The sequence below is a fragment of the Choristoneura fumiferana genome, chromosome 17 (genome assembly GCF_025370935.1).
Source record: "Choristoneura fumiferana chromosome 17, NRCan_CFum_1, whole genome shotgun sequence".
Lineage (NCBI taxonomy): Eukaryota > Metazoa > Arthropoda > Insecta > Lepidoptera > Tortricidae > Choristoneura > Choristoneura fumiferana.
Window position 1 is genome coordinate 187,146 of NC_133488.1, and position 72,089 is coordinate 259,234.

General features: G+C 37.4%; 3 protein-coding genes across 6 annotated transcripts in view; all 3 read right to left on the reverse strand.

Moving 5' to 3' along the window:
• The window catches only part of LOC141437263 (putative inorganic phosphate cotransporter), a gene marked incomplete in the record, with an annotated part of 86,677 nt that extends 84,413 nt beyond the window's left edge, over positions 1–2,264 (reverse strand). The window contains 1 exon segment of the mRNA XM_074100524.1: positions 2,081–2,264. Coding sequence (XP_073956625.1) covers positions 2,081–2,114 — 34 coding nt within the window.
• Positions 2,265–8,755: 6,491 nt separating this feature from the next.
• Positions 8,756–27,572, reverse strand: LOC141437262 (putative inorganic phosphate cotransporter). Of its 4 annotated transcripts, XM_074100520.1 has the most exons (12): positions 27,453–27,572; positions 24,694–24,812; positions 20,910–21,089; positions 19,885–20,023; positions 17,991–18,208; positions 17,489–17,638; positions 16,681–16,813; positions 15,977–16,101; positions 13,905–14,024; positions 13,025–13,169; positions 12,576–12,640; positions 8,756–10,199 (listed from the first exon to the last, which is right to left on the reverse strand). In XM_074100520.1, exons 1-11 carry the CDS (start codon positions 27,481–27,483, stop codon positions 12,618–12,620), a joined length of 1,383 nt encoding a protein of 460 aa, XP_073956621.1. In that variant the 5' UTR covers positions 27,484–27,572; the 3' UTR covers positions 8,756–10,199; positions 12,576–12,617. The 4 variants fall into 4 exon arrangements, with proteins under 4 accessions (XP_073956621.1, XP_073956620.1, XP_073956622.1 ...); XM_074100519.1 differs by lacking the exon at positions 12,576–12,640; XM_074100521.1 differs by lacking the exons at positions 12,576–12,640; positions 13,025–13,169.
• A 3,583-nt stretch (positions 27,573–31,155) lies between these two features.
• Positions 31,156–50,871, reverse strand: LOC141436990 (putative inorganic phosphate cotransporter). The gene is made up of 11 exons (XM_074100148.1): positions 50,739–50,871; positions 47,692–47,816; positions 41,915–42,094; positions 40,687–40,825; positions 38,235–38,452; positions 37,426–37,575; positions 35,465–35,597; positions 34,536–34,660; positions 34,162–34,281; positions 32,405–32,549; positions 31,156–31,513 (listed from the first exon to the last, which is right to left on the reverse strand). Exons 1-11 carry the CDS (start codon positions 50,770–50,772, stop codon positions 31,479–31,481), a joined length of 1,404 nt encoding a protein of 467 aa, XP_073956249.1. The 5' UTR covers positions 50,773–50,871; the 3' UTR covers positions 31,156–31,478.
• Between the last annotated feature and the right edge of the window lie 21,218 nt (positions 50,872–72,089).

The window sequence follows — 72,089 nt, forward strand, 5'->3', positions numbered from 1 at the left end:
AAGGTTGGAGCCGTTTCCGAGCCATAAAAATTCAAATTCAAAATTCAAATTCAAATTCAAAATTCAAAATTCAAAATTCAAAATTCAAAATTCAAAATTCAAAATTCAAAATTCAAAATTCAAAATTCAAATGATTTATTCAGTAAATAGGCCGCAATGGGCACTTTTACACGTCATTTTTTTAAACTACCAGCGCTTTCGGAAAGACCATCATTGCCAAGAAGAATGCGCCGCAAGAAACTTGACAGAAAGTCATTTTTTCATAATAATATAATTACAAATAAAAATAAATAAATAAATAGAGCTGGAATCCAAATGAATTACACAGAATGTAAAAAAAAAACTATCTTTTCTCTACGGATAACGATTAATGCTTGACTAACATGTTGACAAGCTAAACAATACAAGAGTCGAATAAAGATGTAAAACTAACATGAAATTTCGTTAATTATTACATATTATTATAATGACAATGTGTTACGGAAAGAGGTGACTGTAAATGAGATATTTTAGAAATAAACATCGCTTGTGTAAAAGGGTACATCAAAATGGTGTTACGGGTCGTGTCTATGGGATAAGACTTTCATAGAAACGTCCTGGGTTTAATCGTATAATAAAGTACAAGCTTATTACAAGCAAATAGATTGCAAGTAATTTTTTTTTTAAATCGCTATATTGCATTTCAATACAAAATCGCTAATACTATTAGCTTGTAATTTGTTATTCAATTAGTACAGTCAAGGGCAAAGATGTCGACAAGGCCAAAGTTACAAAAATATGTATACACGACTTTATGTACTTAACATTAAGGCTGTGTATATGTCGGCGGCCGATCGTAAAATCCGCCAGATCACGAAATTCCTAGGTATGACCAGACTACTACTACTACTACTACTACTACTACTACTACTACTAGGTATGACTAGGTATGGCAGGTGGTAGGACCTTGTGCAAGGTCCGCCCGGATTGCTACCACCATCTTGCTCGCTAATCCTGCCGTGAAGCAGCAGTGCTTGCATTGTGTGTTTCGGCGTGGAGAGTAAGACAGCCGGTGAAATTACTGGCACGTGAGGTATCCCATCTTAGGCCTCTAGGTTGGCAACGCGTCTGCAATACCCCTGGTGTGCAGATGTTTATGGGCGGTGGTGATCTCTTACCATCAGGAGACCCACTTGCTCGTTTGCCATCCAGTCGTATAAAAAAAAAAAAAAAAAGTATATCGTGAAATGCTGCCATTTCATGATATGCCTAAAAGTTGGCCAGGCATATCACGATGTGCCTGAGAAACAATACGGCAGATCAATTTATGCAATGCATTCGTCGATATTCCTGGCTCTATACCGGGCACATCGTGATTTGCCGAAAAAAAGAAAAATGTAGGTACGACGAGCGAAGCGAGGAGTGGTTAGTGTGAACTGTGACCACAACGCACGAGCCGAGCGAGCGAAGCGAGCGTGCCTCTGCAGCCGCCGGCGAAGTGCCAGAACCGATATGGCAGCGTTTCATGACATGCCTAGGAATTTCATGATCTTCCTAAACTGGGTAATTCATGAAATGGCGGCGTTTCATTATATGCCTAGGAATTTCATGATTTGCCTAAACGTCACTAGGCAAATCGTTAAACGGTGAGCTTTGAACGATATGGCGGATGTCCCTTAGCCAATTCATGAAATGGCGCCATTTCACGATATGCATATTTTTGCAACTTTGGCCGTGTCGATATCCTTGCCCTTGACTGTACCTGGTTATTTCTTATTGTTAGTTCAGTTTTAATTATTCAAAAGCTAAAGAATTTGTTTTATTTTTCACAAAAACTATGCAATTTTCCGAGATAAAAAAGTATCCTTGGTACATCCTTTACAGAGTCCCATAATATTTTACCTAAATCGGTTGATTACTTTGAAACAACAAACCCAATATATTTTTTTATTAGGTCGAATTTCCTGTGATTTTTCACAGAAAATTTTACGTAACAAAAATATCATTAGGTCGTTATTACGTCCGATTTCACGTGGATTGAAGGAGTTGTTTAAAAAAAATACAAGCAGCAGAGCAAATGAATAAGAGAAAAAATACTTACTAGGTCTTATATTGTCTTCACTGACGACACCCATTTTGATATAGTTATTTTTGAATTCACACCAATAGCCCAAGTTCAGTTACGTGGATTTGATAGCGCGCATCATAATCCTAAGTAACGCGAGTGTCAGTCACTCGGGCGACACTACTTATGTTATGATCGCGTAGAGATGTATCGGTGCCCCTTGCTCGGAACAAAAGAGCTATGGAGTCGTCTCGGTACCAATGTTTTAAAGAGATCCTAAACAACTCTAATTGATTATTTAATTAGATTATCAGAAAACATCAAACACGCGGGTTTTTTCCGTTTTTAATTAAACAGAAAATGGGGAAGATGTTACTAGTTAAACTTTGGGGTGACGTCACACTATGAGAGACTTTTTAGCGCGGCATAACGTAGTGCCCCTAATTCCACACTTTGACGCCTTTTATTTTAGTATTTCTTTGGGGATCCCTTTGTTTCCCATTCATTTTTTGTTCCGAATACCGATGGTCAGAAATTGATATCCATATAATTTATAAACATAAACATCACTAGTCATAATTTTTGTTCAGTATAATGCTTATTAGCTCTAATACTAATGGCATTTAATGTTAAATTCTATAATCACCAAAGTCATAAATTTTTAACTATAACGTTCAAAGATCTAACGATTATTATTCAGAAATAGTTTAAGCCATATATTTCACCGTACTAATGATTATTACTCATATCGTTTTAATGCCTAAAGTGTCTAGGTCTAAGAAACCAAATCCATAATATTGATAGGCATATAGATAATTACTCAGAAACATTTCCAGGCATACATTTGAAAGTGCTAATTCATTAACTACGACTTTAGACAATAGGTATGACTAATAGAAATTATGTTGAAAACAATTTGATTTGTGCGAGCGAGCGAAGCGAGCGAGCAAGACGGTTCGGAGCAGAAGCGACTCGGATAGGTTAGGTTTAGAAGGCTAAGGCGGGAGCGAAGCGGAGCGTAGCTCCCGCCTTAGCCTTCGATGTTAGGTATTTTTTTTATAGCAGCCTGGATAATATTGCTTCACAAATGATTTTTGATCCTCGATGTTCCTATAAAAATTGTTTGTTATGAACTTTGATTATTATGCATACAACTACAGTTAGGTATACATTTGGTAGTTAAAATATTATGTATTTCATTTTTCTGATAAATAATTGAATTCATTCTTATAATTATTATGAGTGTTTTTATTGAATTTAACATTATGACGATAAATGTTATGACTAACTTATCAGTTGACTATCAATCATTACGACCTGCGAAAAAAGACCTTATAATAATTATTATAAACTAGTTTATTGCCTTTAATATTATGGAATGGCATACTATATGGACATCGAATGTTTTGACCAACCAATTTTATGACTTGCAATAATTATGACCTGCGAAAATCGAAACTTCACGTTATAATGTTTAATGTTATGACTTAAGATAATATGACTTGCAAAAATTATGATGAATAACGTTATGGATTGTTAAAATCGGAGTTTAAATTTTATGGGAAACAATAGAGACCCATTTTTTTGTTTGTTTGACAAAAGAAAATACATCCCATCCCACTAAATATTATGAATGCGAAAGTTAGTAAGGCTGTTTATTTGTTTGTTACTTCATCAGGTCTAAACCGCCGAACCGATTTAGATGAAATTCGGTATACAGATAATTATTTGGATTTTTATTTATTTTATTTGGGATGTTCGTGTTTCCATACAAATTGAGATTTTAACGCGAACGCGATCGAGACGTATTTTTTAACCGAAAACTTACACTAAGGGTACTGCATAGTTTCCGCGGGCGCGTGATAAATTCTGCGCAGACGGAGCCGCGTTCAAAAGCTAGTTTAATAAATAAATATTTTCTTGTATATTTTTCTTTCTAATGTTGTAAAATAATACAAAATTAATGACTTTCTTATATAAATTTAATTAAAATCTTGCAAGTACCTACCTACAACTAATTAATATTTAAAATTTATTTTGTTTTTTAAGAACAATATCTTTGCAAAGTCTAAACCCGTATCCTTTCACTACCTGCTCCGACCTTGGTTTGATAATTGAATCGGGCAAAAAAAAACTTAATTTTTCTGTCGTATGTGACATTTGTATAAGGAAAACGCTATTTCCGAGCCAGCAACACCAAGAAGCAAACAGTTTGTTAGATAAATTCGTTTTTACAATATACGAGCAACACATAATATTTGTCCTAGTTCTTTTCTTTGTGAACTGATGACCCTGAACGCTACTATGATGAATTTCCAGTTATTTCCGTTAATATAAAAACTGACATACATGCAGTTCACCTGATGTTAAGTAGTTATGCCCTCAGATACCTACAGTTCCATTGGAACTCAAGTTTCTCCCAGATCATAGTCACTGATGATGCGGCGCGACCTTCGTCCTTATGTCTTGTAAGAACTGAATTTGAGTCAAAATTATCAAGTGCTTTGCCTACATTTGTCATAAATTTATATAGAACCGTACTGTTTTATGGATTTATGTAAATGTCATCTTACGGAATAAAGTAAATTAGGTTGTCGGCGGCCGATCGTAAAATCCACCAGATCACGAAATTCCTAGGCATATCGTGAAATGGCGCCATTTTCATGAATTGGTTAAGGGACATCCGCCATATCTTTCAAAATTCACCGTTCAACGATTTGGCTAGTGACGTTCAGGCAGATTATGAAATTCCTAGGCATATCATGAAACACCGCCATTTTATGATTTGACCAGTTTAGGCAGATCATGAAATTCCTAGGCATAATCATGAGCATATGCGTTTTGGTTGCTTCGCTCGTCGTACCTAATTTTTGTGGGTCTCCTCATGGTTAGAGATCACCACCGCCTATAAACATCTGCAACACCAGGGGTATTGCAGATGCGTTGCCAAACTAGAGGCCTAAGATGGGATAGGTACTTCAAGTGCTAGTAATTTTCAGCCAGCAAGTGCCAGTGTTTTTCGGCATATAAGGATGTGCCCGGTATAGATCTAGGAATATCGACAAATGTGTTGCTCTAATCGATCTACCGCATTGTTTCTCAGGCACATCGTGATATGCCTGGCCAACTTTTAGGCATATCATGAATTGGTGCCATTTCACGATATGCCTTCTTAAGAAAAGATTCCAAATAAAATATACTGTTGTGGAAATAAATTACTGATATGACAAGAGATAAAACTAATAGAAAACTAAGATGAAATGATATGATTTTATCTCTGATGGTGCAAAAAAAAGGCAGGCAATTGCCAAGTATTTTTTTTTTACCTTCACATTCAAAATTCTATTGCTGGTTGCTTTTTGACACTCATAATATTTTCATTTTATTACCAATTTTATAAGGTAACCAAAGACCTGAAGATTATTATAACAAACAAAGATATTAATAGGTAATTCACTGACATGTTTTTAACAAGTGGCTTAAATGTGATTCATATGAAATATAGTTAAGTATAGTTACGTATAGTTTCTCTCTTTGGATAGCGCAGTTGAAAATAATCTCATTATAATAACATTTTTAATTAATACTTACATGCGAAAGTTAATTATTTTCTTTGTTTTTGTTGCTCGCAACTTTGTCTCCATCATTCCAAACAACTTTTAAAATTCCCGAGGTATAAAGTAACCCTGGTCGACCTGGAAAAATAGCTTTCTAATATAAAAAAATAATTAAATCACAACACAAAAAAAATTACCACTTCACAACGTTACTTGTTTTATTTATTCTTAAAAGTATGACAGCTTATACAGTTTATAGGTACTTGAAAAATTACTTTTTACTTCTCATGCTCGTAAAGTTCGTGTTTATGCTGTATCTAGGCGACATAAAATAACTTTTTATACTCTAGTGCATAAAACAAAATCTTCGTCTAAGACCAACTTAAGACCAAGGTAACCAGGTAATTTTACTAAAAAACAATCAAATCAATCATAAATCAATAAAATTAAAAAAATAGAATTATAATGCATAAAAAATAAAAGGTACATTAGAAAGTGAATTATTGTTTCCATTGTTGCTATTTCGTTTTCTCGCAATCTAAGTGAAAACACAGTCTGAAACTCGAGCATTAAACCCATTTTCCCCTCGACGTGTCTATCCGCCCTCGCCGGTGGCTATATGAACGTCTTGGGTAAAATAGCTCGTTTTATGCTCTGGTTGTACAATTAATATTTTTAACACAACAATATTCAATAGTTTTTACTAACCAGAGATGTCACGGTAGGCTTAGAAAAACGGTAAAAAAACTTAAAAAATGACTTTGACCCATGTTCTATTGACTGCGGTTACAAAAATAACACGATTGTATCATCTTTGGATAAAAACTCTACTTATTAGCAAATATAACTTATATTTACGTTATTAGCGTTATAAATACGATTAATTACTTTTTTCTATTCGATTATTTAATTGTCAACACGTTTTATCGAATGAAGATATCTTCTAAATTACCTTAAATAAATAAAGCGACGGCTCAGTTCATTGATAGAACTCATGCTCATTAACTTTTTGGCCAAATCGAAAAAAAAAACACACCGAAACAATAACGTTTTAAACTTTCGTAATTCTCACTCATAGTCAAAATACCATATACTCGCGCTGCTAGGCAGACTTGACACCCCACACTTCAGGCACTTGTCCCACCGCCGACGATGAGCGAGAACTACGGTAGCAGGCAAGAGACTACTGAGGTTAGAAACCATATAACTAGCGCATATGTTAGCCATATCGCAAGCTAAGCAATCCTATGTCGCTAAACTATAAAATAATTGAACCGACTACAAAAAACCATGAAAATATTTTTCTACCAGTCTGAAGTCGGTGCCTCAGCACGAGCCAGCAGGAGTGGATCTATAATCGTCTACCTCACCTACATACTATAACTATATATTGGGCATAGACGACGGAGTTCTGAGGTAACAAACATAAAAAAAATACAACCTAATTGATAACTTCCTCCTTTTTTTGAAGTCGGTTAAAAAATAACAGAATAATCTATAGTTTTTCTTTTTCCAAACCACATGCACTGATAAATGAATTTATCAATAGGAAAGGTTATCCTCTCAGTGGGGCGACTACTATCTTTACCCTCGAGATATAATATACTATCAAAACAAACAACTTGAAGAATCATAGATGTGTTCCTTATTACGTTAAACACAAGAGTTATTTCCCGGCAAATTGTTTTTACAAATGTCAATGTAAGTTGTCACTGATATTATGTTTTTTTCACAAATTGGTTTTACCTAAAGCTTTACAAGGATGATTATGATTGGTTATTTGGAGTCTTTTTGTATTTTTTATTTCAACTCCAAATTTGTTACTTTAACGGTCATCAAGTAAAACCATATCGAATTACAACCTGAGACATGGATTCACAGAAAAAGAGGCCAGCGCTGGGAATCGAACCCAGGTCCTCATTCCGTGCTGCGTGCCATACCCCTACACTACCACCGGACAGGAGTACAGACACGAATTTAACACAAATGATTATTATGACAAATTAACATTTTCCGTTTAATATTTTTTTATTTGATATTGTTGAACTAAGCCGTGGTCACCTATTGTTTGTTCTAAGGCCTCTCAAGCAGGGTTGTGTTTTTAGAAATTTATGTGCGTACATTTGAAACGTAGCACGAGTAAAGGAGCGGCCACACCGCTGCCTCCCCAAAAAATGGCGACGGAACGGAATCGCAGTGACGCATCGTATGCGCACCGTTTTTATCGCATGCTCTCCACACCGCTGCTCAAAATACGCAGACGGTGCGGAATCGCAGTGACGTGCCGTGACGTCACGACTTTTGTTCGGTAAAGACCTGACGTTTACGGCATGTCACCGATTCCGTATTTTAAGCAGCGTGCAGCGGTGTGGAGAGCATGCGATAAAAACGGTGCGCATACGGTGCGTCACTGCGATTCCGTGCCGTCACCGTTTTTTAAGCAGTATAGTTTGGCCGCATCTTAATAAGCTTTATATGATGTAAGGCTCCAATCTTATAAAGACAACATTGTGAGGGACAATATTTTGGGAAGGAATTGCCAAGTCATACTGGTGTATTTTTAACCCCCGACGCAAAAAGAGGGGTGTTATAAGTTTGTGTCTGTCTGTCTGTGGCACCGTAGCTCTTAAACGGATGGACCGATTTGCCGACCACTCTTTTATATTATAAGCAGGTTTTCTAGCGACGGTTCTTGGATATGTTTCATCAAAATCGGTTTAGCCGTTTTTAAGATATTGTACTTTGAAGTGACAAAGTCGGGGGTTTTCCAATTTTTTGTTGGTTAGGTTATTATTTAGCTGCAGATATATTGTCCGACATAACGTACTGCAATAGAAATAGAACACAACCGTCACCTATAAAAACTGCTGGAAGAGTGGTGGGTGACGTCGCGGTCGCTGACATCGGAAAGCTAGTGGTCGCCCCGCGTCAGGCGACCATGGTCGCGTGGTCGCCAGGTCGCCGTAGCGGGTCGCGGTCGCTAAGAACGGAATGCTACCTTAAGGTGTGCATGCGGTACAATTATAGTTAATTAAAATTTCATGCTTACGGTCTCTCATTTCTTTAATATGAGACCAAAAATTGATAGAAAGAAAGAAATAAAACATTTATTTATTTGGACAAACATAAGAACAATGGATAAAAATAAAATAAAGAAAATTTTTAAATATAGTTATGCATGTCACGAAATGGTCCCAAATCAGCAATCTGCCGGTCTTGCGAACGGCGCTGGTCTTCCTTTGGGACCATCTGGTCATCATACATTAAAAAAATTGCACAATAAAATACAGTGAGACCGATAAAATTTTCAGTAATAAAAATTAAAACAAAAAATTATAATGTTACCTACCAAAAATAAGAGAGGCACAGGCCAGTCTTCGTCACCCATTGACACCTATGTACCTTACGGCATAGTTGTCGATGCCTTTACCCTTCCGGTTCAGAACAAAAAGAAAAAGAATAGACAAAAAAAAAACAACATGCGATTCGCTTTACCTTCAACCAGGCCACGCTTATTCGTTAGTGATAGCATTAGAACTATCCATTTACGCTCAGCTTCACTCACCCTGCTAGTATTTTTACAAACATCGGAGTAAATGAACTAAAATAATTTCCTTGCTCACCCGCGACCTTACGATAGCTAAGCTTATGCAAAATATGCGTGTTCATGCAGTTCCTCCACCTCCACACTGTAAGAACACACACAAATCACACAAACCCATCTATCACCACCACCACACTACACTGACGCGTTTCGAACTCAACCAGAGCTCATCTTCAGAGTGGCACAACCGTACACCATGCTACCAGTTGTTAGAGTTGTTGTGTAGTGTGGTGGTGGTGATAGATGGGTTTGTGTGATTTGTGTGTGTTCTTACAGTGTGGAGGTGGAGGAACTGCATGAACACGCATATTTTGCATAAGCTTAGCTATCGTAAGGTCGCGGGTGAGCAAGGAAATTATTTTAGTTCATTGATATGGACCTCCGCAAAGTAACGCCTGATTCGATAAATTATTTAAACATCGGAGTCGCAAATGAAATGTATAAACTTTTGCAGAAATGCTCAACTAACTTCTCGAATGCGTTTCAGTTGGAGGCACTGCCACATATGCAATGGAGAAGTTTATGAAAACGCTACATACACTTTTTTATGAAACTACCGTGAGAATCACTTATATTAAATGATATTTTAACGGACAACTCACGTCTTAAATCGAGTCGCGCGAGCAGAGCGGTGGCGCGTAGTATAGGTACCTAGTGCAATCCACGAAGATGCGTTATTTTGTCAAAATTAGACATTAATGACATTGTATTAAGAACCACGGCACGAGTCGTGAATGACTCTACCTATAGTCGTGTAGCGGCAGCCGTCGAGTCGCACGCCCGAAACATGTCGAGCTAAACGCGATTTAATACGTGAGTTATCCGTTACAATATCATTTAATACACTTTTTTTTTCTGTTTATCAGTCTCGAACTAAATGCTTCTCTCATCTTAATATTCGTTCTTCTTACATAATACACGTTTTGAATTTTGATTTTTTTAATTAAATTATTTGTTTACGTTGCTTTTTCAGTTTTTTTGTCTGGAGTCCCATCTGAAACAAATAATAAATATTATAAGACAATGATGAGCAAAATCGCTTAGAGCTTAGATTCGAGGCGTGTTAGTATTGTATTTGTGATATGACCCAGATTGTAGTTAATTTGTAGGGTTCCATATGTTTAAAGGAAAATTGGAACCCTGTAGTTTGTTCCCATGTTTGTCCATTTGTTACAGCCAACTTGGTCCGAAACTAACGAACAAATTGAGTTGAAAACTGGTACACGTAAATGAAAACCATTGGGTCAAGAACGTAATTGTTAAATATGAAAATTCAAACATGAAGCTTGTTTTGGTGAATAAATTAGAAAATCAAAAAATATGTATTCACAAAAAAATGAGAAAATCATAATTACATACTTTTTATAATTTTAAGATACCTGGTTTTGAAATTATGAAGATAAGAGTGAATAAAATAGGTGTAAGTTGACCATTCCTCCAAAATTGCGTGTCGCCTAAACGACTGAACCTAAATATATTACAGGAATGCCTTAGATGTCTACAGTATTTAAACTAGCTTACGATTTCCGTAATTTTTTGGAAAGTACGGAACCCGCTCCGTGCCAGTTAAACTCGCACTTCTCAGGTATTTTAAAATTGTCCTTAAAAAGTTGACGTTACAAACCAGAAAATTAATATAATGCAGCTTTTATGCAGCTTTGTTGCAGACGAAGAAAATAAAAGAAAAAAGAGTCAACTTATTTTTGACACAATTAATTTTATTCTAATGAACTAAAAGAATTTCTTTGCTCACACGCGACCTTATGATATAGCTAAGTTTATGCAAGATATGAGTGTTCATGCAGATCCTCCACCATCACACTGTAAGAACACACACAAATCACACAAACCCATCTATCACCACCACTGACGCGTTTTGTACGGTTTCTTTATTTATCATTCTTTAGTTCATTGATATGGACCTCTGTAAAGTAACGCCTGATTCGATAAACAATTAATTAATTTATTGAATCAGGCGTTACCTTGCGGAGGTCAATACCAATGATTTAAAATAATTTCCTTGCTCACCCGCGACAAGTGTGGTGTGGTGGTCATAGATGGGTTTGTGTGATTTGTGTGTGTTCTTACAGTGAGGAGGTGAAGGAGCTGTATGAACACGCATATTTTGCATAAGCTTAACTACCATAAGGTTGCGGGTGAGCAAGTAAATTCTTTTAATTCAAACAATTAAATCTATGAAAGCTACTCGCACCATTCTCATCAGCTATTTATTAAAATACGACACGAAAATCATCACAGAAAATCTTATTATGAATATGGCTGAGAAAAGCGCCTCATTTAGTAAAGGTGCTACATGTAAGAGCGTTTCCGAGTATATTCCATTAGCGTCAAATTGTTATGACGTATTGTATATTCGGCCTTACAGCGGGAGAGGGAGTAGGATGGGCTTACATTGGCAACGATTATTTTAAAGATCCTTACTAATCATTACTAAGAAAGAAACAAAAAAAAAAAAATACTGCCACAAAAAAAAACACCCCTTTATTCTTCCCTTCCTGCTGGCATTGCTATACAATCTAGTTTAGTTTTGCAGGTGGTAGGACCTTGTGCAAGGTCCGCCCGGATTGCTACCACCATCTTGCTCGCTAATCCTGCCGTGAAGCAGCCGTGCTTGCAGTGTTGTGTTTCGGCGTGGAGAGTAAGACAGCCGGTGAAATTACTGGCACGTGAGGTATCCCATCTTAGGCCTCTAGGCTGGCAACGCGTCTGCAATACCCCCAGTGTTGCAGATATTTGTGGGCGGTGGTGATCTTTTACCATCAGGAGACCCACTTGCTCGTTTGCCATCCAGTCGAATAAAAAAAAAGAGAAAGTTTATTAACGAATTAACGACTTATCGACGGAGTTAGTTTGTTATGAGGGGGTCAAAAGTGGCTCCAAATGCTCCGGGTAAAATGACACACGGTGCTGCTCGCCAGTTCTGTTAGATTGAACTTGGCTAGACACGCTACTGTGTGTCTAGATACTAATTAACACACGTACCGAGAAATCAAGTTACTAAAATAATAATATTATTGGCATTTAGCCGATGCTGTCTAATTTTATCACATCGAAATATAGGTCGCATGCCTTATAAATATTATCAGTCGATATGTAATAAGGAAAATTCACTGTACGCATGTTCGACCTTTTGCGGCATATCTACGACGTATGCTGTTGTGACAAGAATAATAAATTCACACAAACAAATTCGGGGAATACCGGCTGGTCAAACCATCGTTTTGCTTGTTGCACGTATGGTTTGACCGTGTCAATTGTCAATGTCAATTCCATGTCAAATATAACGCCCTTGTGTTTTATTTAATACAAGACAACAAAGAAGACAGTTCACCTGATGATAAATGCTTACCATCGCCCATATAGACACACGCAGCAGCATCAGGACTGCAGATTAAAGCAGATGCGTTGCCGGCCCTGCAAGAAATGGTACACTCGCTTTTTGAAGGTAGCCATATCGCAGCAAGTGGCGAGTGGCGAGTGGCGAGTTGTCGTTCATTGTGGCGTTCTAAGGGGGAGGCCTTTGTCCAGCAGTGGACGTCTTCCGGCTGATGATGATGATGATGATATCGCAGTGAGTAGAAAAAACCTCGGCCGCCAAATTGTTCCATAAAAAAAGACGTGAGTTATCCAAGCTTATTCTTTTAGAATTTACTAACCACTCACCAAAAGGTCTGGTTAAAGTCGCGGGTGGATGCAGGCCGCTTCCAACCGAGGCAACTGGAGGTCTATTGGGGAGGCCTATGTCCAACAGTGGACGTCCTATGGCTGATATGATGATGATGATCATAAACCACTCACCAGCACAATTTTCTATAGAATCCGTTCCCATTGGCTCGTTCCACGACTGCTTCACACTCGTCCCGAATATCAAATAGACAGAGTTGCAGAAAATATAAATACACGACGACAGGTAGAAAACCTTGCGCCATTCCCCGGCGTCCGTCTGAAATAATACGAAAATAAAAGGCAATGCAATGTACAATGAACTAAAATAATTTCCTTGCTCACCCGCGACCTTATGATAGCTAAGCTTATGCAAAATATGCGTGTTCATGCAGTTCCACCACCTCCACACTGTAAGAACACACACAAATCACACAAACCCATCCATAACCACCACCACACTGCACTGACGCGTTTCGAACTCAACCTGCTAAAAGCAGCAGGTAAATTTAGTTTCATCTCCTTTGCTACGGCTTGGATCTAATTTCAGCAATGGTAGTTAATAAAACATGCCTTGACAGTAAATAAATAAAAATCAAGGTAGTTTTGAAGGACGGTTTAAAAAAAATATTAATAATTTGTGGGTAGTTTTGTTTTGTTTCATAAACGTATGTGGGTACTTGGGGAGTTACAGTGACAAGTTAAAACGGTGGTTGTGGTTCGTTAGTCTAACAACTGGTAGCATGGTGTACGGTTGTGTCACTCTGAAGATGAGCTCTGGTTGAGTTCGAAACGCGTTAGTGTAGTGTGGTGGTGGTGTTAGTTGGGTTTGTATGATTTGTGTATGTTCTTACAGTGTGGAGGTGGAGGAACTGCATGAACACGCATATTATCAAGCATAAACTTAGCATAAGGTCGCGGGTGAGCAAAAATTCTTTTAGTTCATTCGTTTTTTTATATACATTATTTTTGATACCACAGGCAGCGAGTGATTGACATCAGTGCAGTTCCTTACCTCGTCTTTGATGATAGCGCCTGCTGCTAGAGGAGCGACGATGGACGTGAGATTGCCGATGCAGTTGGTGATTCCCAGCATGGTACCAGCAAAGTTGGGAGACATGTCAAGATGTACCAGCTGCGTGAAATAAAACATTCAATTTACGATGACAGGACACCCGGGCTCGCATCTCTGAGTTTTTCGAAATTTATGTGCGAAGTTATATGCTCAAAATTGACCACAAGCTTTACGGTGACGAAAAATACTGTGCTTGCGTGGTGACTACGGCCCAATCCCTCGCGTTCTTTGAGGAGGATTGTGTTCAGCAGTGGAACGTATATAGGCTGGGATGATGATGATTAATAACTTAAGTTGGCTAACCACAGTGTGCTTACGACGATTCTTAATTGTTTAAATTTACCAAATTATGAGAGTAGTAGTATAAATAAAACTCTTTTCTCAAACATGACATGAAATATTGACGTTGTGTTACAAATAATAGGCCGAGAAGTATGGCGCTGCAGGCGCTGCGGCTCAGCTGCGTGCGCGCGGTCACTCTAGCGGCCTGCAAAGAGATTTCATACAACCTTGCAGGCCGCTAGCCGGCAATGCGACAGTCTTTTGTTTCAACGCACGCCCAGCATCACCGCCCGCAGCCGCCCGCCGCCCGCCGCGCGCCAGCAGACAGCGTGACTCGCGCGCACACAACAGGGCGACCAGATTAGCGTCCCGCCAGCTTAATTTCTTGTTTTTTTTATTTTATTTCATGTAATGTTTGAGAAAAGCACTATACAAGCCTCGGCACAACGCGGGGTTGCCGGCCTCGCATCCCTATCCGGCCTCGCTAGGCTCGCTACTTTCCGGCCTCTACAGTAATGTACTGTTATTATACAATAACCTAACCATGAAATTTTCATATTTCAAGCTTTTTTTGCTGACTATACTTTTTGTTGACTGTACTTGCATTGTCACCTAAACTACATTTGCATAGCAAATTTCTAGTCAATGCTATTAAACGTTGAAGAGTTCCATCCTGCAGACGATCCTGGCCAGACTACCAGGATGTCACTTCTAGAGTATTGTATTTTCACGCAATTTAAATAATTATTTCAAATTTCAAGTCAACCTGACCTGAAGTTGGTGAGCAGTTTAACTTGCAAGATTTGATTACAGACGTAGAGACAGACAGACAACGGACAGGTGAAACTAATAAAAGATTGTAAAAAGGAAACAAAGATTACAATTTGTATTGCAATGTATTTAGACTTTATTTTCCAAGATTTATGTTGTTTGTAGAAACGAACAAAAACGAATCCACGAACTCTGTATCCAGCAAGAAAAAAACCACTTTGTAAACATGATGTCCATTGCAACTTCTAAACTACAGTGTTGATGTGCTCTTTTGTGGTCTCGTGGCCACAATAGCCGATCTTATTAGGAAAGTCGCACACAAACTGCAAGTGAGGACACCTCTTACATAAATAAACCGCAGATAGGTGAACTCTGCGAACGCAAGGTGCAACCAGTGCAAACTTTGTAACTCGCTAGAAAGCGTACAAATAGCTAGGTAAAATAAATAGAAAATAAATATGTGTTTTTATACTCAATTTCTCTTTAAGTGCACTTCCGCTAGTACTGTTGAAAGTGAGATGGGTTACAGCTCTCAATCTCTGACAAATCGCTCGTTTTATTTCAAGCTTTTAATTAATTTGCCATGTGTTGGGTCAAATCTTGTAACTGAATTTTGACCATCATTCAGTGGTCGAATTGACTTGAAATTTGACATACTTATTACATTCCGGTGACAATATATTAAATTTAGTAGTAAAAATCTGACGGTCAGGCCAGGATTGTCTCCGCAACGTTTGACATAACCGTTGGTTGTGGTGTCAACAGCATTGACTTAAAGTTTGATACAGAAATTTAGTTTGAATGACAATGCAAGGACCTACTTTCAACAAAAAGTTCAGCAAAAAAAAACTTGCATTAAAACTGTATTTTTAATAAATAAATATTTTTAACCCGTTTGACTAACTCGTGAATTGTTGGGGAAGGAAGATATTATACATTACTAATTGGATGCAACGTACCATGTAGCCAGTATAGTGCCCTGCGTTGAGGCCAACCACCATAGTCAGAAGGCCAACTGCAAGCGTGATGTTTCCTGCCGGAACGAATGCCAGGCCAATGAGGAATATCGCTGGACCAAAGTGACCTAGAAAAGATGATAACCATGTCAAAATTTTGATTTACAATCAATACGATAAAAATATCCGATGATTGTATAAGTTAAGCATTAATGCAGAATATTTGAGAACGTACCTAGTTGGGTTGAATTGATGTGATCAAGATTGTACTGCGTCAAAAGAGGAATATTTTAAAATAAATTAAAAAAAACCTCCACAGCGGTGTTTTTTCAAGCTAACCCAACCAGCTGTTGAAATATTCCAGATACGTTTAAATACACCTTTTATAGTCTTTCACATCGATTTCTATGACAGCGACCCAATAAATCTAATTAAGGTTTAATAAATAACATTAAGTTTTTTCTGCCGTGAGCCCTTATATTTAGGAAACTATTAAAGTAATAATAAAAAACCCTACTATGCTATCAACTATGTAGGACAGACAATACCATGAGCGTACAATCTCATGGGTAATTTCTGTCGCAAGTGATTTTTTTCCAGCCAGTCATTGTGTAGATAGGTATAAGCTAATCACCGGTTATAATGGCCAAACTTTTTAGAGAAAAAAAAATCATGTAAAATTTTAACGTAACATTCAGTAAACTTACCGATGCTGTTGCTTATTTTTCTAGTAACAGTCGCACTGAGCCACCTCTTTGCGAGAATGTAATCGGACAAAAATCCAAAGGGAAAACTTAACACGTACATGGCGATGTAAGGAAGCGCTGACATCACTCCGTTCTGACAAAAGAAGGTTACAGAGAATGTTAAACATGTTTTAGATATTTTAGATTTCGTTAAAAAAACCTTCTGCTGATGAAACAAATAATACGAGTATATCAAACATTTAGACAAATATGCAAGGATTGGTACAAATATAAGAATAAAATGGAATAAAAATGAACTAAAAGAATTTCCTTGCTCACCCGCGACCTTACGATAGCTAAGCTTATGCAAAATATGCATGTTCAATAAATTATTTATTATTTAAAATGGAATAGGTTTTCAATAATTGGTATTCCAATCCAATTCCATTATCATACATTAAATATTTACTAATTCATGGGTCTAGTTTCAATTGAAATTCTGAAGTTTTACTAAATTATACATATAAAAATCCTTAAAAGTTACAGTATAGTCTCTATTTTATTGTATGACGATAACTAGCTAAACTAACTAAATCTTCATATTTCTGTCCGTGTATGTATATCCCGGGATTGTGAGTTTGATTTTTGCAAAATTACAATTACTAAATACATAAACTTACAAAATAATCGCACTGGGCTAGCACTGGGCCCGCTCAGGAAGTAAGTCCTAACTCCTCTCATTATAAGAGTAGGCCCAGTCCATAAAGGCTGGGATAGTGAGGATAACGTAACGGTTGGTGATAAACGAAATAAATTCAACAATCATTACCGCTTTTATGTCTACTCCCAGTACTTGGCTCATGTAGCTTGGCATCTCAGTCATGAGGGTCCAGAAGCCCCAATGGTGGCCGCAATGCACCACGATCAGACTCAGAAAAGGAATGGAGGTGAACAAAGACTTCCATGGGGTCGCGAATGACTGGAAGATAAAGATAAGTCAAGTAACATTTTGTTTTGTTGGTGTTGGTTGTATACTTCAACTTGTCAACATAAAGAACGCGTCAGATTCTTATATCGAGTTTCATAGTGAATCTAGACTATTTTATCCACGGTTGACCATTAAATCCAATGGACATCTCTGAATACTTTTTTGCTAAATCGTTTAATATGAAAGATGGCGCGGCCCGAAAAATAATCTCCAAAATATTAATTCCTGATTGTTTCAAGTTGGCCTGGCAAGAAATTAATGACATAATTGACTTCAAAATTATTATAAAAATAAACTCTTGCTTTGCTCACTTCAGCAAAATTTAATGCACGTAAAATCTCACCTTATGTCCACCAACATGGCCCAAGGAATTCTGAATGTATAGTCTCTCCTTCTCACTTATCATTCTAGAAGTTTGTGGAGACGCTGCACCAATGAGGAGGTACAGCACCATCCATATGACCCCTAACGTGCCATTGGCGTAGAAAATGGATGGCCATCCCCAATACTCTGCTAGGAATCCTGCTGACATGAGCTCAGCAGCGGTTCCTAATTGAGCTCCTGAAAATAGGTGATTGTGATTGTGATCGATTTAGTAAGACAGCCGCGTAGCTGCTTGTAAAAATATTTGCCAATATTTTTAACTAGGCATCTAATGTTTATTCTACAAATTTACAAATAATTTTACTTCTGAATCGCTACATTCTTGAGAGAAAGATAATGGTGGTAAGTTAGCAAACGTCATGACGAGTTTCTGCCTAACATCCTTCTGAATCAGAAACTGAGTACAGTCAACGTCATAGATAAGTGATCACTTTTTTACCTTGTCACCTTAACGTCATTTTTGAAAAGCCATACGAAATTGTGTAACGACTGAAAGCGACAAGATACAGAAATGATCACTTCTTTATGACGTTGACTGTACCAAATGTAAGCCCATAGTAAGAGTAAATACAAAACTTGAAATATGGGTAGAATTAAAATACATGGTTGGAACATTAATCTTCTCATAGTCAAAATACCACTAACGGGACTTATCACGCTAAAACACACGAGTAATATTTACCTCGACGTTTCAACCACATTACAGTGGCCGTGGTCACGAGTAGACTAAAGTGTAGGGGGACGGGGGAATTATTGAGCCTTATGATTTGTATCTGGACATTTAAATTTTACATTCATTATTTTTACTTATTTTGTTAATTTTAATAAATTGTATTTTACTTGTTGTCCTAGCAACAGAGCATGTGAAACATAATAATATTTAAGACCTGTTTTGTACACCATGTTTTTATGTAAAAATAAAGTATTTGATTGATTGTTTGATTGATTGAGAAACTGGTGAATGTCTACATTTGGAGTATAGCCTCTACGGCTGCGAAACGTGGATCATGACCCAAAGAGACAGAGAGAGATTGGAAGCGTTCGAAATGTAGTGTTGGAGGAGGATAGAAAAGATCAGCTGGACAGAAAAGAAAAGTAATGAGGAAGTTTTAAATATGGTTAACGAAAAAAATATCTTTGTTGAAAATAATTGAGAACAGGAAAGGGAAGATGTAAGGCCATCTCTTATGACACGATAATTACATTAAGACTATAATAGAAGGAAATATAAAAGGGAAAAGGAAAAGAGGAAGACCAAGAAGGACATATATGGAGAAAATAAAAGAAAAAAATAATGTTTCATTATATAAAGAAGTAAAGGAAAGAGCGGAATGTAGAATAAGCTCGAAATTACTCCACCGACAAGAGCCTAGCTCTTAAATAATTATGATGATGATGATTGATTGATTGACGTCGAGGTAAATATTACTATGTGTTTTAGCGGGGTAAGTCCCGTTTGTGATATTTTAACTCATCATCATCATCTCAGCCTATATACGTCCCACTGCTGGGCACAGGCCTCCTCTCAGATCAAGAGGGCTTGGGCCATAGTTCCCACGCGGGCCCAGTGCGGATTGGGAACTTGGCACGCACCATTGAATCGCTTCGCAGGTTTGTGCAGGTTTCCTCACGATGTTTTCCTTCACCGCAAAGCTCGTGGTAAATTTTGAAATGTAATTCCGCACATGAATTTCGAAAAACTCAGAAGTGTGAGCCGGGGTTCGAGCCCACGACCCTCTGCTTGAGAGGCGATAGGTCAAACCACTAGGCCACCACGGCAACTATATTTTAACTATGAGTGAAAATTACGAAAGTTTAAAACAGTATAGTTATCATCTTGCTCTTTAATATACCTGCGTAAATGATGGTACTAAGTCGACTTTTCTCCTCTAAGGGCACCCATTTGCTGATCAGGTTGTGAGTGCACGGATAGAGAAACCCCTGAGTGAGACCTTGCAACGCCCTGCACACACAAACTAATTGCCAGCCACCCTGGAATACAAACAAAAACAATTACGTTATAAATAATCCACATCCATACTAATATTATAAATGTGAAAGTGTGTGCGTTTGTGTATTTGTCCGTCTTTCACGTCGAAATGGAGCAACGGATCGACGTGTTTTTAAAGAAAGAGATAGTTATGGGCCAGAGAGTGACAATAGGCTACTTTTATCTCGGAAAAATGCACAGTTCCCAAAGAAACAGCGCGCGATAACCGAATTCCACGCGAGCGAAGCCGCGGGCAAAAGACAGTAATTAAAAATTAATAAATATCACATTATGACACCAATATTGATCTAGTCCCAAACTAAACAAAGCTTGTACTATGACTAGGCAACGGATAAACATACTTATGTAGATAAATACATAGGTACTTAAATACATACTAAACATCCAAGAGAACAAACATTCGTCGTATTCATACAAATATCTGCTCCAGCTGAGGATCGAACCTGGAACTTTATGCTTCGAAGTCAGGTTCTCTAAACCACTAGGCTATCCGATCGTTGACATACCATCATCATCATCAGCCGGAAGACGTCCAATGCTGGACAAAGGCCTCCCCCTTAGAACGCCACAATGAACGACAACTACATACCTGCCGCATCGTCGACATGCCTGGTTTGAATACTTACTATTCAATAAACCGGGGTAAAAAACCGTGCACTTTACATTACATTACATTACAATACATTAAATTATACGAGCGGACCAATGTAATTCAACTGGCACGATTTTTTTGTAGGTCTAAATTGGGCTTTATAACACTCTAAAGTTAAAATTTCTGAGAAAATAACAATATATCAAGTGAACATTATGTATTTTGTCCATTATGTCTTTCGAACTTTATGTCATTTGATATATATTACAACTTACATAATAAGCGGCTGTCGGCAACAAGAGCGAGATGACAGAGTTGCAACCAATGCTGATAGTGATCAATATGCTCCCGCCGAACCTGTCGGCTAGCAGGCCTCCTGGCACCTGCAGGATCACGTAGCCCCAGAAGAAGGAGGACAGAATCACGCTCTGGATCTTCATGCTCCAGTCGAAGGTCTGGAAAAGAATAGAGTAATTAAAAATGTGACTGCTAATGATAATATTGCTTGTGTTTAGAAAAACAGAAACTAAGAGAGTAAATCTAGTTTAATTTATACTAATACTAGTGTTTACCCGCGCCTTCACACGCATCAACCATAAGAACCAACAATCAAATTAAATCTCCAGGATATTACACATGCACACACACACACACACAAACACGCAAAATAATATAGCATTTAATAATATTATTACGATTGATTTGCGAAAAGAAGAACATTCGATTTAGATTATTTTAGGACTTGCATCGAATTTCGTATATTGTAAGTTTTGATTTTCAGAGTTTTGTCATTAGGAATAACGTAGGTACTCAGGTACAGGAGATGAGGTGGACCGACGACCTGGTCAAAGTGGCGGGAAGGTGCTGGATGAGGAGAGCACTGGACCGAGATGAGTGGCGAAGCATTGGGTGGCTATGGGCTGAAGAAGAGAAGAAGAGAGGTACTCAGGAATTTTGATTTTCCATATTATTATGCCACGAATCCTTTTTAAGTCGTGCAAGTGAAATTAAACTTTCGGGCGGTTTAGTAATTTTTCGGTCAACTAAACATGGTCCATTGTATGCAAGGAATTTAATGTCTACGCTAGCTGGCGCGGGTGCATTTCGCAGGCGCATGCCTGCGGGCGTGGGTGCAGATATAATACGTCGCACGCGACGCGTGCAGTTAGCGCTGGTTGTAGGGCAAACCTTGGTTAAGAGGGTTTATACCTGCTGAAAAACAAAAATGCAACGTTGCCAGCTCAGCAGGTATAAACGCTCTTAAGGTGATTTTCCACCGGTGAGACGAGACGATAATTGAAATTAGTATGGCGGTACCGCGGCGGCCCCCCGGCGGCTCGTTTCGCCTCGCGGTGGAAAATCACCATTAATCGGTGACATAAAGTTATTCGGTGATAGCTTCTTATCGACTAATCATCATTCCCAGCCTATATACGTCCCACTGCTGGGCACAGGCCTCCTCTCAGAACAAGATGGCTTGGGCCATAGTTCCCACGCGGGCCCAGTGCGGATTGGGAACTTCACACACACCATTGAATTGCTTCGCAGGTTTGTGCAGGTTTCCTCACGATGTTTTCCTTCACCGCAAAGCTCGTGGTAAATTTTAAATGCAATTCCGCACATGAATTTCGAAAAACTCACGAGGTGCGAGCCTGGGTTTGAACCCACGACCCTCTGTTTGAGAGGCGATTGGTCAAACCACTAGGCCACCACGGCTTTTTCTTATCGACTAATAGCACGTCTAATAACTCGATACTATTCAAGCTTGTAACGATTGCCAGTCGATGGTGGCACTCCCATTCAACATGATAACGTGTGGCAAGTACCCGGACACATCCGTCAAAATTAAGAAAAAAAGTAATTGTTATATCAATTAGCGTAACTTCTTATGTTTCGCTGCAAGGAGCACGATTTTCAATAATATGTTACTGTGGAAAAACATTTTTTTTTATTCGACTGGATGGCAAACGAGCAAGTGGGTCTCCTGATGGTAAGAGATCACCGCCGCCCATAAACGTCTGCAACACCAGGGGTATTGCAGATGCGTTGCCAACCTAGAGACCTAAGAAGGGATACCTCAAGTGCCAGTAATTTCATCGGCTGTCTTACTCTGCACGTCGAGACACAACAGTGCAAGCACTGCTGCTTCATGGCAGGATTAGCAAGCAAGATGGTGGTAGCAATCCGGGCGGACCTTGCACAAGGTCCTACTACTACAATTGCAAGTATGACGGGAACAAAAGAAAATCCCGTTAATGAAAGAGTTTTTAAAAACACATGTCATAATTTTTAGAAACTAAAGTAACCTAACCATGTTTTTTTTTTAAATCCTTAATATCGGTGGTTGATTTCATATTGTTTTGCGAATTTTTTTATTATTTTTATATCACGACATAACCAAGAGTGGAGTACTAATTCCAATGCAATTAGGTACCTATATGACTTAAACTTTATAATCTGAATGTTTTTAACGTTTTGCTTTTAACCCCCGACACCAAAAGATGGCTGTTACAAGTTTGACGCCAATATCTGTATGTTTGTCTGTCTATCTCTCTGTGGCATCGTAGCTCTCAAACGGATAGACCGATTGCGATACGGTTTTTATAGTGAAATTAAGCCAGTTTCCTTGCCTTTGTTCTTAGCTATGTTTCATTATAATCAGGTCATTCGTTTTTGAGATACACTTTGAAATGACAATGTCGGGGGGTTTTCAACTTAGTTGGTTATAACAGAGCACTTCTCCGAAAAAGCAGAAAAGTACAATTCAACCAGGTGAAGAGCTGCAACATAACAGATAGATTCACCTGACTATATCACAGAATAACCAAGTTCATGTCACATATTAAGCTGAATATCACTGAATTACCTACTTATTCATGTGTTTTGACATGAAACTACCGCGAGACTCACTCATAATTAATAATATTTTAACGGATAACTCACGCGCTCGCGTGCTCCTGAGAAGAAGGGCTACGAAATAGCCCGAAACATGTCGAGCTAAACTCGGTTTAAGACGTGAGTTATCCGTTACAATATCATTAATTGTTCATGTGTCAAAAAAAATGCTTATTAAATTTATTTGGTACATTAAAAATATAACCAGATGGTAAGATATTGTGGACAAATTCATTCATTTTTAATTACTAACATGTAAAAAAATAATATAATCGATAGGTAATATTATGGGGACACCCATATACTCCAAAATATTTTATTCCCAATTTGCTAAAATTCCGATTTTCACAATTATTCCTAAGACATAAAATATAATTCCGATTACTTAAAAACACGAAATTTAATTTCCGAATTTCAAAATATCAATTTATTTATATCCGATTTTTAAAACCCCGAAGAATGAAAAGCACGAAATGTTATTGGCCCGAAGTACAGTATTCCGATTATCAATTTTCCGAAATGACATCGCTAATTCGGAAATATGACATTTGGCAAAATAAACTTTGTGGTCGAGATTCGAAATCAAGATTTATTTATCTTGATTTCGAATCTCGAATTAATATCACACAATTTAGAGAAATTGACCTGCATACTTAGGTTAGATTAGGTTCGAATTGCTACATAGCGTAAATCACAGCTCAATAACCGTAAATACTGTTTTAGGCCAATCTAACCTACATAGCTTAAGTTATATTAATAAGTCGAGATTTATTATCGATCGGAGTAATGATATTCGGAATTATAAAAATCGGTATTTTAATAATCGGAATTCGTATTTTAATATTTCGCATTATTATTGAGCCCGACTTATTATTGTTCGGTTTATTAAAATTCGGAATTTTGAAAATCGTAATTTTAAGCATTAGGTATTTTTAATTTTCGGATTTATAAAAAACGGATTTATGAAGAATCGGAATAGTCATAATTATGAGTTTTAAAACATTCGGAATTATAAAAATCGGTATTTTGAAGTCCGTGATTCCGACTTTCATATTGTCTTTTATATTGTCAACAAACCTAACCATCACCAATTAACAAAGGTTTGCCCTACTATTTTTCAGTAGACGTCCACCCGCTTGGTGTTTGTAGGTCAGTTGAACTTACGTTATCACTGGAGCTGTCCGTCATAGCGACGATGGCCATACTAATATTGACTCGCATGCTGAATCCTAGCAGAAGAGCGAAGAACAGCAGCACGCATTGCACGTGTCTGATGCCTATGCCTGGAGAGATAAAATAAATAAATAAATAAATATCACGGGACAATTCACACCACAGATATAGATTACACTAGATAACGCAAACACCTCAATCTGTATAAAAACCAACCGTGTCACTTTTTTCTATCTACTGTGACGTCTCAAGAGCGAATTAACGATGTGGATTCGGATTCGATTTGTAGCATTCGAAGATGGCGGATGTAGACAATATCTAATTTTGCTATTTCTGTTTCTTTGGCTAGTTGAAGTATAATTTTGATAGTGTTTTATGCGGCGATTAACCTTAACAGTGATCACAAAATTCCATATTGCTCTCGTGTCTAACATTTTATAATGCGCAAGTGGTCTCCACGTGGTTTCTGGAATTTTACTATCAAGTTTCAAAAACTACAATCACCGTACAAAGTCCCTCTCAAAGAGAGTTTACCTTGACACTGGCGAAATTGTCCTATTAATTAGGACAGAAAAGCCATATTTTAAAAGAGAAGAAGAAGAAGAAGATGTGGATTCCCCGATGTCCGCGCAAAATCGATTCAAATGCGCCGCCCGCCCGCGCCGTGGGGCTCGAGTCAGTCACTAGTCATGATTAGTCAGTTAGCGGTCAGTCTTTGTATGGGGCCAACCCCGACGTTTGGTCGGGGTTCGGACACGCAAAGTAGATGCATTTGCGTAATCTAGTGTAATTGTGTAAATTTAATTTTTTAGCTTTTCTTTAGCCGTTTTCCGAATGAAGTTGGCATTCAGTTTGAGAGCATTTATAGGCCAAGAACAACAACTGATAATGCGAATTTCCCACATTTGAGGACATTATAGTATGTACTTGTAACAAAAAAACTGTGACGTAACGCGTTGTTTGAAACACCCCCTCCCGCCCCTGTAACGCATCGTAATGTTTTACACGACCCCCCATGGTGTGTATGGGTGTACATAACACAAGATTTGCTTACTTTGTTACTCAGTCAGTTGGGGTCAAGTGTTCCACGCTACTTTTACTTCTTATTTATTTTGGAGTTCCTTTACAATAATAAATTTCGTAGGATCTCCAATTATGGTTTCATATTGAAAATAGTTTAAGCACCGTGACAAATATAATTTATGCAAGCAGCAGACGGTAGAGCGTAGATAATTTAGCAGTACAATGTTGTGACGAAAACCAGCGTTGCAAAGAATTAAAACAACTTGCGGACTTGGTTTTTACAAAATACTTCTTTTGATATTTTAAACAAGGCAAGTAAAGTATGGGAATAAAACAGATAACACGATAAGTACATTTTTCCTCGTTATATTTGTCATCCGAAGTAGGGTTTATCAGATAAATATTCCAAAAACAATTTTTGTTTCTTACTTCAATTCTTAGATTTCATACTGCAAAATTTTCAAGACCGATAGCAATTATAATTACAATATTAAATAAAAAAATCGAGGTAGATTGTTTTGAATCGACATCATCTATCATCACTGTTCCTTTCCTGTTTAGGTTAGCTTGAAAAGATCCCTTTTAGGGATAAGTTCGCTTTGTACTCTTTTGTTTTGTTGTTTTATTTTTCTTTTTGTATTATTTTTGTGTAATAAAGTATTTACATATATACATACATATCAGCCATAGGACGTCCACTGTTAGACATAGGCCTCCCTCATAGACCTCCAGTTGCCTCGGTTAGAAGCGGCTTGCATCCACCGTGAACCCGCGACTTTAACCAGGTCGTCCGTCCACCTCGTTGGTGGATCCGCGGTCTCCACTCGAGAACCTTTCGGCCCCAGCGACCATCCTGTTCTCCGTGCTATATGGCATGCCCATTGCCTCTTCAACGAGCTAATCACCTCATTTCTGATTCGATCCCGTAGAGAAACCCCAAGCCTAGCTCTCTCCATAGCTCGCTGAGCAATTATGAGCCTATTTAAGTAAGTATAAGACCTAATAGTGATTATTTTGCTTAAGTAGTTTTTGTAGTTTCAAAATGGCAAAAACGGAACCCTTATAGTTTCGCCATGTCAGTCTGCCTGTCCGTTCGCGGCTTCGCTCAGGGACTATTAATGCTAGAAAGCTGTAATTTTGCACGAGTATAATATATAAACTATGCCGACAAAATGGTACATTAATAAATTAAAAAAAAAAATTTTTTTACTGTACCTCCCATAGACGTAAAGTGGGGGTTATTTTTTTTCTCATCCAATCTTGTAGTGTGGGGTATCATTGGGTAGGTTTTTTAGGGTTCCGGAGCCAAAACGGCAAAAACGGAACCCTTATAGTTTCGGCAAGTCCGTCTGTCTGTCCGTCCGTCCGTATGTCACAAGCATTTTATTCGAAAACTACAAGATGTATATCAATGAAATTTGGAGAGTTTTGTAGTTAAATAACAAAAATAAATATTTATAGGGGCGGAACTTGACACACGTAACAGAAATTGAAATTTTAACTTGCGTCAAGACATAAATTTTACCTATGAGGGATTAATTTTAAAACAAACATTATTTTTAAAAACTTCAAAATTCATTTTGCACCAAATCGTAAATTTAGCAAGGTCGAATATTTGTTAAATTTATGTGGTTGTTATATGCGCTATGCCTGGAAAAGGGTTAATTCAGACAATATCTCGCTATTCATTGAACGTTATGAATTATGATAAAAAAATATCTTCTTACCCGGATTGGTAATCAAACTAGAAGTTTTCATATTAACTTTGTATTATTGCAAAACTTATTCTACAAACAAAACTTTGGATAATAAATCAAATTACGGCACGCGAGACTAGATCTCTCGTCCAGCACCGTCATGTAATGGTCATGAACTGGGTAAACATAAGCGCCGCATCATATATAAATGATACCTAAGATAAAACCACAGTGAAGTAATCTTTTAGATGTTTCAGGTCAAGATAGAATCAACCCATCCTATAATATCCCATTACTGGGCACAAGCCTTCTCTCAGATTGAGAGGGCTAGGGCCGTAGTTACAACGCGCGCCCAGTGCTTATCTATACAACATTAGACATTAGCAAAAAACCGGTTAAAAAAATAAGTTTGTTTTATGAGAGCCCCCTTAAAAATTTATTTTATTTAAATTTAATTATTTATTTTCAAGTGATTATACAAAATTAAAGATTCTGTGACTATTTCAAGCGTCTACCTGTTGCCGTTATTAATATCAAGCAAAAAAACGGCAACGTTTGTTGTATGGGAGCCCTCCTTAAATATTTATTTAAATCTGTTTCTAGTATTTGTTGTTATAGCGGCCACAGTAATAAAACATAATCTGTAAAAAAAAACAGTGAATTTATAAATAGAATTCAAAGAACACTTTAAATTTTACACTTGCACACAAAAGTTCATTGTTTGTATTCTTCACATGTTTCCGAATAAGTTAAAAATATTAAGACAATGTCAGCTAAATCGCTTGGAACTAGAACGAACGTTTACCTTAGTTTTTACATTCAGCATATTTATATATCAGTAGAACATCCACTCTTGGACATAGGCCTCCCCCACAGACCTCCAGTTGCTTCGGTTAGAAGCGGCCTGCACAAACTTCATAAAATTCATCGTTATCATCATCATCATCATGTCAGCTGAAAGACGTCCACTGCTGGACATAGGCCTCCCCAAGGCTCTCCACTCAGACCGGTCTTGTGCTTTCCGTATCCAACGCGATCCCGCGATCTTGACCAGGTCGTCGCTCCTTATTGTTGGTCTCATGAGAAGGATGATGGTCTTTCTGAAAGCGCTGGTAGTTTAAAAATGACGTGTAAAAGTGCCCATTGCGGCCTATTTACTATTTATGATTTGAATTTTTTGAAGCTCAAAGTCACTCAGAGGGCTATGGAGAGGTCTATGCTCGGGGTTTCTTATGCTCAGGGTTTTTCTGCGAGATAGAATCAGTAATGATGATATCCGCAGTAGAACTAAGGTTACCGACATAGCCCGAAGAATTGCGAAACTGAAGTGGCAGTGGGCGAGGCTCATTGCTCCTAGGACTGATGGCCGATGGGGTCAGAAGGTTCTCGAATGTCGTTCGCGAGCTGTCGGTAGGCCTCCATCAAGATGGATAAAGTTACCGTTAAGGAATTATCAATTTTTGTCGAATGAATAAATAAGATTTGGTGTGAAGATAGTTTGAGATTGAGACCCTAAAAACAACAAAGAATAGATTTTATTCCGGAAAATTGTACAGCTCCCGTGGGCGAGCGTTAAACGAATTATTCGCAGACGAAGTCAGGACACAGCAGAGCTTACAAAAACCCACTAAACCGCACTGTTAGAAATCGTATCAACTTAAAATTAACTGCATTCTTCATATTTTGGAAGGATTAAATTGAAATGGTATTTTTTTTTAGTTCTTTCTAATTAGAAGTGCGGAATATTTACATTTTTTGAGCAACCTATCTATATGAGGTACAGTCACCAGCATTAATATCTGCCACAGCGGAGCGTCCTTCCGGCCCTAGAAAGAGAGTTGTATCAGATATTTATGCACGCTTGTTGTGTCAGATATTGGTGCTGGTGACTGTACCTACTACAATTAAAAGACAATAACAGTAAGAATCAAAACGATACTGCGGTGAAAATTGTCTTCTCAAAGGGATAAATGACGTAAATTCATACATAGTCCAACCCATCTGCTATAATTATCACTCAGGTTTGTTTCTTCTTGAAGAAGTGCAAAAATAAAACTTCCAAAAATTAACGCGATTTAAAGGTTGTCTTTAAAAAACTGGCCAAGAGCGTGTCGGAAACGCCCGAAAAAGGGTTCCGTAGCCATTACGAAAAAAATAAGTAACTAATTTTTTTCTAAGGATTTCGTATTTTGTTTGGAATATTCCAAATTTAGGTATATTTTATACCTTAGGCTGCTATTTATTCTTAAACTACTAATAATTTTCACTTTTTTTTTTAAACAGATGCTCTGGGGAGGCTATAGACTGGCTAAATAATTTAGATTTAGTTTTATAAGAAACGCAGGACTTGTATCTTTGAAAGGCCGTACGATAATAATAATAATAATAATAATACTAATAATTTTCAAGAAAACTCAACCGTTATAGTTTTCCTTGTAAGTTTGATATACTTTACTACTATCCTAAATTATTTCATTTTTCCATCCACCGGTTTAGATTTTAAAGGGGGGGGGGATGCTCGATTTTAATGAAAATTGAGCACTTTAAAGTTAAACATTTTGCAAACAAAGCAATGAAACGAAAAATCGTTTTAGCAACCCCCTAATGATTTTAAAAGATCTATCCAACGATACCTCATACTACGTTGGATGAGAAAAAAAAATACCCCCACTTTACGTCTATGGGAGGTGCTCTAAAAAAATTGTTTTTGAATTTTTTATTGTACCATTTTGTCGACATAGTTTACTCGTGCAAAATTACAGCTTTCTAACACTGATAGTCCCTAATCAAAGCCACGGACGGACAGACAGACAGACAGACATGTCGAAACTATAAGGGTTCCGTTTTTGCCATTTTGGCTACGGAACCCTAAAAAGGTGTTGCTAAATATAAGGTAAAGGGTTAAATGAAATAAATACTCATAAATTTGTTTTTTTTTTAAACTTAAATTCTTTATTGACTAAAGGATAATAAATTTTTCATAATGGCTAAAGTTAAAAACTATAAAAAGAAGACACCATCTAAGAGGCCCTCCTCCTAAATTTGTTGACAACATTTTGAATACAACAACTTAAGAATAGTTAAGTAGGTAACTTATACGTGGTAGCACTTGTTTACATAATAAGTCTTTTGGATTATTTATTCCTATAATAAATAAAGATAATTCATTAATTGTGCAATGTTGTTATGACAATCATAACAACAACACAGCCGTTTTAATGAATTATACAGGAGCTGCAAGAACCAAATTAAACTCCAATTCAATAGAATCTGACAATCCTGTAGACCCTTCCAGCCTACTAATATAAACACCGGGCTGCCTAAGGCTTTATGATGTGACTATTATTCTGTTTTGATTCCTTTTAGATGATAATTGCAACAACAGGGACATATATTATCAAATTTGCCCACGATAGGGTGTCTTTTAAATATGTAGAAAATTGACAGATTCTATTGAATTGTACTTTAAAATGTACGTTGGTACGTTTGTGCGGATATTAAGGATATATTTCAGAACTATCGTGTAGAATCCTATAAGTTAGGTTAGTTTTACAAAAATCCTGAAGCATATACAGATAAAGCCGTGGTGGCCTAGTGGTTTGACCTATCGCCTCTCAAGCAGAGGGCGTGGGTTCAAACCCCGGCTCGCACCTCTGAGTTTTTCTAAATTCATGTGCGGAATTACATTTGAAATTTACCACGAGCTTTGCGGTGAAGGAAAAACATCGCGAGGAAACCTGCACAACCTGCGAAGCAATTCAATGGTGCGTGTGAAGTTCCCAATCCGCACTGGGCCCGCGTGGGAACTATGGCCCAAGCCCTCTTGTTCTGAGAGGAGGCCTGTGCCCAGCAGTGGGACGTATATAGGCTGGGATGATACAGATTAAAAAAAACGTTTTCTCCATATGAAAAAGTATCATTTGGTAAAACATTTTTGGTGAAAAAATAGAGAACTACGTTGGTGACCGAAGACTAGTTTTTTCATTTCCCTGACTTATCACGCGAGGGAATTAACATAAATCTGTGGTAGTGTAGTCGCAGGAACAGTAAGTTTTCTTATATTGCTTTCTCTGTCTTTTCTGATGTAGACTCTGAAACAATTAAGATAGTTGTTTAACCCTGACATATATTCATATTTATATAATCATCATCATCACTGTTCTCTAATGCTTGCAGTCACGGAGTCATCACCGTTCACCGCGTGTGTCCGTGCGATAAGATGGTAAAGCCGATACTGCCGGACCACGTGCAGCCGTTCTGTCTGCAGTTCAGGGAGGTGCCTTTGAGAACAGGTGCTTCTACTTTTTGCACCGTTTCAAAAAGCACGTTAGTCAATTAGTCATTCCAGCGTCGATGTATTTCGTCAGAATAGGTATACTGCTTAAGTGGCTAAATAAGAAACAAACAAGCTGAGATATGTGGTGCATAGGGGAAATTCGTGTCTGTACCGTTGACCAGCAGTGGTGTAGCGGTATAGCACGCGATACGGAATACCGAGGACCTGGCTTCGATTCCCAGTGCTGGTCTTATTTTTCTGGTTTTTCTGTGCATCTTCAGTTTGTATTTTCAATTTAGGTTTTACGGGATGACCGTAAAAGTAAAAATTTGGAATTGAAATAAAAATAAAAAAAGATTCCAAAAAAACAATCTTAGCATAGGTATAATTAGGTAACAAACAAAACAAGAGATCAAACTAAGATGTGCCAAGTATATAAGATAGAAAATGTTAATTGTTAATTAAAATGATCAAATTAAAAACAGCGTTATAAACGTATTAAATAAAATTTTATTTGCTACACAACTCGGGATATTTGGTATCAGGATTTATTTCTTCATTTATACTATTATTAGTGGCAATCCACATCTCTTTGAGAATTATCAATGATTATATACATCGTCACATTAATTTTTAGGGTTCCGTAGCAAAAATGGTTTGTCAGCCGGTAGCGATTGCGTGTTGAATAGTCAGAAAAGTCTTTTACCTGTCGCATTTTCTATAGATTCCTTCTCTATGCTTTCGTTCCATGACTGTCGTTCGCTCGTGCCAAATATGAGGAACAAGGTGTTGCCCACTATGTAGATGAAAGAAGCGAGGTAGAACACCTTCCGCCATTCGCCTGCGTCAGTCTAAAACAAAAAGTAAATTTAGGGGCTGTTTCACCATTCATTGATTAGTGTTAAGTGACGGTTAAATGTGATGCTGTCTCTATTTGTTTTGTTCGAATAGACAAAGACGGCATCACATTTAACCGTCACTTAACACTAATCAATGGATGGTGAAACAGGCCCTTAGTTTTGTTTGGCAGTAACTAAGGGTTATCATATCACTTGGCGAAAATACAATTTTTACTAAGACTTTTAAATAATAAATAAGTTCTAAAATTGTGTAAATTTGTTGGTCAGTATGAACAAACATACAAGTTTCTTAATTCTCGAGGCTCACCGAAGACGGCTGGCAGTATTAAGAGCGTTTATACCTGCAGAGCTGGCAACGTTGCATATTTGTTAATTTTTCTCGATTATTCTATAAAAAAATAATAAAAATTAAAATTGTGGTCTGATAGAGCTGACCTTAATATATAAGTTAATGTGTCTATTCCAATAATTATTCGTGATAGACTTTTATATTCTTTAAAAAAGAACAAATGTTTATTAATATTTATTGCAGTAGACACATTAACTTATAAGTACTTATACCTAGTGCCATCCAGGAAGACGCGTGATTTTGTCAAAATGACATTGTAATGAACCACGGCACGCGTCATCGTGAATGACTCTACGTAGGTATATATTAAGAACAGTTCTGTCAGACCACATTTTTAATTTTCATTCAATTTTTATGGAACAATCGAGAATAACTAACAAAATTGCAACGTTGCCAGCTCAGCAGATAAATACACAATACGAGTAATATGTTACTTGTATTGTGGTATAAACGCTCTTAAGCCAACGCTAGCTGGCGCGAGTTCACGCCTGCGGGCGCGGGTGCAGGCACCATCAGCCAAATAAGTGGTCTGGTCTATCAATTTTTAAACAAGTTCCTATCAAATGAATATGTCGCTAAAGTCGAACTTTCAAGTTGACAGACACGTCTATTGGCATTATTGTTTTATGACATACAAGCGATTATCAACTTAGGGTGGTAGACCACATATTTGGCTGATGGTACAATCCGTTGCATGTTGCAGTTCCCGCTCCTCATACTATTTACTAATAGGCGTCAAATCGCGTCAGTTAGCGTAGGCCCTAATAGCAATCCTATTACGGTCTTCCTACTTATAGATTTGTACAAAGAAAATGCCTAGTTTACTTATGTGATTATTGCTCAACATATTCTAACAGGAGTCAAGCACATTATTAGTATTTTTAACCCCCGACGCAAAAAGAGGGGTATTATAAGTTTGACCGTTTGATTGTTTTTGTTTGAAAGCAGGTTTTTCTAGCGATGGTTCTTAGATATGTCTCATCAAAATCGGTTCAGCCGTTTTGAGATATTGAACTTTGAAGTGACAGAGTCGGGGGTTTTCAACTTTTTGTTGGTTATTAAAGCATACATATTTTAATAAGAGGAGATGGGGTGAAACTTGCGAGAAAAAAAGCTTTGAGTAATTTCTAGTGCAATGCAAGATTGTCTTTTGTTGCACCTTTGCACTGAAGATGATATTGATAAATGTTGTCTTGGACATAACAAAATAAGTCACCTTAGAAGATTCTTTACACTAATTTTGCAAATACATACCTCGTCTTTGATAATGGCTCCAGCAGCCAAGGGTGCGATAATGGATACGAGGTTGGCCAAGCCGTTGGTGACACCCATCATGGTACCGGCGAAGTTGGGAGACATGTCCAAATGCACCAGCTGGAAAAAAAGTTACCACTGTGAGTACCTCGCTACTTTGTATCATAGAGTACTTCCTCACCGCTAAAATTGACAACTAGTGATTCTATTTTTGAGAGGACGTTCTTTTATATTTGTTTCTTCAAAACTCCCTCATTTATGAACCGATTTAAAATAAAATGGTGTTCTTCATCGTTAAAATGTGAAAATATTTGGTAGCTAAACATTTTCCAGTTGAAAATGGTATAGCTGCGCTCACTGGTAATTTAACTAACCATGAAACCGGTGTAGTGACCAGCGTTGAGACCGACCACGATGGAGAGTAGCGCCACCGCTAAGGTGATGTTACCGGCAGGTACGTATGCGAGTCCAATCAGGGATATAGCTGGTCCGAAATGACCTGAAATTATCAAAAATACAAACTGAGACATGGATGCATAGAAAAACCATAAAAAGAGACCAGCACTGGGAATCGAACCCAGGTCCTCAGCAATCCGTGCTGCGTGCACCACTACACCACTGCTGGACAGGAATCTAGACAAGAATTTTTCCTATGCATACATATCTCAGGTTGCTTATTTCTACTATGCTACTTAAGCAGCAGCACTAACGACATCTATGTTTCGTGGACAGACGTCACACTCAAAAATGCTGGGTACTCATGTACTATGTATTATAATCGGGTTAGTTTTATTGAACAAGACATCGGCCCTTAGACATACAATATGTCAAGCGTTGTGATAAAAAAGAGAACTTTTATTCGTGAAAAATAAAAAAAAACAAGAATTGCTCGTAAAAAATGTCATAACGTGCAAGTTCACTTGGTTGTAATCCCCAAAACAAAAAACACTATGATCTTTTTGCGTATTACCATCGCATCAGATTACTGACTCTGTGTTAATAGGTACGTAAAAAAAGTCACAAGTGTAGTATTACGCCCCAAGGGCATAATGGTTTTATACATTTAATGGTTTTATACTACTTAGGTCTACCAAATTACTTCCTTACGTCGGAAAAGTTTAAAGAAAAAAAAGGTTACGCTGTAAAATTTAGTACCTATTAGACTTAGTAAAAAAGTAATACAAATTTTTTTGGACCAAAAAAAGGAGAAAAAAAAACAAATAATACATACGCTCGCACACACACATCTCACAAACTTAATAATTACCCTGGATACCCTGAATAATTTGAATGTTGTTATTACCAATACTGTTGCTTATCTTTCGAGCAACAGAAGTGCTCATCCAACCCTTAGCAAGGACGAAGTCTGAAATGAAGCCGACTGGGAAGCTCAGGAGATACATTGCGATGTAAGGAAGCGCTGACATAACTCCGTTCTAAAAATAAATAAATAAAATAGCTTAGTTAACGTTTCATATTCATATTCATATTCATTTATTGCGATCATGTTCATTTGTACAATTATTGTAGACCTTAAAGTAAACATGCGAGTAGGTACATGATACCCTGTTAGAGCACTGCAATTTTCTTACATTCTAAATTGTTTATTAAATTTAAATTGTTTGATACATTATTATTATTTGAATTGAGCGAAGGAAAACAATGATTAATGATAATTAGAAAAATATAAATTAAAACTTCATCCGCGTATTTAATTTCCGCGTGCGAACTATGGCCCAAACCCTCTCATTCTGAGGGGAGGCCTGTGCCCTGCAGTGGGACGTATATAGGCTGGGATGATGATGATGAAAATTTCATTGTTAACAAAATGTCAGCGTTTAAAATTGTATAAATTGTCAATAGTACATAGTATAGTTCGCAATATTAAATTTAAAAGCGACATAAAATGAAAAAAATATATTATCAATGTCAACATACAAACAAATCAATTATAACTAAAAATCATTCATTACATATTATGTCAGTTATAAAAAATCGATAAAATCTGCATTACCTACCTACTATAATTTGTCATTTAAATAATCATTTACATATTCGTTTATATTATATCCGTGTAAATTGTATTAATGTTACTATTGTCTTGAATTATTTATAGTATGTAATTAAAGTTTCTTCAACGTCGTAACTTCATTTTGCTGCATTTGGAGTTAAAATTAATAAGTACCTACTTTAAAATTGATTTGTTTATTTTTACTATTAACTCAAACTCAAACTCTTTATTGCATTAAATGTTGTATGAAGGTTCAACTTTTACCCTGTTAGGTTGCAGTAATATACAAATAATATTAACTACATTCTTTAAAATTAAAATTAAGCATTTTCAAAATAAAAATTTATATAACAACAATAATCATATAACCTTACTTCATCATGCCCTCCCACCAATATAAATTAAATTGTATTACATATTACATTACATGGGAACTATGGCCCAAGCCCTCTTGTTCTGAGAGGAGGCCTGTGCCCAGCAGTGGGACGTATATAGGTTGGGATGGATGGATTAGATTATATAAAATTTCTTTAAACTGCATTAAATTAAATTTTATAACATTAGTTAGTTCAAAAGTCGGGCAGGACCCATTTAAATCATGACGCTCAAAAATTCTTACCTAATGGGTCCCGACTGTTGAACTTTAAGTTAGCTACTTAACAAAGTTCTAGCCCACTAGGTTTGTTTTCTTCTTTTTAGTATTTTTTAAGGCAGTCGGGTTTTTTTATTTTTTTTATTTATTGTTTAATTCCACACTTTTTTGTGAAAATGGTATATTAAAACGGTTAAAACCTATATATTTTTAGAATGGGCTAATTATTAGCTTTCATTTGATACCCCACTCGATAGGTTTGAATAAAAAACATTTTTTAAAAACTTACAATTTGGCGCCAAAAATCCGCCATTTTGATTTTTTAACAATTAAATGTACCCAGTGTCACTCGCGTCATTAAGACGAATCTAATGACGTATCATTTATCAAAATCGATTAAGCCGTTGAGTAGTTACGAGAGGACATAGGAATAGACATACTTACATACATACATACGCGTCAAACACATAACCCTCCTTCTTCGCAGTCGGGTAAAAAAGCGTTCTCACGCTGGGCTGACCAGATAAAACTCCTAACAAATACTCCTCTCAACTTACGCCAGAGAAGCGATGGCCGGAAGCAGCTGGCGTAGAATGGTTATACGTGCTACGCGACCACGCTTGCTCGGTCAAGAGTATCCGACGAAGAAGATTATACTAACGGCTTTAATGTCCACTCCAAGAACTTGGCTCATGTAACTCGGTATCTCAGTCATCAGGGTCCAGAAGCCCCAGTTTTGGGCGCAGTGCACCAAGATTAGACTCAGGAAAGGAATGGAGGTGAACAAAGACTTCCATGGGGTTGGATATGTCTGCAACAAGGAAATAAAGACACAATGTAGTTCTGTTCTACGATCGTTGTTGAAGCTTTGCTTGTTGACTTAGAATTGTGTGTATTTAATTTGGACCTGTGATGTTCTGGTAATAAATATAAGAAAAATTTAACCATAATGAAGCAATAAATATACAAAGACATTGTTAGATAAGTTAAGTGCAAATATAATGGGCACAGTCCCAGGTAGATCATAAAATGTAATGGACACAGTCCCAGGTAGATCATAAAATGTAATGGACACAGTCCCAGGTAGATCATAAAATATAATGGACACAGTCCCAGGTAGATCATAAAATATAATGGACACAGTCCCAGGTAGATCATAAAATGAAATGGACACAGTCCCAGGTAGACCATAAAATGTTCTTTGTAGTATAATAGCAGTAATCATAAAGGTTTGAAATGATTCACAGCTAATTTCATTAGACATAGACATTTTCTATTAGATCTCTGCTAGTGGTTGCGTCTATGTGCGCTGCTATGGTCAGTTAGGAATGTCAGTTCATATATGTATTACATTTACAAAAAATTGGTGACAATTTTAAAATATATTCATTAAAATGTAAAATACGCTGTCTTAAAGAAAAGGAAAGTGTATGAATACCCAAAATATCCCAAAAATATAAAATATCTTACTTTATGTCCACCAACATGGCCCAAGGAGTTCTGAATGTACAACCGCTCTTCGTCACTGATCATCTTGGAGACTTGCGGCGAGGCAGCGCCGATGAAGGCGTAGATGGCAACCCAGACGATGCCGCAAGTGCCCATGACGTAGAAAATGGACTCCCATCCCCAATAGTCGGCAAGGAATCCTGCTATCATCAGCTGGACAGCAGTTCCAAGTTGTGCACCTACGAGTACATAAAGTTATGAATTATAATTCAATAATAGTAAAAACAGACCAAGTACCTTAGAGTTGGCAGCGAGGTTTACGTACAAAGTGATATGTAGATACATACATAAGTAGATATATTATGAATACTCAGTGTCAGCAGAGCTCTGCTTTTAGCAAAATTGACGCAGTGTGGGGCAATTTTAAGTTAGATATTGATTTAGGCCAACAGGTGTAAAAAATTAACATTTTCAGATTTTTACTATTGATACTATGTAGAACACAGTATTCGATTGAATTGTGTTGTTTTGTACTGTATTGTATGGTGCTGAATACAAGAGCTACTTTCATATCAAATTAGTTTCCAGGACAACTGCAATAGCTTTTGATTTGTATGGAAACTCCTTTTTTAATGACTGTATCTTTTGATGCCGTTGACTTAGGAATTTTATTTCTTTTACAGCTTCAACAAATTGTAAACTTGATTATTTTATATTAGTTTCAGCTTTTGAACTCCACGCGTCCCTTAGAAAAAGATCTTATCACACAAATTGACAGCAAAGGGTTCCTTTTTCCTTTTGAGGTACGGAATAAAGACATAGCAAACGCTACTAAAAACAAAAGAGCACCTCTTTGATGATGATTATGAAGGAACAACAGAAGCATCTGCGTTTGTTCTAAATACCCGTATAATTCTTGGGAGAGCAAAAGCAGTCGTAAAACTTGATCGTATAAATATTATATTACTCGTTGTCAATTGTCATTCTGCGTCACCACGCGTAACGTAATTTGTGAGAATTATGACTTTCCCGGTTATAACAAAACATAAAGTTTTTTACGAGCATACTTGTCATTGTAATCACTTATCTTGATACACTTGAGTTTTAAAACGGGTCATACTTTGGTTTGGTTTTGGTTCAAGAGTATTAATTTGTTTGGTTCCGTTTTGGCCTCTATGTTGAAAAAGGTTGCCTGGCGTTCTTTTTACCTTTTGTGTATTTTTCTCTCGGTGAATCGGTTTTCTGTTAATTTGCTATTTTATCTATCATGCATCAAGTACAGTATAAATTTCATCACTAAACAATGTTTTTGTAGGAGCATAATAGTACATTACTGCAGAGGCCGCGAAATATGGGATTGCCGGCTGAATAGTTATCTCGTTAAAATTCGTCCAGGCATAGACTTCTGTTTTAGTGGGTTTTATTTATTTTATTGACTATCTATGGCATATTGCCAATTAATCTCTTATTTGACTATATTAAATCAGGTATTTATTATAATAAACAAGGATAAATCAGTTAATAAGGTACCTTCTTTTCTTAATAAATAAAATCATCTCAAGATTTGGTGGCAAAAACTTTAACTTGAATAAGATTTATTTTACCTATTCTGTTTTTAGTATTTGTTTTTATAGCGGCCACAGTTTTTTTTATTCGACCGGATGGCAAACGAGCAAGTGGGTCTCCTGATGGTAAGAGATCACCACCGCCTATAAACATCTGCAACACCAGGGGTATTGCAGATACGTTGCCAACCCAGAGGCCTAAGATGGGATACCTCAAGTGCCAGTAATTTCACCGGCTGTCTTACTCTCCACGCCGAAATACAACAGTGCAAGCACTGCTGCTTCACGGCAGGATTAGCGAGCAAGATGGTGATAGCAATCCGGGCGGACCTTGCACTAGGTCCTACCACCTACATAATCAGTGAAAATTTCAACTATCTAACTATCACGGTTTATAAGATAGGTACAGCTTGGAGACAGACGGAGAGATGGACAGTGAAGTCTTAGTAATACATATCACGTTACAACGTTACACGGGTAAAAACGGAAAATATGGTAAATTTCGTTCGTATTCAAAATATTAAAATCATTATTCAGTTTACTCGTAACAAACTTAACATTGAAAATACAAACTGAAATACAGATGCACAGAAAAACAGAAAAATAAGACCATCACTGGGAATCGATCCCAGGTCCTCGGTAATCCGTACCGCGTGCTATACCGCTACACCACTGATGGTCCACCACTGATGGCTGAGGACCTGGGTTCGATTCCCAGTGATGGTCTTATTTTTCTGTTTTTCTGTGCATCTGTATTTCAGTTTGTATTTTCAATTTCAGTTTTACGGGATGACCGTAAAAGTAAAAATTTGGAATTGAAATAAAAAATACAAAAAGATTCCAAAAAAAAAAAAAAAAACAATCTTAAACTTAACGTTACCTACAAGCAACTCATTTAAAAATCTTACCTGCGTAAATGAGAGTTCCCAATCGACTTTTCTCTTCTAAAGGTGCCCATTTTCCTATAAGATTGTGCATGCATGGGTATATGAACCCTTGAGACAGACCTTGTAGCACTCTACATGCACATACTGCTTGCCAGCCACCCTAGATCGAATCAAAATATTCAATGGTTAATCGAAAGCATTTCATCTATTCTGATCATCTAAGACTTATCATATTTCCAATTAAATAATGCACTCTAAACGTATAGTTTTCTTTCTGCTATATCAGTTGTTTTGTCATGATAAGTAGTAAAAAAAAAATATCTGTTTATCGGTCAATATTTTATGGAATTTATTGTTAAAGATACCATTAACGCGACAGACATTACCATTTTCATATCTCTAAAAGATACTGTGATGGATGATGACTTAATGCTAGAGAGATTTCTGTTGATTGTGATAAGAGTAAAGATTGTTTGCTAAGTTAACAATCTCGAGTTGTAGATGCACATGATGAAGTAAACCGAAAAAATCAATGCACAGGAAAATCGATAAGGAAAAACCTAAGGCATGTTAGCATGATTTTCATCATTAAATCAGATAAGATTCTTGAGTGCTGTAAGAAGTTCTCGTGAAACGAAAATGATTTTCTGACGGTAATAATCGTAGAATAGGTATCTCGGATGAAATATGCTGCTCGCATTAACGTTTAGTTTAAGAGTCTGAATGTTAAATACACAGTGTAAAAGACAAACTATCAAAATTATTGATGATACCAATTAACAAGAGAAGAGTTTAAAGGTAAAAATATGCATCGCTTGTTAACTTTTAGTAATACGAGTACGTCTGTGATATCTTGAATTTCAAACTTACGGGACAGATTGTAACCATAAAAGAAGTCAAGAAAAAAAAAAATTTTTGGACCTATTTATAAAAATAAGAAGTTGATCTCATCGCAATTCTTTCTGCTTCTCGGACAAATAATAGGCATTACTGCAAAAATGTATTATACAAAAGAAGATATTTTTAGAGTTGTAACAGTTCTGTTGATTTGTTAAGATACAGGTTTTTACCTAGTTAATGGGACAGAATGTTGACCTTTTCTATGACCCAGTTGTACCTTTAATAGACTTAAACTCATATGAATGTAAATTACTGTTTTTTGTACAATAAATCATCATTATTATATTATTATTATTGTAATGTGATTTTGCAAAAGATCCAAATGAAAATTAACCTAATGGCCACTTACATAAGTAGCAGCTGTAGGCAGGACCAGAGAGACTACGGAATTAACACTGATGCTGATGAGGACGAGGGTGCTGCCGCCGATCCTTTCAGCGAGGAGCCCGCCGGGCACTTGCAGGATGACGTAGCCCCAGAAAAACGACGAGAGGATTACGCTTTGGATCTGCATGCTCCAGTTGAACGTCTAAAAAAGAATCAGGTTTTAAATATTTACCCTTATGACCAATTAATGAAGTAAGTAATGTAATCGTTGGACATCTAAACTGTGTATACATATCATCATCATCATCAGCCTATAGCAGTCCACTGCTGGATATAGGCCTCCCCCAAAGAGCCACATTGCGCCCTGTCCTCGGCAACACGCATCCAGCTTCTACCAGCAGCCTTTCGCAAATCGTCACTCCACCTGGCCGGAGGGCGCCCTACACTACGTTTGCCAAGACGCGCTCTCCACTCAAGAATTTGTTTACTCCAGCGGTTGTCGGTTCTTCGACAGCTATGACCAGCCCACTGCCACTTCAACTTGCTAATTCTCTAAGCTATGTCGATGACCTTAGTGTACATATAAGAGGGGGAAAACAAGCCTGCGGGTCACCTGATGACACAGGTTTGTTGCCGGTCCTTGAGAGACTTGATAGGCTCGTTTTTGGGGTTCCGTAGCTCAAAAGGAAAAAATGGAATCGTTATAGGATCACTTTTTTTTCCGTCTGTCTGTCTGTTAAGACCCTTTTTCTCAGGAACGCGTGGAGGTATTAAGCTGAAATTTATATTAAATATTCGTCTACTGTCCCTTGGAGCTGTGAAAAAATCAAACTTCTAAGCCAACGCAATCAAAAGATACAGCCGTTTATGCTGCAAATTTTCGACACTCGCAAGGGAATCAAAACCTACATGGTACTTCTCGTGAACACAGAATCTTGTAACTTGGTACGAAGCAACAAGAAAAAATGCGAAAAGCATAGAGTTTTAGTTAGATCATATTATGATTTAATTTGTAAGGAACCCTCGGTGCGCGAGTATGACACACTAGGCCGGTTTTTTTAAAGATTCCTGAGCTACTTATATATCACTCCGAAAACACTGTCCCAGGAAGCTGGTTCCATAATTTTTGTCTTGCGTGGAAAAAAGTTTCGTTTAAAGCGAACGGTGCAAGATTGCCAAAAATCATCAGGGTGGTGAAGATGAAAATGATTGAAGGCTGCGCAAAGTACGAATGTGAAGCCTAGGGCAGGCAACAACCCGAACAATGAGGGCTACCGCGTGTCTCCGAAATGTCAAATATCACTGTATTTGGGTGAGCTACGCGGGTTTATTTATAATTAGAATAATTTTGAAATTAATTACGGCAAATATGCGTTACGAGGCAATGAATGTCTGTGTTTTGAGACAGTTCTGTCTTTCGGAAACCTTTGTCCTCCCTTTTTCCGAACAAAACGGGACTACGCAACACAGTGGCAAGCTCAATACGTTACGGTTTATGTTACGGTTTTAAGGTATTCAATACGATTTAAATGTATATTTTGTTTTCACGTCCGTAACAACAAACTAACCACTATACTTCAGGCAGGACCTTTGTCTACACTGGCGCCAACTGGTGAGCGCGAAAACTGTAGCCCTCATTCATTTGAGCACTCCCCATGGCATTTGCGAACCAAAATGCAGAACATGATCGGGAGTGAATAAAACCAACTGGCTCTCCCCCAGGGGCGTTGCGCTCAGGTTACGGAATACTAATTTATTTATTTATTTTTGTGTGTATGTTTGTATGTGGGTATGTATGTCCATTTCTTTGGTGGATGCAGCCTAAACGGCTGGACAAATTTATATGAGATATCTTTGGATTCGTCACAACTGTCAGAGTGACATAGGCGATATAATATTACAATATTGCGTATAAAGCGTCAGCGTAAAAAAATAGCGTCAGCAAAGAATTTAAAAAAACAGAAAGGTTTACATGCTTTTGTAGAAACATCATAATCATGAGCAATATCCAACACAACGTACCATCGCTATATTTTTAATAAATAGTCAACACGAAGAACATTTGAAAATGTATGATGTTAGGTTTCTCCGTTAACTATGCTTAGGTCACGTCCGTCGAAGCCCTCAATAATAACAGACCCTATATAACGAAGTGCAAAATTTGAACTTCGTATCTTTCCGTCGGAAATTCGTCGAAGAACTAAAGTCACTGACATAGCTGGAAAAATATGCAAATTGAAGTGGCAACGGGCAGGCCACATCGCACGAAGAACAAATAACCGTTGGGGTAGAAGTCCTCGAGTGGCGACCACGAACCGGAAGACGAAGCGTTGGCAGGCCTCCCACCAGGTGGACTGACGACATCGTGAGAGTGGCGGGAAACCGGTGGATGCAAGTGGCGAGTTTTCGTTCATTGTGGCGTTCTAAGGGGCTTTTGTCCAGCAGTGGACGTCTTCCGGCTGATGATGATGATGATGATGATCTTGCCGTCCCGCTGACGATAATATTATTTAAAACGAGAGTGAGGGGGTCGGTATGATACGATCTGCGATTTTAGAATTTCGTAGTAGCCCCCAGTCTCGATGTCTGCACAACGTGTTTGTTTATTTGTCATTCCGAATAGAGCTGGAATGGAATTGCGTGATAGCAAATACACTCTGGCCCAGTTCGCTCCGTTTCGACTTGAAATACGGACAAACATACAAAACACACACTTTCGCCTTTATCAAAAATCAAAATAAATTATTTTCGGATAACTGTATTGTTACTAGTGTTTGTGTAGGTATACAATGTTCTTATGACACTATGGTAGTAAGTAGATAAGATTACAAGATTTATAACATTAGTATGGATATAGACAAAAAACGAAAATCTTTCATCATGCTCAGTGATTGTTTTGGATAATTTGTAGGTCATATAGGATGGACAACAGATGGCCGTTGGGGGCAAAAGTTTCTCGAATAGAGACCGTGGATCGGCAAGCGCAGCGTAGGACGTCCACCAACGCGGTGGACGGATGACCTGGTTAAAGGCGCGGGTTCAAGATGGATGCAGGCCGCTTCCAAACGAAGCAAGTGGAACTCTATGGGTTCACTAAAGAGTCTATAAGGGAGGTCTATTTCCCACAGTAGACGCACTATGGCTGATATGAGAATGATAACATTGATAACCTAACGTCCAAGTCTTTTTGATTTATAAACATCAAACTTTATGTCATTTAAGATAGAGTTTGATTTAAAATTACAACAAGTCCTTTTTAAAGGACTCTGGGCGTTAGGAGGAATACGATGATGAATATCAAAAAAAGTGAAAGTTTGTATATAATAATATACACCAATAGGTATATACCTTTAATAAACCAAAATTTATAGAGTACTTTCCGTTAATAATTTCAATATTTTGCAAATAAACACTAGAAGTAAACACTGTTATTGTATTAAAAATCTATACACATTAAAAAACTTGTTTGCTGCTTTTTAGGGTTCCGGAGCCAAAATGGCAAAAACGGAACCCTTATAGTTTCACCATGTCTGTCTGTCTGTCTGTCTGTATGTCTGTCTGTCTGTCTGTCTGTCTGTCTGTCTGTCTGTCCGTCCGCGGCTTTTCTCAGGGACTATCAATGCTAGAAAGCTGTAATTTTGCACGAATATGTATGTAAACTATGCCGAAAAAATGGTATAGTAAAAATTTAAATAAAAATTTTTTTTAGTGTACCTGCCATAGACGTAAAGTCGGGGTGATTTTTTTTTTCTCATCCAACCTTGTAGTGTGGGGTATTGTTGGATAGGTATTTTAAAATCATTAGGAGGTTGCTAACACGATTTTTCGATTGAGTGATCTGTGCAAATTTTCATTAAAATCAAACGTAACGGCTAAGTTTGCTTGAGAATTATTAGTTGTTTAAGGGTAAATAGCAGCCTAAGGTATAAAATATACCTAAACTTGGAAGATTCCGTATAAAATACGAAACCCTTAGAAAAATAAACTTATTTTTTTCGTAGTGGCTACGGAACCTTATTTGGGGCGTGTCCGACACGCTCGTGGTCGGTTTTTTAATTTATACAGAACCAGAAGTTTAACACACTTATCGGGTTTTAGTAAAAACTTTTTACCTACCGCTTGCTCCAAAAATGATCTTTGTTGATAACAGTCGTTATCACCTAAAATCTTACTACTCAGTAAGCGTGCTTTCGGACATCAATCTAATTGAAATGATGATAAGAAAGGATAAGATGATTGACACATCGAAGAGGTTGAAGTCACGACACCTTCTTGTTACGCGCCGATAGTCTTCTGATTTATCCGTCATGATTTCAATATCAGAGCTAATTATTAGGTATACCTACTTACCATCCGATATGGAAGCAAGTAAAATGAATTAAATTATTCTTTCCTTGTATTTTTTTCTTTATTTTATACTGTAGTTTTTGGTTTCCGTAGCCAAAATGGCAAAAACGGAACTCTTATAGCGTCTGCCTGTCTGTCCGTCCGCGGCTTTGCTCAGGGACTATGAATGCTAGGAAGCTATAATTTTGCACGAATATAATATGTAAACTATGCCGACAAAATGGTATAATAAAAAAATAAAAATATTTTTTTTAGATGTAAAGTGGGGTGATTTTTAGGGTTCCGGAGCCAAAATGGCAAAAACGGAACCCTTATAGATTCGCCATGTCTGTCTGTCCGTCCGTGCGCGGCTTTGCTCAGGGACTATCAATGCTAGAAAGCTGTAATTTTGCACGGATATATATCCGTGTTTACTTCTAGTGTTTATTTGCAAAATATTGAAATTATTAACGGAAAGTACTCTATAAATTTTGGTTTATTAAAGGTATATACCTATTGGTGTATATTATTATATATACTAACTTTTACTTCTTTAATATTCATCATCGTATTTTTCCTAACGCCCAGAGTCCTTTAAAAAGGACTTGTTGTAATTTTAAATCAAACTCTATCCTTAAATGACATAAAGTTTGATGTTTATAAATCAAAAATTTGAAGATTATCATTCTCATATCAGCCATTAGTGCGTCTACTGTGGGAAATAGACCTCCCTTATAGACTTTTTAGTAAACCCATAGAATTCCAGTTGATTCGTTCGGAAGCGGCCTGCATCCACCGTGAACCCGCGGCTTTACTCAGACATACATGGCATAGTTCCGGCATAGTTTATATATATATATATATACTATACTATATATACTATATATATATAAACTATACCGGTAATATGGTACAATAAAAAAAAAAAAAAAAGTTTTTACGGTACCTCCCATAGACGTAAAGTGGGGGTGATTTTTTTTTCTTATCCAACCCTATAGTTTGAGGTATCGTTGGATAGGTCTTTTAAAACCATTACAGGTTTGCAAAGACGATTTTTCGATTCAGTGGTTTGTTTGCAAAAAAATCAACTTGAAAGTGCTAATTTTCATTAAAATCGAGTCTCCCCCCCCTCTAAAATCTAAATCGGTGGGTGGAAAAAATAAAAAAAATTCAGGATGGTAGTAAATATATCAAACTTTCAAGGAAAACTATAACGGCTTAGTTTTCTTGAGAATTATTAGTAGTTTAAGTGTAAATAGCAGCCTAAGGTATAAATATACCTAAACTTGGAAGATTCCGTATAGTTAAAATACGAAATCCTTAGAAAAATATTACTTAATTTTTTCGTAATGGCTACGGAACCCTATCACCACACCGGTCACCGGTCTTGGCCGGGTTTTTTACTTCTTTATCTTCTTCTTAGCTTCATTGGAAAGTATTTTACCAAATCCAGCAATGATCAATAATACTCACATTATCGTAGGATGGATCTGTCATGGCCACAATAGCCATACTCATGTTGACTCGCAAGCTGAAAGCCAGCATCAGGGCAAAAAACAGAAGCACGCATTGCACGTGCCTGATGCCAAACACCGCTTCTGTGGAGTTGAGAGACATTCGTTAATCATCAGTCAAGAAGCACTTTTAGTGGAGTTAAGTTCAGTCACAAGCCACGTGATCGTTAAAGCACTTACCACTGTTTTAGAAGCGTTTAATAGGTACTAATCTGGTTTGTTGAAAACAGTATTTTTGAATATACTTTTCTCAATTTTTTTACCGTCAGTATGTATTATTATTAGAATCTACCGAGTGTGGCTTGTAATACGAGCAAAAAATTAAAACCTAGATCGTCCTCGTCAAACTAAACAACAATAATGGAGTCTTTGAATTTTCCTATTTTCATACAAATTAAATACTGCTATCGGTACGCCACCATCCTAGGGGTTAGTATCATTTTGTCTAAAAAGTTGCTGGTCTAAGTAGCAAGTGGTCTAAGAAGCAACTGGTCTAAGTAGCAAGTGGTATAAAAAGCAACTGGTCCTCCTAACCTATTTTTATAGAAACTTGAAAAAACATAGATTTGGTTAGGTTAGAGTTGCATCAAGGTATGAAGCGCCTCAGCCACGCGGAATAGGAGCTCCGCGAAGTGGAGCTCCGTCAATTTTGAGTCAAGGAATTTTAGACCACTTGATACTTAGACAAGTTGCTACTTAGACCAGTTGCTTCTTGGACCACTTGCTACTCAGACCAATTGCTAATTTGCTACGTAGACCAGCTGCTTTCTAGACGAAATGATACTAACCCCCCGCCCGCCCGGGTTAACTGACGTCGCCTGTCACGCTACAAACATCAAGCAGTTTGCTTTACATTGCTTCTTCGAATAAACTTAAAAGTGTAAAAAAAAACTCATATTACAGGCCACACCCGGCACATAGCAGCGAGACTAACGCAAACTATTATGTCCATCAATTGTATTAAAATTGTTAGCGTCTTAGTTTTAGTTAGGACCGAATATTAGACTTTACATGTAACTTTGCACGCATAATCCATAAAATATATGGCTTGCAATTGAAATCCCGGGATTATATCGAGAATTACATCGCGCATTATACCAACGTCGATGGGTGCGAAGTCGGCTCTCATCATCCCAGCCTATATACGTCCCACTGCTGGGCACAGGCCTCCTCTCAGAACAAGAGGGCTTGGGCCATAGTTCCCACGCGGTCCCAGTGCGGATTGGGAACTTCGCACGAACCATTGAATCGCTTCGCAGGTTTGTGCAGGTTTCCTCACGATGTTTTCCTTCACCGCAAAGCTCGTGGTAAATTTCAAATGAAATTTCGCACATGAATTTCGAAAAACTCAGAGGTGCGAGCCAGGGTTCGAACCCACGAACCTCTGCTTGAGAGGCGATAGGTCAAACCACTAGGCACCACGGCTTCTACCTAAAACTAAGTCGGCTCTACCTAAAACTAAAACGCTAAATGTTAATGAACCTAATAATTTACGTAAGTCCCGCAGCTTCACTTGGTTAGTACATAAGTTACTCAAAGGTTAGTAAATAACTAATGATGTGGCACAATCATAATTGAAATATAGCTATTAGCGAAGGTTTTCCGTTTAGAAATAAGTTAAGTTATCTTCTTTTTCCTCATGGTTGTGGAATGAAAACAACGCACCAAGGTCACACGAGTATTTGATAACGAGATTGAACGGCATACTTAGGTTTTAATGCATTTTACGTCGTTATTAGTGCTGTTCGCCTGGTAATTAGATTCTTAAATTCCAAATCATTCTCCATTTAAAATAGATACTTAGACAGCATTTCCACTAGAGATGTGTGGGGATGCAATGCGAGGAATGGGTTTGTTGTGGAGCAATAGAGACGCTTCGGTTTATTTAATTAAATATGCGTGTCTACTCGTAAAGGTGAGTTTCCACCGGCGAGGCGAGACGAGACGAGGCTAGAATTGAAATTTGTATGGCAACGACAACCGAAACCGAAGATGCGCGAGGAGAGGTTTGAAATTTTCCTTACAAATTTCAATTTTTGCCTCATCGAAAATACAAACTGAGACATGTATGCACAGAAAAACCAGAAAAAGAGACCAGCTCTGGGAATCGAACCCAGGTCCTCAGCAATCCGTGCTGCATGCTAATAACCCCTACACTACCGCTGGACAGGAATCTAGACACGATTCTTTCCTATGCATACATGTCTCAGGTTTCTTATTTCTACTACGCTACTTAAGCAGCTGCACTAGCGACATCTATGTTTCGTCGAGAGACGTCACATTTTTTCAGAACTAACCGCTTCCTCAGACAAGAGATGTCGCTACTAAGCAATAAAATTATTATTGGTTTTTGGAGTATTTTTGTATTTTTTATTTCAACTCCAAATTGGTTACTTTTACGGGTAGGTATCCCGTGAAACCATAATAATATCGAAAATACAAACTGCACACAGCATACAGTTTTTATACAGTTTGTATTTTCGATATAGTTTCACGGGATACCCGTAAAAGTAACAAATTTGGTGTTGAAATAAAAAAATACAAAAAGACTCCAAAAATACAATCATAATTTTCGCCTCGCCTCGTCTCGTCTCGCCTCGCCGGCGGAAAATCACCTTCACGGTAGTTTCATATTCAAAACCTCTATTTTCCTTGGTCACGTCATAAACGAGTAAGAACAACTTTACGAATTTCACCCATGTTTTACTTTCGTTAGAAGGTTTAATTTGTACCCATAACGACGAGGAAAATTAAAAAAGTTGCGCAGAAAATTATAAAATTAAAGAAAATTTAACGAATTTATAAATTATGACGCAGTATTGAAGTTTTGAACGCGGGTGTTGTATGCAATTTTAGTGAAATTCAACATGTATTTTTTGGAATTCCCACGGGTATTTTTGAATTTCAATTCTATTTCTAGACCTTATGGTTTACGATTGTGAAAATGCAGGTTAAGGCTAGTGTAGAAAAAAATCTAAATGTGTAACGGGTATATTATCTACTCACTTGGCTTTTTAACTTCCCGCTCGGGCACCCCCATGTTTTTTTTTAAACTATTTAGTTATTTTAGTGACTAGAACAATAATCGATTTATTCTTATTTTAATTTAAAGTGCGCAGGAGTTGTTTACTCCACGCCGTGAGTAAAGCAACTATTATTTTTTATTGCCTTCTATTGATCATAGATTACTACAAAACAGAGGATACAAACTGTTTAATCTGATTCCATCTTTCTGATAATCTTGACATGACAACCTATGACCATCATAACAAAATATAAGTTGCAATCAGGATTTCTTTAAAGTGCTGATGTCGGATAAGACTTATCGGGTCTTGTTATATTACTAGGCGAACTCAGCTTCTCTGCTGGGCACAATGTTCAGGCACTAGTCTCGCGGCCAGCGAGTAGCGAGAAATAGATGATGATTTAGTATGAAAATTCCATCTCTTTTGTCGCCGAGCAACATATTTTTCACACTAAAAAACACTGCTTTTCACTACTCGCTGGCAGTGCTTTTTTGCAATAGGTATGTAGCATTTATTGTCATTGAGTTTTTACATAAGAATAAAAAGAAAGAAAGAAAGAAAGAAAATACATTTATTTAACGCCATAAAAAACAAACATAGGAACAAACATAGAACAAATAAAGACATACATGACGCTAAACAGGTCCCCACTCAGCATAATGCCACGGCAAGCCGTGGCGCTGATTAAACAAAAACACATAAAATTTAATTAAAATTAAATTTGTAGATTTATTAAATTTATGTATTACTTTGCTGTATACATTGTGTTGAACATGATGCTTCCTTCCTGATGATGTTTTCCTATTTGCATAAATTTAAAACTATTACATATTTTTTAATAATACGAGTTTTGTTTGTAATGGACTTTTTGCTAACTCTTCTTCTATTTTTATCTGTATACACGTAATAAATTAACAGTATTTACAAGTACATTTAATAAATTTTAATTTAATAGTAGTTTTAGTCCTACGGATATTTTGTATTTTCTTTATATAGTAGCTTAATACCTAATTATTTTACATACTTAGGGTTCTACTTACTCACATCATTAAAGTACATAGATGACATGAATATAAAGAATAAATATTTGTGTACCAATAAATATTTCGTAGTTATTTATATTCAAATTATTACCATGATAACTCACTCTTTACTCGAACGGTTAATAATATGTCTTATTCTAAGTTGATGGAATCGACTCTTAATGTGCCTAAGAAGGATATTAATTTTGCTCCGACTCCGAAGGAAATTCCATAATATGAGGACATTTTTTTTAATTCGACGGGATGGTAAGAAATCACCACCGCCCATAAACATCTGCAACACCAGGGGTATTGCAGATGCGCTCCAACCTAGAAGCCTAAGATGGGATACCTCAAGTGCCAGTCATTTCACCGGCTGTCTTACTCTCTACGCCGAAACACAACAGTGCAAGCACTGCTACTTCACGACAGGATTAGCAAGCAAGATGGTGGTAGCAATCCGGGCGGACCTTGCACAAGGTCCTACCACCAGCATTGAGAACTCACTAAATGTAATCATGATCTATATAGAATCTATATATGCATCTATCGTTTATCTATATTATAACAAACATTAAAAAGTTAATGGAATTTGTACCCTTCTACTTTTTTTGAAGTCGGACAAAAATGTTACAAAGATACAATTAAAAGTGAATCATCTGCATGCTATGTTTTTCCGTTGCCGCTTCTGTCGCTATCAAAGTCAAGGACATTTGCATCGAACGAGGTTTCAGTTTTTCTTGGAATGACACAAAAACTTGTATTGGGTCTGACAGTTTTTCACTATTGTGTTGACATATATTTAGATTTCTCAAACATGCTCGGAAATGTATGCGTTAATGCCACGAAATGGAGACATGAAGTTTCTCATTTATGGCTCCTTACTACCTCGCTACATAACTTCTTGGCCTAGGCCATGAAGTATGTATGAAAATCCATTATTGTCCGCTGCTCTAACTTTTTAATTTTGCTTACTAACATTAAACTGACAAAGGAAAAATTACGAACAGCCAACCAACACTACTCTGTAAGCATTTGCGATACTGCGATGCGATGCGAAGCGATGCGAAGCGATGAGTGCGATGCGATGCGATGCGATGCGAAGCGATGCGAAGCTAAGCGATACGAAGCGATGCGAAGCGATGCGAAGCGATGCGAAGCGATGCGAAGCGATGCGAAGCGATGCGAAGCGATGCGAAGCGATGCGAAGCGATGCGAAGCGATGCGAAGCTATGCGAAGCTATGCGAAGCTATGCGAAGCTATGCGAAGCTATGCGAAGCGATGCGATGCGATGCGATGCGAAGCGAAGCGATGCGATGCGATGCGAAGCGATGCGATGCGATGCGAAGCGATGCGATGCGATGCGATGCGATGCGATGCGATGCGATGCGAAGCCAAGCTATGCGAATGGAAGCGATGCGATGCGATGCGAAGCGATGCGAAGCGATGCGATGCGATGCGATGCGATGCGATGCGATGCGATGCGATGCGAAGCGATGCACTGCGATGCGATGCGATGCGATGCGATGCGATGCGATGGATGGATGGATGGATGGATGGATGGATGGATGAAATATTTCCTCACATTGTTTGAGAAAAGCACTATACAAACCTCGGCCAGAACAGGGATTGCTGGACTCCTTTTATCCGGCCTTGTCTACGACTCGGCCGTCTACCCCAAACTCGTCCATCAATCCCTTACTTCATGGCCTCTGCAGTAATGTACTATTAATGAACTAAAACACTTATAAATAAAAGGATTGTGATATAAGATTGATTTTTGTTGTATTTTGTATTATTTATTTCAACTCCAAATTTTTGTTACTTTTACGGTCATCCCGTAAAACCCATATCGAAAAAACAAACTGAAATATGGATACACAGAAAAACCAGAAAAATAAGACCAGCGCTTGGAATCGAACCCAGGTCCTCGGCATTCCGTGCTGCGTGCACGTGCGTGCGTGATTGTGATAAAGATGAAACTGTTGTACCCTGGCCATAGTTTTACTCGTACCTCGGACAGTCGTCGAAAAAATTCAAATTGCGAAAGTTAAATTTGCAAAAATTAAACTGTGAACCAATAGAATTTCTTTGCTCACCGGCGACCTTCAAGGCTTCGACGTTTATGGTCGCGGGTGAGCAAAGAAATTCTTTTAGTTCATTGATAACGGACCTTCGCAAAGTAACGCCTGATTCAATCCATTACTTTAAAATGTGTGCGGCTATTGGTTTTCTTATGTACATTTCGTCCCTGTGTAAAATTATTGCATTGATTTTGGTGTAAAAAAACCGTGGTGGCCTAGTGGTTGGACCTAATGGCCTCTCAAGCAGAGGATCGTGGGTTCAAACCCCGGCTCGCATCTCTTGAGTTTTTCGAAATTCATATGCGAAATTACATTTGAAATTTACCACGAGCTTGACAGTATAAAAAACATCGTGAGGAAACCTGCACATTCTGCGAAGCAATTCAACGGTGTGTGTAAAGTTCCCAATCCGCACTGGGCCCGCGTGGGAACTACGGCCTAAGCCCTCTCATTCTGCGAGGAGGCCTGTGTCCAGCAGTGGGACGTATACTAGGCTGGGAAGATTGATTTTTGGTGTACAAGTACGTGTATACTGCCGCTGCGTTAGAAGAATGTTTTTCAGATATTTTGTTGATAATAACGTATCTCTGCAAAATTATTGGATTAGATACGATACGGATAAGAAGGACAGACGAACGAAAATCACGTTACGTCTAATCTTGTCAATGTTACAGACAGCTAGCCGTTGACATAATTTGACAGCTCTTAAGATAATAAATTTAAAACAATGACACACTCGTTGATATAATATCATCAAATAATGCCGAATTTGGGCAATCAGTGCCCTTAGTGTAAGTTTTCGGTTACAAAATACGTCTCGATCGCGTTCGCGTTAAAATCTCAATTTGTATGGAAACACGAACAGCGCCTCTAGCGGAACGTTTGCGATGTTCGTGTTTCCATACAAATTTAGATTTTACGCGAACGCGATCGAGACGTATTTTGTAACCTAAAACTTACACTAGGGGTACAGGAGAAAAAATCCGTGTACGAGTAGTTTAGAAAATTGGTACGGTTTGGTACGAACGGTTATGCCTTGCAGTATCCAGATGAACATATTAAAAGTCCTCAAGGGTGGGGGGTGTGCAGAGAGTGTAAGGGGGGGCTGAAGGTATCGTTTTTCAGATTTTTGCTCATATCTCGGATATTTGTATGAATAATATTATAATTACTTTGGCATAAAGATTCTATCTTAAATTTTCTAAAAATTAGATCATATTCATTTCTACGATCAATACTTTAGGAGATACAGGGTGTTTTAAGTTAACAAGGTGATAAAAAATAGACGATTTTTAAGAAATGAATAACGAAGTAGGTTTTAAAGTTTTATTTAAAAATATAAAAATTGGTCAAGTGCGAGTCGAACTCGTACATGAAGGGTCCCGTAAACAGTTCAGTAAAGGTTTTTCTTAAAATTCTTCTAATATAAGTTTTTTTTGCTAACTGTACTAAGAAGACGAAGCAAACTAGTCCAAACTCGATGCGGTCATGTAGTTTATCATAGAGTTCCTATGGTCACCCGCTAGCTTTATCATCAGATCAACTCCATGTCTTAATAATATTGCATTGTCCTCGGATTTTTACATGCGTGTAAAATTTCAGCTCAATCGGTTGAAGATATCCACTTCAAATTTGAGTTAAAAGATTCCACCCGAGCAAACATAGTTTAATTACACTGCAAATAATGATAATGCTTGTGATAAGTTTTTGTTAAAATTTTCATTTTTAATACAAGCTTTTTTGCCGAATCTACTTTTTGTTGACTTTTTTTTTATTCGACTGGATGGCAAACGAGCAAGTGGGTCTCCTGATGGTAAGAGATCACCACCGCCCATAAACATCTGCAACACCAGGGGAATTGCAGACGCGTTGCCAACCTAGAAGCCCAAGATGGGATACCTCACGTGCCAGTAATTTTACCGGCTGTCTTACTCTCCACGCCGAAACACAACACAAGCAAGCACTGCTGCTTCACGGAAGGATTAGCGAGCAAGATGGTGGTAGCCCAATCCCAATCGTTTTGTTCGCGGGTCTTTGATGTTTAATATTATGTATTTATCTGTATATTATATCCGTACATATTTATCCTTTGCCTAAGTACGAGTACAAGCTTTGCTTAGTTTGGGACTAACAGCCTTATTCATAAAAAGTTAGAGCCTCCTTGAAGGCTCCTTGAAGGCCCAATGCTAAAAAACATGATTCATATACGTCTGTTAGCGCTAATCAGTCGATCAAGGCTCTGCTAAAGTTAGAGGACCGTAGACCCTCCTTTATCTCCCTGCTAATTCACAAAATGGCCGCCACAAGTATGAACAGCTGACTTTGACAAGAGCAAAAAACCATACCGAAGATATTTATAGTGGAGGTAGGGCTACGCAAAGATTAAAAAAAAAACAGGAAAATTTATTTTCAGGAATTTGTATTTAAAAATCCTCTAAATTAGCAACAATAAATTAACAATAAATATGAAAAAAAAATTAGGATGATTAACATAATTATGGCTTTTTTCACAACATAAACATGCGGATTGGAAATGGCGGGAAAACAAACATCTCGGTTTTTATTTTTTTTCCTGCTAATTTGCTGTCACTGCTGTCATTTTTTTTTTAAATTATCGATTAGGCCATTTTTTGTCTTTGATTTGTCAAGGTGGCCAACATAACGCGTCTAATCCGTCTATCAGCAGCTCAACAACTAGCAGACTGCTAGCAAGCGTTTATGAATCATACTTCTTGACAACCGTCTAACAAGCTTAATCAGTCTGCGAAGTAACCGACCGATCAAACCTCAATTAAGGATTTTTTATGAATAAGGCTGTAAGTCAATTGGCAAAACTAACCAAAGCTTGTACTCGTTCTCGTTCTTGTGCTAATAAAATTTAAATTATAACGCATGCGTGGTTTGTAGAATGAGGGACAGACTTTAGATATTGGTGTAATGTTTGGGCGATAAGTTGGACGTTATGTTCAACATTATCGCTGCAATCTGACAAAACGCAAGAGGTACATAAACTGGATGATATTCATTTACATATATTGACGCATTTGTTTTATCTCTAGGCACTATCAAACCAAGAGCACAGTAAAAAAAGGAGCAGTAATCCGTCTCGGCAGCATCCTTGATATAATTACCTACGCCGGCTCGGTACAGCCACCAGCACCAATATCTGACACAACAGCAGGTGCAGGTTTGCAGGTGGTAGGACCTTGTGCAAGGTCCGCCCGGATTGCTACCACCATTTTGCTCGCTAATCCTGCCGTGAAGCAGCAGTGCTTTGACTGTTGTGTTTCGGCGTGGAGAGTAAGACAGCCGGTGAAATTACTAGCACTTGAGGTATCCCATCTCAGCCCTCTAGGTTGGCAACGCATCTGCAAAACCCCTGGTGTTGTAGATGTTTATGGGCGGTGGTGATCTCTTACCATCTGGAGACCCACTTGCTCGTTTGCCATCCAGTCGAATAAAAAAAAAAAAAAAAACAATCGTGCATAAATATCTGATACGACTCTTTTTCTAGAGCTGGAAGGACGTTTCAGATATTTTTAAACGCTCCGCTGTGGCAGATATTAAAGGGGCTCCTAGACGGGCCATATTTTCACTGCTATATGTGGCCAGTAACTATTGGTGTCCCTGTCTAACATGTGAGTAAGAGAGGGACACCAATAGTTGCCGGCTACAAATTGCAGTGAAAATATGGCCCGTCTACGAGCCGCTTCATGCTGGTGACTGTACACAAACGCGCGATAGGGCTGCCTACTCTACTAACTGTCACTCTTCAGTTATGTATTTGATTTGATGATGTCATATGAAATTTAAAGTAGGGAAAGGATTAGGAAAGATTTAAAGATGGACTAAGTAGTGTTTAACAAAAACAATGCATTTTACTTTATTTTAAACCACAAAACGTATTATGTTTTAAACGGTTTTATTAGGCTTCATCACTACGTATATTTGTTACCTACAAAATAGCTCCGGAGAAGTATTTGGGCCTGTTTTGGGAAGTACGCAAAAGCTTTATTGTTGAATCTACGAGTATAAAAAATTGCATTCTGATAAATAACTTCAATAGATACGTTTTTATTATATTATATTCATCATCATCATCATCATTCCAGCCTATATACGTCCCACTGCTGGGCACAGGCCTCCTCTCAGAACAAGAGGGCTTGGGCCATAGTTCCCACGCGGGCCCAGTGCGGATTGGGAACTTCGCACGCACCATTGAATCGCTTCGCAGGTTTGTGCAGGTTTCCTCACGATGTTTTCCTTCACCGCAAAGCTCATGGTAAATTTCAAATGTAATTCCGCACATGAATTTCGAAAAACTCAGAGGTGCGAGCCGGGGTTTGAACCCACGACCCTCTGCTTGAGAGGCGATAGGTCAAACCACTAGGCCACCACGGCATTCCATTCATTATATTATATTAGATGAATTTAAACATCCGTACACTGAACAATACTATATCGTTGTGACATATTAAGGTACGCAATAAATGCGCGTGAGTCCGTAGGTAACCGCGGAGCACTCGCGACTGATGGTTGCCGAGGTATGCTGAGAATTCGTGGCGCTCGCGTATAACTCGCGTTCCGGCCGTTTGTATGAAGACGGTATACTGCTCCTTTTTTGTACTGTGCCAAGAGAACCGAAAAAGCATCAATCATTCAATATATGACATTTGTGATAGACAATATTCATATATTTGTTCTAATTTTTTAGAAAGTTATCATATCTCATAATATTTATTTGAGAAAATACACTTGGCATAAGGAAATATTCTTTTAACTTCGACTGACGTGATGGGTAAATAGTCATTCTTCTGTACCTAATGTTGCAGCTTATAATGTGCTGATGTTCTCTTTGATTTCAAATTCTTTATTTTGTAATAAGATATATCATGTTTTTATCGTATGATATCCTGGATTTTTGATATAACTTTTTTACCTTTTTATAAGCACGTTTAACTTTTAATCGCAGTCTCAGTAATGAAAGTGGCTTATCAATATTAAAAACGATCTCTAAAGACGCTTTTAGTTTCAGTTCGCCTCATCACTAGTGCTACTAAATTACCAGAACAAATGAGAGATGAAGAAAAAGATACAGTGTTCATAAATAATTTAAAACAACTGTTAATTAAAAAATCATATTACAGTCATCATCCATCATCATCCCAGCCTATATACGTCCCACTGCTGGGCACAGGCCTCCTCTCAGAACAAGAGGGCTACATTACAGTGTTCAACAATATTTAGAAGATAAATTATAGTATGTATGGAATGCAAATATATCAATGTAATAAAATAAAATAATAACAAATAAAAATAATAATCTATGTAATAATTAATTAATATAATAATAATATTTATACTAAAAAATATTAATTTTGTAATTGTAATCTTAATTGCTGCGCCCAACAGGGTACATAATTTGATCTCATAGTCACACCACCTGTAAAACCATTATGTGCAATAAAGTATTGAGTATTGAGTACTAAATTGCCGAGAGTCGCCGATGTGTATTCATGATAATTTATAAAACCCCGGAATTTCAATTACTGCTAGATCTAATGTTTTGCGCATGCGAATCCGCGGACAAACATACAAGTAAATACACCTATAAACACGAAAAACAATTCACCTAATTATTCTTTGCGACTATCCAAATCTCATCAGAACTTTCTTAATACAGTCTACTGAGTAAACTAGGACAGGAAACTTCGTTTTATTAGGGTACCCTAATAAATAAGTGAAATAAAACTTTTGGAACAATGAGCTTGACCGGGCTTTTCGTAAACTATAAATCATTTAAAGAGTGCTCTGGTTGGAGACGGCTGCCATACAACTTTTGAAGTTAACAACCAGTTAACAACACTTAGTCCAGTTTAGACTAGATTCTTGGCTCCCTTTTTATGCTAGTCTTCAGTGTTTATTGGCTTATAAAAATCCTGATCTGACGCAATGTATTTCTTCATTGCAATTTTTTTTAATAATTATAATAAATAAATAAAAAGAATAATCAAAATCAATAATGCAATTTACATTAAATAAAAAAATGTATTACCACTTAAATCGAGTTTAGCTGAACATACCTTGCCTTCTGCGCGCAACAGACATCATGGTGTGAGCTACGGGGGAAAGGGCTACGAATTAGCCCGAAACAGTCGTCCTAAACTCGATTTAAGACGTGAGCTATCCAGGGTTATTTTACTACTTGTATGAGTGGGTCTACCGGTAGTTTTATGTTCAAGATAATTAACCATTTGGAGTTTTTTATGCTTACTCCCTTAGGCTGCGTTTCCACCAATAATGTGTTGCGAGGAATAGTAAATTGTGTCTTAAGGGCGGTAAATAAGGAATTACGAACGAGAGTCTATTAGAAGCCTGAAATCGAAGACTGAGGGCTTTAATGAGTTGATGTTCGTAAGTCTAGTATCGCCCGTGCGACATACAATGTTTTTCATCACATTTGCGAGAAAAATTGTATGTTTGTAAAATAAAAACTGATATTTTTTCAAAAATTGCCGATCCGCTGACTGCACCCTTGGCAGCGAGAGCTCCGCGCCGCCCGCCCGCACGCCAGCACGAGCAGCACGCCGTGCAGTAACAAACTCATTTACCGACCTTGGGCTTCATGACAGCAAAATTAGTACGGGCAATGGCTCATTTACCGACCACGGGTTTAATGCCCGTAAGCAGTGTCGAAACATGCAGACTACCTTGGTTGCAAACCCCCCAAATAAAACCCTCGACCTTAATGTGCTTGTCATGAAACCCGTGGTCGGTAAATGAGTCATTGCGCGTACAAATTTTCTTTTCATGAAGCCCAAGGTCGGTAAATGAGTCAGTGCCCGTACTCAAGCTGCTGCGCGCGCTGCTGCAGGACCACATGCACACACACGTTGCGGCGCGCTAAGGGAGGGGGAGGGCGGCGCTACCAAGAGCGCAGCCTAAGGTATCGCCAACATTTGGAAGAATTATACTTATTTTTTCTTTTAGAAAGATACAATTTTACTCGCAAATGTGATGAAAAACATTGTATGTGGCACGGGCGGTACTAGAATTACGAACATCGACTCATTAAAGCCCTCAGTCTTCGACTTCGGGCTTCTAATAGACTCTCGTTCGTAATTCCTTATTTACCGCCCTTAAGACACAATGTACTATTATTTATATAACTCGAGTTACACTGTTTTGTCATAGCACGGCAGACTTGGTTATGCTTAGACGTAAACCTGTTATAAAACTACTCGGTCAGACCTCAAAGCACTTTGTTTGATGAAGCCATAATATTCCTAGTGCATCAAAGATTGCATCGTATTTTAGAAAATTTGCTCACAACATTGTGTTTTATGGAGGTAACATATAATTTCATATCGACCAGGTAAATGTAAAAATAATATAAATTACTACAGTTGGATAAAATCATCTCACAATTTGGCAAATTAGTAGAATCTATGTATTTATTGGGATTGGTTTATCATGTTTAACCTCACATTATGAACGTTCTTCCGAAAGTGTCTCGGATTGAAGTTTTTTAGATTTCAAAAAACCCGTCCAAGTTTCATGAAAAGTTTGAAGGAATTAATATTCCATAAAATTACCAATACTCAAGTCATACATACAAAAGTACCTAATATTTATTATAATTTCCGCGCAATAAAACACTGAATACCAACTTTGGTCGTTATTTTCACATATTTACGGTTAGTTTTCTCAAAAAATACAGTCACAACTTACACGTGAACAGCTAAATTAAAGAATTAAACAAATGAAGTACCTACAAAAGTATTTAGTATTTAAGTACAAAAGTATTTAGTAAAAAAAAAAACTTGAAAATTATAAATTTTTAAACCAATGTTCATTTTGTGACAGCATCTTAGATGTTCACTATGAAGGCTCTATTTATATTTCCACAGAAATATGTGTTATTTACTTTTGATTGCTCCATAATAGCAAAGACGTGGGCATAAACTAGTATAAACTATATTTAACTTGCAAACGAACATCCTTTGTCTTGTTCTGTCAATATGATATTGGCCTTTACTAGACACAGACAAAACGTGATCAACTTTGTAACAATGTACAAACATTCGTGTGAAACACTGTCTTATGTTGGGACTTCAACTTGAAACTGTTTGACCTTTCGTACAATAAAAAGGGAATATATAAATGAATGATTAAACGCCAAGTTAGTGCTGATTTAAAGTTGAGATCGAATTCGAAAGTAGTTACGAGCAAAGTTACAACCAGCCAAGTGGCTGTTGGAGAGCTCATCTTTGCGTCGTTTATCCTCAAAATTAAGGTTGGCCTCGTTGAATGTTTTTTTCTTGGACTATGTGGTCCAATTAAAACAGTGTTTTTCAAACTTTATTCATAACGCGGCCCCTCTTAGTTTGTAAAATATTTGGCGACCCCCTGCTTACCTCCACTTACAGTTAGTTTTATCCTACGTTTATAATTATAAACATTCAGTAATCATACAGCTGTGAAAATAGAGGCCTCACTCAGAGGTCACTGCGATTCCGTATCGTCGCCGTTTTTTAAACAGCGGTATGGCCGCTCCTTTAGTCCATTTGTTACATAGTTAAATAAATAAATGAATGAATATCACGGGACAATTCACACCAATTGACCTAGTCACAAAGTAAGCTTAGCAAAGCTTGTGTTATAAGTACTAAGCAACGGATAAATAAAATATAATATTATGTAGATAGATACATACTGAAATACATATTAAACACCCAAGACCCGGGAACAAACATTCGTATTTTTCATACAAATACCTGCTCCGACACGGGAATCAAACCCGGGACCTCAAGCTTCGTAGTCAGGTTCTTTAACCACAAGGCCATCTGGTCGTCATCTGGTGGTGGTGGTGGTGGTGGTGTTAAATCTCCTTTTAAGCGACACATTTGTACCACATTACAAAATGTATCCTGACTAATAAAATTAAAATATTTTGTATGATCCTATTTCTGTTAAATCCAGTGCAAGTGGTGTTTATCGCTCAATAATTACCGACCTTTATTTGGAGCCTTCAATAACAAATCCAATTATAAGCTCGCCTGATTGGCTGCGAACGATTTGAGAGGGTTAAACGATGATTTGGGCAAACAGTTTGACTTAATTTAAGTTCAATTGCTTAAGGAGTTCATTAATTAAAATATGCACGGATACAATTTGGTTGGTATACTCGTATTTTAATCCCAGCTTACAATATGAGCTCCTAGAGTTTACCCGCGGCTTTGCACGCGTAAAATCTATAAAATTCCCCTGGAAATTCCCAAAATTTAAAGTTATAAGAATAACTGTCCAAAATCTCAAGACTCTAAGCCCAGCGGTTGAAATTGCAAGATTTTATCCCTATCCCGTGGTAATATCGGGATAAAAAGTAGCCTAATGTGTTATTCCAGACGTGCAGCTACCTACATACTAAATTCTTTCTTGGCCTAGCTGTTGTTATTTCGAGATTTTATCCCTTTTTATCTAGGCTAGCAACCTGTCACTGTTGTACCGTTTTTGTCAAACTTTAAACCTAAAAGTGGCTACAAAGCGGTAACGTTTCCTGTGCTCTGCCTACCCCATTTAGGAATTCAGGCATGATGTTTGTGTGTGTGTGTGTGTGATCCCTATCCCGTGAGAATATAGGGATAAAAAGTAGCCTATACATACCAAATTTCACCCAAATCAGTCCACACACACAAACTTTTGCATTTATAATATTAGTAGGAATACGTGCATGCCAGCAGGAAGGGAAGGGTTAAGGGGAATAAATGTAATATTTGGTGTTTTTTTTTGTGGCAATGTGAAGCAGCAGTGCTTGCACTGTTGTGTTTCGGCGTGGAGAGTAAGACAGCCGGTGAAATTACTGGCACGTGAGGTATCCCATCTTAGGCCTCTAGGTTGGCAACGCGTCTGCAATACCCCTGGTGTTGCAGATGTTTATGGGCGGTGGTGATCTCTTACCATCAGGAGACCCATTTGCTCGTTTGCCATCCAGTCAAATAAAAAAAAAATAAAAAAAATGTTTTTTTCTTTCTTTCTTTCTTCTACGTAACAGTGCGTACGTAACGGGCCGGATTGCTATTACGTATTTTTTGACATAATTTAATGTACCAACAAATGTAAATGTCTCCCTCCGCGTGTGCACATACTCTAAGCCTTAATACTAAATAATTTCGCAAAGCCTCCTTAAATTGGTAAGCTTTTAAGCTTAAATAATAGTTGTTGGTATTTTTTTCTTTTTTTGTAACATTCCAAAATTCACTTTTGACAAAAAAAAGTTCTTGATGAATTACAACTAATTTTCCCACATTGACCTACTATTTTGCATAAAGGTTTTCATTTTGAATTTTTGACGCTGTGTACTTTGAAAATCATTCATAGAACGGAAAGGTTTTCAACCACAAAAAAAAGACTGAAAAATTCAAAGGGGTTTTATATCATGCTAACCCAAGAAAATGGTAAACCGAAATATTCCTGTTAAATTTTAAAATAAATTACACCTAACCTAACCTAACATCGGTTACAACAAAAGGAAAATAACATTTTCTGTTTTTTCCGTTTCTTAACGTTGAAAAGGATAGGGTCAAAGCAAGAATAACGTCTTTATACAAAAATAACGTCAGACAAAGATAATGTGATCGACACAAATTCACGATATATCATTAAAGCTACCCTTTTCACACAGGGATCGTTTTGTTGCGGGAACGCGGTGATGTGGGTAACGTTTTTGCCAAGTCGGTTCCTTCGTTTAATAATTTAAACACATCTTTTTCATATCGAAAATACAAAACAACAAAACAAAAACACAACAAACAAAAACAAAAAACAACAACAACAAAATTTGAAGTTGAAATAAAAAATACAAAAAGACTCCAAAAATCAATAATCTCACTTCTTTTTCATGTTTATTTATAAACCTTTTTTAGGTTTGCGTTTATTTATAATAAATTACATGACAACGAAATATTTCCAAAGATTTGTTAAAATTTCCCGCTTTTTAAAATAAAGTACTATGCAATATATTCGTTGCACGAAACGAACGCCGCTGCTCTTGTTTTTTTTTTAATAAAAGCGTTCCGTATACTGCCTACCTCTTAGAGTTGGAATAAATATGTGTTAAATAAAATGAATTTGCAACTAATCGGTTTACATTTATGTTTCAAAAAATAGAAATTCTAATACAATATATTTAAAGGTATAATAACATTTATAATAAATTATACGTTTATTGTTCAACCTTTTAAATGACCGTAATATGGGGCTCTTTAAAAAAAGTCATATTTTACAAGGAGTTCCACTTGAGTTCCAGTTTAAATTACAATGATGTTATGAGATTTGTATCGTTCTAACTGGACACTTCTGCATTCTGAATTCAAAACCTTTCTACTTACTGGAGACTTGTGATATTCGTCCGGTATTATTAACTTACTGGAGACTTTTTGAAGATGTAATTGCGACTTTACGTATTATTTTTGAGAAAAATAAGGTACTGGCCCCCTGTTTCACCATTCATTGATTAAATTTATTTGACGGATAGATGTGATGCGTTCTCTGTTTATTTCGTTCGAATAGACGGGGACGGCATCAGATTTATCCGTCAAATAAAATTAATCAATGCATAGTGAAACGGCCCCTTACAGTCATTTTTAATTGACCGCATAAAAAGAGTAAGTTATCGAAAAATAAAGCTAGTTTTTTTTTATTTCTTGAGAATTTCGTCAACGTTTAAACATGATGATGATGATTATGATGAATACTAATATTTGCATGCTAGAACTGGCTAAGTGTGTGCTAATTAACCCTTAGATTAAGACCATTGTAATCCACACTTAAAGCGAATAAATGAATATGAATATGATGATCCATGTGAAAGTGTGTGTGTTTGTATGTTTGTCCGTCTTTCACGACGAAACGGAGCGTTGGATTGACGTGATTTTTGGCATAGAGATAGTTTATGGGCCAGAGAGTTACATAGGCTACTTTTTATCCCGAAAAAATTCACAGTTCCCGTGGGAACAGCGCGCGATAACCGAATTCCACGCGGACGAAGCCGCGGGATAAAGCTCGTTAGTAAACGAGCAGGAGGGTTATCTAATGGAAAATAACCAGCACCGCTCATGGACATCCATAACATAGAGTTACGGATGCGTGACCGGCCCTTTGAGAAAGGAGAAGTCTCGTTTTTGACGATCCCTAATTTGTACCGGTCCGGAAATACTGGCCATGCAAGCTGATTCCAAAGTGTCCAAAGATTCCTTGCGTGGCAAAAAGTTTCGAAACGAACCTAGAATGTGCGTTAACTGTGTCTTCTGTAGTAGATACTCAGCTATTGAGAAATTATGAATGTACTGTTCCCACGGAACTCCGACCGTCATTCTTTCAAACAAACAGTAATTGGATTGAAGCACTCTTCTCCTTTGTAAGCAGCCCTCGGAATTGGGCGCGGTAGGGTCAGTAATAAATACATTTAGATGTAATGCAACCGTTTTTTAAGATTCCGCAGGCAAAATAGCGAAAACGGAACCCGAAAGTAACGTGAAACTTGCTCATATTAAATGAAAGTGAGTTAATAGTTAGTTAGGTCGCGTGAGCAGAAGGGTGGCGCGCAGTGAGCGTGGTTGCAGCAGTCGTGGAGACGCATTGCTTCTATAGGAAGGACTACAAATTAGCCCGAAACAAGTCGAGCTAAACTCGATTTAAGATGTGTGTTATCCGGATTAACTTTCATTTCATAAAATGAAACCTTTTTCAAAGTTTTCAAAGTTTGTTTTTCAATTTCTTAGCACTAGAATACGAGTACTGAATTGGCATTATTATTTTAATTACGATGACCAATTGGGAGATTAAAATTTTGAAAACGTAATTCATAACAAGCTTTTACCTATTTATTTAAATTGGCGTTTGTTATTAATGTTTTTAGGTCAAATCTTGCAACTTAATTTTGACGCCCTTCCAGTGGTTGGATTGACTTGATATTCGGTATACTCATCATCATCATCATCATCACGTCAGCCGAAAGACGTCCACTGCTGGACATAGGCCTCCCCCAAGGCTCTCCACTCAGACCGGTCTTGTGCTTTCCGCATCCACCGCGATCCCGCGATCTTAACCAAGTCGTCGCTCCATCTTGTTGGAGGCCTACCGACAGCTCGTCTCCCGGTACACTCCGGTATACTCATACATAATAAATAAATGCAAGAATGGCCAACAAAAAGTACAGTCAGTAAAATAGGCTTGTAATAAAAAATATTTTCTAACAGAAACTTATATGAAATAATTAAAGTAACTAAATTCTGCGTTTCAATCCCTATAACTCTTGAGAACCTGGGTACTCAGGTTGGTAGTGACTAGATCACGTACCTAAATGCAGATAAACGACTGCATTATTGTTTCTAATGTGGGGACCGCGTTGTGGGCCGCCGCAGCCCCGGACCACACATTTGTACAACTAATAGGAGACGTATTTTGGCGCAAGAATCACGCGAGTTAAAGAGAAGATCAAACCGAAATCTAGCCTTTTCATACAAAAAACGACGGTTTCAGACCCTTAAACGTTGCAGTAAAAGAATTTCTTTGCTCATCCGTGACCTTTTTTATTTATTTTTGTCGCGGGTGAGCAAAGAAGTTCTTTTTTTTTTATTCTTTTTTTTATAACGCAATGAGTAAAAAATAGACCTATAGTTTCCTAAATTGTATAGATACAATAACGTTAACAAAAAACGCGACACAGCAACCATTCAAGCAAACAGTAATTTATCAACTGAACTCTGAAGGAGATGGAATACATTCATACTATACAATGCGTGTGTAAATTAGTGTTATAATTGTTATACATTTGTAAATTTCGAATGTAATTTCGCACATGAATTTAAAAAAACTCAGAGGTACGAGCCGGGGTTTGAACCCACGATCCTCTGTTTGAGAGGCCATAGGTCAAACCACTCAGCCACCACGGCTTTTTTGATTTCAATTATAAATACATTTAATTATTAGTTTAATGAAAACACTTAATAGGAGATTAACCGTCACATAGGTAAAAAAAACAGAAGCTTTTGCAAATATATCTTCGTGAGCTGTATCACAATCGCAGTTTCAAGCAACGGCCCGGCTCCAAAGACGCGCGTGCGACCAACTCCATTGCAAACGTTTTCGCAGTTCATTGCGTGTTCTACCGGGTAACCACTGTGCAGCGAGCGTCTTAGCCGCGCAGTGTACAGAGAACACGCTCGATGGTCGAGCGTAGTACCCATAATTACATATTGCAACCACGCCTGCACTATCGCTAAGGAGCAACAAGCTTTGTAAACACGATAGAAGGCGGTTTTATCGTGCAATTGCTAATTTGTAGATTTCGTTATCGAAGATTTACTCTAGTGTGCTTGAACTAGACATGGACGAAAGCGTTACTTTCATTTCGTCGTGACTTTCAAAACATGACGGATCCAGCTTTACAGACAGGGTCACATGGACAAATTCTAGTCATAACTAATGCCTTAATCACACGTACCGAGCAAACGGGCGAGACAGTAAAATGTTTCTCGGCCGAGACAGTGATGTAAGCGAGTAACTGTTCAGTGCTCGCTCGCTCGCTATGTTTCGCTATGCTCGCACCGAGTACTCGGCCGAGAGCACTGTCTCGCCCGTCTACTCGGTATGTGCGATCAAGGCATAAATTTGAACATGAAATACTCGTGCTGCGTCATCGTTGATGTGAACGTGCCTTTTGAGAGCGATTTTGTTAGTGTTGTGTGCTACCCTACATTTGACAGTGGCAATAAAAATGACGATGAAAATGCGGGTAGTTGTGCGCCGGTGTTAGTTTCGTCGGGTCGCGCGAGCAGAGCGGTGGCGCGTAGTGCGCGTGTTGCGGCAGCCGCCGAGTCGCGTTTCGCGTTGCTCCTAGGAAGAAGGGCTACGAATTAGCCCGAATAGAGCCCGAAACATGTGTCGAGCTAAACTCGAGTTACAATATCATTTAATTAATAAGTTTAGAAAAATACTGTTAGCCCAGACTGCCTTAGACCTAGCCCAGGGCCGAAGACGACCGCCTCCCTCTGGAAAAATCACAGTGAAAAATAATCGTCTAAAATCGTCACACTAGTCGTTCACATAACGATGTACGTTTTCGTTTTTGCTAGCTTACAAGGCGAAATATTCACTCACCGCTATAAACAGACGTGGTATAAAATTGGTGTACTCCGTGGCAATAAAAAAATATTACGATAATCTTGATCGTATTCCTGAGTTAGTCGTTGCTTTCAAAACACGATTAAACTAATTTGGCTCGATAGATTTTATTGCCAAAGTGAGCTCTTACTTTGATTTAGAAACCAAAAATACTCCGTTATTTATAAAGACACTATAATCAAATTACTAAGTCTGATTTACAAACAAAACGTAATAATAATATCTGTCGTGTTATTTTTTAAATCTAAATCGTAATTTCTTTGCATTTATTTTATTTCCAAATTTTTGATGAGCAAAGACTTACGCCACGCCGACGACATATTGCTTCTCTGTCACTTCAACGCAGAGAAACAGTGAGCGCTTAGGTGCTCTGCCTGATTGACCTGCGTCGCTTTTCTCCACAAAATTCATTTACGAAAAAAACTTTTACATTTACACTTCTTTCATAACACTCAATCTATGAGTAAGGAAATTATTATTAAATTACGTTATCACTGTATTTTGGGTATTTAAGGTGTTTTAGGATAGTCAACACCGAGAAATAAATTAAATAACGCACAAAAAAAACAAGAAGCCCTCATACTCGTACAATGACAGACAACATGTCAGAAGATGTCAGAAGTTGTAAAGTAAGTGTGTTGTTTATTACAAGAATTAGGTAAGTACAGAAAAATTGGTTAGTAGTCTAAATAGTTTTATTGGCTCCATATTTTGTCTATTACTTATAAACTGATAACTACCATAGTAGGAATATAGGACATGTGTTCAAACTTAATACGTGTCTGGTACGAGTATATAGCCTACCCAACGAAGACCAAAAACTGCCTCTCCGGGGAAATCTCGCGTATAAGTCAATTTTGGCATAGTTGTAGGGGATGGTGTTTAAGACCACATACTAAAAGTAGGTACTGATGGGTGGGGGTAGAGCTAACGGGTGGGGAGGAGTTTGTGTAAAAGTCCCATTTAGTTTTTCGTAAATAACTCGTAAACCACAGCAAAAAATGTTCTAAAACATAAGTAATCTACATAAAATTCTCTACAAAAAAAATTCTAAACATTTTTTTTAAGTATGGCGATGGATGGATGTTTGTTACTCTTTCACGTAGAAACTACTGAACGGATTTGCATGAAATTTGCCATACAGGTAATAAATACCCTGGATTAACATGTTCTACAGTAAAAAAACGCACTGAGGTCTCTGAAACAGATGATGATACATCTACACTACACAAGCACTATTTTAGTACAGTAAGTACCTACATTATTTTGAGACACCCACTAAATAACATGACTTATATAAAACAAATATTTACTTTATTAATCGTTGGGCAAAGTAACTTATTGATTGAATTTTATAACGGGCAAAGTTATTTAGACAACATTGCCCACATGCGTTATAATAGTAGAAAAAGTTCTCACTTACAGGTTCAAATACTGCACTTTGTGCTTTTTGTATTAGTGTTAATAAAATATCCTTCTTTCTTTCTTTATACGTAATTTCTCCACTCTTGGAACTCCAGTTTTATAAATCTAAAGTACAATTAAAATAGTAAATAATTTATTAATTCAGACAAAGTGATTGCATTTAGTCGTTAGGTAACAGTTCATAGTTTGGTTTTTCTAGTAAGCCGTCCCTTTTATCAAATGGGCACAGTTTTTTCTGCGAGTACTCGTATCTCCAAGAATATTTATGTTGAGTATGAATATCCTACTTGTGTCAGTTCTTGACTTTTGTTTTTTAATGTATTTATTATCAGTATGTAATCAAGCGATTTGTTTCAAATTTTAAAGTTGTTCTTTATATAGATTTACATCGCCACTCAAAAATCATATAAATTAAAAAAAAAGACCAAATAAAAAGACACATTTATTTTATTTGGTTTTGAAGTAGTGACACCTCTAACTTTTTTTCTAAGAATTAACCATACATTGACCTACTACTTGCCGAAATATCAAAGTTTTGTAGGTGGTACTTCCTATTAAAAATAAGGGACATACGTGGCCTAGTTCTGTATTCAATCGGTGTTTTTAGTGTCATATACAAACTGTTGTTGTTATAATTTGTTATTGGTTATTAGCGTTTAACTCATAAATATGATAAAATTATTAGAAAACTCAAACATAATATAGAGGTGTTTGTATACATACGACATTGATAGAACACTGATTGAATACAAATTGCTGATTTTTGACAGGACCCCCTGTCCCCTGTTTGGAGTAACGCCTGGAAAATTTTGATATTTAGGCAAGCAGGCGAGAAAAAATCTAGAAGTTGACACCTCTGTCATGCTGAGGATGCTGGTCTCTTTTTCTGGTTTTCTGTGCATCTATATTTCAGTTTGTATTTTCCTACCGACTATGGCCTTGTTGTAACAGGATCATAGCGGGTAATATTTGGAATTGGAACTAATATTGACACAAAAGTACATTGTGCATTAAGGGCTGTAAAAAGGGGATTATTAACGAGAGTCTTTTAGAAGCCTGAGCTTAACTGACTTCAGAAAAAAAGGAGGAGGTTATCAATTCGGTTGTATTTTTTATGTTGGTTCTGAATTTGGGCAAAAAACCGTCAACTTTGCCTTAGGGCCATTTTCTTATAAAATCGATTGTCACGAATGAGTATTTTTTGTTCAATAAAGGGTTTATAACTCTCTATTTTACATAAAACATATAAAAAATAACAGTTATTTTTTGTGTTTATTAAAATTTAAGTTTGTAAACGTAAGTGCTTTATAAAATTATAAACGTGGGTAATTTTACTCAATATAATGTCCACTTGTGATTGAAAAAATTGCCCGCCAGGCAATGTTATGTCCTTTGAATGTTTTATCCGACTGTACGAAGCAAATGAGGTTTTTGGTTTTCAAATAAAAAATCGATACCTATCTGCAAATGGATCCATATTTTAGTGTATACCTACCTAAATGAGTATAGGTATTATAAGTTATCTTCAGTTTTGTCTACATTTTGAGAAATATATCTTGCTTAATTTTTAATATTTTGATATAGGTATTTCTCTAGCAAGAAATTACTAATAC

What these genes read in the sequence shown, in the direction of transcription:
- LOC141437262 (XM_074100519.1), bottom strand. Translation starts at nt 27,483, where the DNA reads ATGAAAACTTCTAGTTTGATTACCAATCCGG. An exon ending in GCCATGTTGGTGGACATAAG is followed by an intron (nt 17,639 to 17,990) that starts GTGAGATTTTAC and finishes TTTATCTTCCAG; the next exon opens with TCATTCGCGACCCCATGGAA. An exon ending in GCGCTATCATCAAAGACGAG is followed by an intron (nt 13,170 to 13,904) that starts GTAAGGAACTGC and finishes GTATTATTTCAG; the next exon opens with ACGGACGCCGGGGAATGGCG.
- LOC141436990 (XM_074100148.1), bottom strand. Translation starts at nt 50,772, where the DNA reads ATGGGGGTGCCCGAGCGGGAAGTTAAAAAGCCAA. An exon ending in CAGATCCATCCTACGATAAT is followed by an intron (nt 42,095 to 47,691) that starts GTGAGTATTATT and finishes ATTCTTTTTTAG; the next exon opens with ACGTTCAACTGGAGCATGCA. An exon ending in ATCTATAGAAAATGCGACAG is followed by an intron (nt 31,514 to 32,404) that starts GTAAAAGACTTT and finishes TAATTGTTTCAG; the next exon opens with AGTCTACATCAGAAAAGACA.